We start from the raw sequence: 65814 nt of genomic DNA, 5'->3' as shown, positions 1-65814 counted from the left end.
AAAAAAAAAAAAAAAAAAAAAAAAAAAAAAAAAGTAAAAGGATTCAGCTAGGGAAGTAAAGTAAAAAGGAGGGAAGAGGGAAAGGAAGAAAGAAGGGAAAGAGGGAAGAAGGAAAGGAAATAGGAAGAGAAGAAGGGGAGAAAGAAGAAAGGAAGGAAAGAAGAAAAAAGTATTTGGCATATAGCAGGTACAAAATAAATATTTGTTGAATGAGGGTACAATACAGTAGACCATATACACACTGGTTAGCCTTCTGGAATTTCACCTACAGTACTTACAGAACTGCAGTATTTATAAATCTAAGCTACAAAGGAGCTATAAATGACAATATCAAGCTGGACCGACACTATATCAAGGGTATGAACTGCGATTATTCTGCCTCAGCCTCCCCAAGGCTGGAATTACAGGAGTGTACCACCACATCTAGCTCCATCTCGTTTTGAAGGATGAATTTGTGGTTGTAGAATGCTGTGGGAAATTTTGAAGCTTTTTGAGTGCAAGTGATCTAAACATTTGATTCAGTGCAGTCTTTCTTGAAGTGTTCTTGCTTGTCTGTGGAACCTGACTTCCTCCTCAGCAGTCCACAGCAAACACCCACTCCCAACGCAGACAGGTTCCACCAATTTGTGACTGATTTTCTTGAACTGTGTATAGAGAAAGATAATAAAAAGGATGCATTCATAAAGTCATCCTGATTCCCTGTAGGTTTGGTCACATTTTACCTGCTGTGCTCCAGATACACGGCAGGGTTTATTTAGCTCATGCCTGGAAGAGATCCCTGCACGTGTGTCTGTCCAGGAGCCATGCAAGTGGGGAGCCAGAGCAAACCAAACCTATGGATCCTCCCTCACGGAGCCAGCGTTCTGGCTGGGCAGAGATAGGCATGGGAATTCAGAAATGCCAAGAGAGAGCCTGCAGGAAGTCGGGCTGCAGTGGAGGGTTTGCGGAGGCTGGGCAGCGCAGGTGACCTGGATGTGCCGGGATAAGATGACACCTGGGAGGCTCCGGGGCAGAAGGAGCCAGGCTGGGGAGGCGCGGGCACTACATATGCCTCAGGTGAAGGAGGCAGGTACTTCACAGCCCCCAGGCTGGCAGTACCACTTCTTACTGAACTTACAGAAATCAGGCCACTGTTTCCTGAAGGGCTCTGCTCCAGAAGACACCTGGATGACTGGAGTTCTGAGGGATGCTGTCATGTCCCTTGCTGTTCTTCCCGAGGGACGGCTGAGGGGCTTTCTCGTATCCCTTTGTACCTATGTGGAATGCTTCAACTGAGAGACCATGCACTCCCGGCTACAACTATCTCTTTCCAAGTGACAAGTGTCTTTCTCCAAGTGACAGTTATCTCTGTTCCGTGCATGCCAGAAGCTCGTCTTGTCTTCGAGTTAAGCCACAGGTTTCTGCAACCTGTTGAACTTCGCCTGCTCCGGAGTGCAGAACCCGATCAGAGATCAGTGAATGCAGCTTGTCTATACTTTGCTCATAAATGTCAAATGCACACACGGAGGCCCAGACTCTCATATGCACTGGGGTTTCTGAGTATGCTAGAAATATAATTCACTAAGATGAAAAAAGAAAAAAGTAAGCTTTGTTCTTCACGTGTACCAACTCTCCACCGTAAACGTAATAGTCATGGACTGCAAATAGGCACTAATGGAAATAAATACTAAAAAGTACAGAACTGGCTGTGGTGGTGGAGATAGGACGGTGTGGTTTGTCAAGCGCATAGAACACACCCGAGCAGATCTCCCGGGCCTGCAGCCCCGCTCCACTGCCTCGTGGTCGTGGTCGCCTAGGAGACGACCACGCCCGGCCGCGCTCCAGGCCCCGCCCCTCCTCCCGCTGGCTCTAATAGACCCGCAGACGGACAGACCCGTGGGCGGAGCAGCACCTGGCAGGAGCGCAGGGAACGTGCCCAGCGCCGCGCCAGGCTGCCGTGTGCCCTCGCTCTGCCCTCGCCCTCGCCCTCGCCCTCGCCCTCGCCCTGGCCCGGCAGCCTTCCCCTGGTCGAGCCCAGCCCCGTGTCCCGGCATGCAGCCGGAAGTCGGTGCCAGGGAGCCCGAGTGAGTGCGGGAGCCCGAGCGGGGGGGGGCGGGGCGGGTCACGCCCTCGAGTGGGCGCCGCCCCGCTCCCGCGGAGGTGCCCTGCTGCTCAGTTCCCCCAACTACCTCTTTTATTTTTATTTTTGAAGCAGGGTTCCCCAGTCCCTTTTATTTTTTTATTTTGAAACAGGGTTTGCTAAATTGCTAGAATTTGCAGTCTTCCTGTGTTAGCTTCCCAGAGTGCTGGGATGACAGGCGTGCGCCCACACCCGGTTAATATCTTAGCATCTGAAAAATGATATATTGATGCAGATCAATGCAGATCGAGAACATTAATTTGCTTCTGCTTCATGTACAAACTATTTGAAATACAAAACTCTGAACAAATAAGGTGTAGACACCATAGCGAACTTTACTTTTGGTCCACACAGGCCACCTTTTACTGCAGTTTGGTAATAATGTTATTTGGGATGCAGTGCTTCAGAACTTCTAAGGAACAACTTTATAAACCCAAGGAAAGCTGGGTTTGTATGAATTAGATATCATTTTTTTTTTTTTCCGGTACCGGGAATCGAACTCACGACCTTGCACTTGCCAGGCAGGCGCTGTGCCGCTGAGCTAAATCCCCAACCCCTTGTCATGTTTGTATGGATTACAGGTCTTTGTCTGTTAGTGTTGAACTCAGGTTTTTTTTGTTGTTGTTGTTGTTGTTTTTTAAATGATCAGGTGATTGAAAGCGTTAAAAAAAACCTGTAGTGAAAGGAACATCCCCAAGGAGCCCGCCCAGGGAGGGTTTCGCCCAGCCTCATGCGTGTGTTCTTCAGTCCTTCTGTCTTTTGTGTGTGCTCTAAAAAGACCTAATTAGATTTACTGAATGTGTCTCACCAGTTCTAGCTGTGTTCCTCTGTAGGATTAATTAGTCCGTCTTTGGTTGTTATGAGCAACATAGTTGAAGATAACAATATGTAATATAACAACCACTGTTAATTCTTATCATTTTGTTTTGAAGCCCTGTATCACTTCTAATGTTCTTGCTTTGTTTTGTGTATGTCTGTGATGCTGGTATGTTGTTGTGCTTGTTATATTACATATTGTTATCTTCAACTATGTTGCTCAGACATAGTTTGGTCCGTCTTTGGTTGTTGCATGCTTGGTATAACTAAGCAGAAGCCTCCACCTGGCTTCATTTCACCCTCCTTGGGATGAGGGGAGACTTTTCTGCTTAGACTTGAGTGCCCTCTCCCACCTGCATGAGGTAAGGAGGTTTCCAGCAGGGCCCCATCCCCCACTCACAGACTTTGGTACAGGGGGATTCACTTGAATGCTGCCTCATAATTGCAAGTGATTTCACATCTTTTTTATCCATTTCTCAGTTGATGGGCATTTGGCTTCTTTCCAATATTTAGCTACTACAAGTGGCACTGCTGTAAACATGGGTGCACATATATCACTGTTTTAAATTCTTCTGGAAAAATACCCAGAAAGGGAATAGCTGGGTTAACTGTGACTTCTCATCCTAGTTTTGTGAGGAATTTCCACACTGATTTCCACAGTGGTTTCACCAGTCTATACTCCCACCAGCAGTAGAGAAAGGACCTTTTTACCCCACAGACCCTCCAGCATTTGTTATTGGTTGATTTCTTAATGACAGCCATTCTTTCTGGGGTGAGATGGAATCTCAGTGTTGTTTTAATTTGCATTTCTCGAATGACCAATGATGTTGAACATTTTTTATGTATTTATTTGCCATTTGTATTTCTTCATCTGAGAAGTGTGTATTCATCTCAGATGCCCATTTTTGCATTGTGCCTTTTAATTTGGGGGGCTTGATTTTTAAAAATTCTTCATATGTTCTAGATGGAAGCCCTTCGTGTGAGGGGCAGTTGGCTAAAATTTTTTCCCAGTTTGTGGATTTCCTTTTAAATCTGTTGGTGATTTCTTTTGATGTGCAAAAACTATTCAATAAGTTGAGATCCAGTTGTTGATTCTTTGAAGTACTTCCTGTGCAGTTTGTTTTTTGTTCATGAACTGTTTGCCTACCCCTATGTCTTCAAAATTTTTACCTACTTTACCTTCCAATAGGTTTAGTATTTGTTTTAATATTTAGATCTTTGATCCATTTTGACTTTAGTTTAGTGCATGGTGAAAGACCTTGGTCTAGTTTTTTTATTTTTTATTTTAAAGAGATTGGTCAAAAAAAAAAAAAAGAACAATAACAACATAGCAAAATCACAGACATACACAAAATAAAGCAAGAACATTAAAAGTGAAACAGGGTTTCAAAACAAAATGATAAGAATTAACAGTGGTTGTTATATTACATATTGTTATCTTCAACTATGTTACTCAGATTACCAGATGTAAGACTGGAAGATTGTTCAAACCCTTAAAGAGTATAAAAAATAATTATTAAATAAAACATTAAAGATAATACAGAGTTTCATTAGACAAGATGGTAGGAATTCACCAATGGTTGTTTCATTGCATATTGTTGTCTTCAAATCAGTTGCTCAGATTCCCAGATATAAGCATGCAAAATTGGTCAAAATATATACAAAAAATTTAAATATCAACTGTTCCTTTCAATAAACCCTGAGACATCAGTAGTACAGTTATCCCAGCTATCTTTATACACACACACATATATTGCCTTAGTACTTTCTTTTTCTTCTTTCCCTCAACCCAGTTGTTCCTTCCTTTGCACAACTGCTTTCCTTTTCATATTATCCATTGTACATTTTGGGTTTTATTTACTCTTTCATGTTCTTACACTAGAGAGACAATATAATGTTTGCACCTGTGGGTCCTATTTATTTCACTTATGAGTATGGTCTCTAGTTGCATCCATTTACCTGTAAAAGCCTCTAGTTTATCTTTTTTTTTTTTTTTTTATAGCTGAGTAATACTCCATTGTATAAAAATACCACATCTTTTTTATCCATTCCTCAGTTGATGGGCATTTGGGTTGTTTCCAGGATTTAGCTATGACAAATTATGCTCCTATAAACATGGGTGCACATATATTGCTGTGGTATGATGTTTTTAATTCTTCTGGAAAAATACCTAGGAGGAGAATAGTTGGGTTGAATGGGACCTCTAATCCTAGTTTTGTGAGGAATCTCCACCCTGATTTCCATAGTGGTTTCACCAATCTACATTCCTACTAGCACTGGAGAAATGTTCCTTTTTTCCCACAGCCTCTCCAGCATTTGTTATTGGTTGATTTCTTGATGGTAGCCATTCTTTGTGGGATGAGATGATATCACAATGTTGTTTTAATTTGCATTTCTTGAATGACTAATGATGTTGAACATTTTTTCATATATTTATTTGCCATTAGTATTTCTTCATCTGAGAAGTGCATGTTCATCTCAGATGCCCATTTTTGGATTGGGTCTTTGAATTTTTGGGGCCTGATTTTTAAAAATTCTTTAATTGTTCTAGATAGAAGTCCTTTGTCTGCGGGGCAGTTGGCTAAGATTAACTGTTTTAGTAGCTATACATTTTGTATACTTTTAAGCAACTCAAATATTACAGAAAAATAATAAACATACATGGAGGCTACTATGCAATACCCTATTTACAGTACAGCTGAAGATAAAACCTAGAACAATCAAGTTTGAATGTCCATAATTGTTAGTGCACTAACTGTTTTACCTCCAAAGGGAACAAAATCCTCTTCCCTATAATCGCCTCCAGTAATTGGAAAAAAAGCAGATATCTAGTTTGCTTCTTTTTTTGACGAGCTCACATGAAGAGAACATGATTCATTACAATGCATTTATCTGTTTTCATATTGCTAAACAAGGTTTGATTACATTTGATTTCTTTGCCCCACTTAAAAAAATAATAAGACAGGCTATAATTTAGATGCTATTAATATTCCTTTTCTTCCTGGAACTGCGGGACTGTTTTCTTGTAGTTAACTGATGGTGTATAGTCAGTTTCTGTCTGGGGTGACAGGTTCTGAGAATGAGGTGCCGCTGATGAAAAGAAAAACAAGAGAGAGAAAGTTCTGGGATCAGGGAGCTGCAGCCTGATTTCATTGGGATACAAGCAAAAAGCAGCAATAGGGCAAATGGGAGGAATAATTAACAGGATTAGCAAGGAAAATACAACTTAATTATCACAGGAATGAGACTTGACTTCTTTTAACCATCATATCCCAGAGGCTTTCCATAGGGACTAAGGTCCTGCTCTCATTTCCTTTTACACTAATGATTTTGCTAGACTTCCTCCAGAATCAAACAATCATATGGCTTGGTAATCTATAGAATGTTCTTCTCCACAGTTTTGTATGTTTTAAATGTTTTCTCATGTCTAATATATCTATTTCCATTCAACAATCTTGAGCAGATTTCACTTTTCATAGTCTGAGTTTATATTGGTCTTATAGGTTGAGACACTCACTGTTTGTTGAATGAATGAATGAATGAATGTGGAGCTTTAAGTGAAAAATAAGGCTGACATTGTATGTGTGTCAACAACTCCCTACTCCTCCGCCGGGTGTAGTGGCACATGCCTGTAATCCCAGTACTCAGGAGGCTGAGGCAGGAGGATCATTGCATGTTCGAGACCAGCCTGGGCTACAAAGTGAGCTCAAGGCCAGCCTGAACTGCATAGGGAGACCCTGTCTCAAAAAGACAAACAAACAAACAAACAAACAAAAACTCCCTACTCCTCCAACTTTTTCATTTTTCTTTCCGCTTTTTTGAAACAGGGTCTCACTATGTAGCCCAGGTTGGCCTTGAACTCATGGCAGTCCTTCTGCCTCAGGCTCCCAATTGCTGGTATTAATCCTGACAGGTGCCTGAGTGGCTAAAGTGGTGGACTGCTAGTGCAGGTCCCGGGAGTGCAGGCGTCCACCACCAAACCCAACTAAGCTTTTCTTGTTCTTTATTTTCCCTCCTCTGCCTCCTCCCTCCTTTTCCTCTTTTTCAGTACTGGGGATTGAACCTACAGCCTTCGCACTTAGCTACATCCCTGGCCCTTTATTTTGAGGCAGGGTCTTGCTTAGTTGCCCAGGCTGAGCTTGCATACTGGGGTCACAGGCACACCCCCCCCACACCTAGCTTGCATCAGCCTCTCATGAAGGAGACACTTATCTTTTACAAACCATATTTGTTTCTTGTTGCACCTAGGAGGTGGAGGAGGCCCCCAGAGCTACGAACAAAGCCTCGGGTGGCTTACTGCCTGGGAGGCAAATAAACCAGATCTGAGGAGGCTCAGTTGGAGATGGTATGATGTGGTGTTGAAGGTTCTACCCACTGGTTGGTCTGGCTCTAAGTTTTGGAAAATCTTTATATAAGGCAACTATTTACATTCCTTCTTTTCAAGAACCAAATGCAAAAGAAGTTTAAACCAGGCAGTAAGATTATGGTAACTACCAATGCCGTGACTCGTTGCCCTGGGTTCTGATTGCACTTCAAGCTTGTTTATGCTCTTTCTCTCCTGTGTAGCCTTGTCATTTGTGTGACTGGATCCAGAAGCCTCGGCCGCCGAGGTGGGTCAGCAGAGTTTCCCACCCAAGCTTCTGGGTGTGAGTTTGGACATCAAGGATGAGTGGACCCTCCCAAGACCGGTGGAGAGCTTGGGGCAAGGACATCACCTGCCATAAACAATGGGCACTGAGTTCACCAGTTGAGGTTAGTAACCGTGTCCCTGAGATTTCCCTGCATGGCCGGCTGGGCTGATCTCCAATCAAGAGCTCGTTTCTGTTTTTGCCTTTGGAAGGATGTTATTTACCTGTAATTATTGAGAGAAGGATACTATAATACAGAATGAAAGTCTTTTTTCAGTATTAAAAAGAAGACTTCAAGCTGGGTGTGGTGGTACACACCTAGAATCTCAGAACTCAGGAGGCTGAGGCAGGAGGATCATGAGTTTGAAGGAAGCCTGGACTACATAGAGGTCAAGGATGACCTGGACTACATAGCAAGACCCTGTTTCAGAAAGAAGAGAAGAGAGCAAAGGAGGGAAACTTCCATGAATGTCTCTTGTATTTGAGAATCAGACTCTTGGATCCTCTTGGAACTTGTTTTCCCCTTATAGCTTGCTTCTTAGGGTGATGTTTGCTGAAAGCTGTATTTGTCTCATGTCTCCTGATAAGAGTTGGTTCCATCTGGTTCTCTTGCAACTGGAGTAAAGCTTGGTCTGCACGCTTTTATTTCAGATAATGAAACCAAAACTGGATAATGCTGTTAGAAAAAAGAATAAACAAGAAAAACTTTTCAAGTTGGAAATAAAACAACTGGAAAACAAAGCCAAGAATCTGGAGCGCCAGGTTTGCTTTGGAGTCCTGCAGCGGCGGTATCCGTGCTGGCGGGAAGCGCTGGTCTCGCAGCGGGCTCCTCCCTGCGCCTGTGCCAGCTGCTCCTCGGTGATCACTTGGTCATTTACTGTCCTCATCCCCCTCCCCAAGATTACCGGCTTATTATTAGAAATATTTCTTGCATATACTATAAAAAAACCTCATGAAATTAACGCTTATGTGTGATAATAGAAAAGTGCCGGTTGGTTCCTTGAACATAGCCGATGCTCAGTGAATGTTCACGGGATGTGGGCTTGGTTTCTGAGTCACGTTGGAAGAGCGCAGACTCTGGACGCCCGTGGTGCGCGCTGGGGAGCAGCACAGCGCTGGGCACTGCGCAGCCTCATCTGAGAGTCACGTAGAGGCGGGGGGACACGTTCCTGCACCATTTTCTCTTACTTTGAAACTCGCCTAAGAAAGTGTTAGGCTGTAGTTTTAGGGGAAAAGGATATTTGCTTCAAGTAAGTTATAACCTTGTCATTCAGTGAGGAGCTTATTTAATAAGATCTCATTTCTGGAAATGGAGGTAGGCATTTAGATGAAATTTTAGGGAGAAAATTTGCTTTTTCTATGATTTGCTTTAGATTTTAACTTAGGTGCCCCGATTACGCATTACTGACATAGTGGTGAAGCCCACGGCATTTATCAATGGATGCTTCTGAAATCTCTTAAGTTCTTACTTTGCAAATTTTGCCTTAAATGTTTTTAGGGAGCAAATGGTGGCGAATGGTCCTTCTGATCAACGCTAGTCAGTCCCCTTATTTTGTGGCCATATGAAGACTGAAAACTGTTCCAGGCCTGGTTTTCCCTGGCCGGAAGTAAGGAAATGCCTAATTTGGCCCTGAGATATTTAAGAAGGTTTACTAGAGGCACTGGAGCTTCTTCCTTGAAATCAAAATCCTCTTAGAAGTGCAGCAGAAGTGACCTCAGGTTAGTATCTATGTGTCCAGGTTTGTTGGTTGAAAGTAACCGGGTGGGCTGAGTTGCACTCTAAAGTGAGGAAAAACATACTAGTGTTTCTGTTCTGAATGCTAGAAGGCGGTTCCCCGAAGCCTGTTTCAGAATGGATTATTGCCTACTGGGTTCAAGAATACTTACCTCTGCTAAATAGGCAATCCCAAGGGCCAGACTTCATCATTGATCAGACCATGTCAGGAATGCAAGCTGGGCGTGGTGGCACATGCCTATAAGCCCAGCACTCAGGAGGCTGAGGCAGGAGGATTGTTGTGAGTTCAAGACCAGCCTGGGCTACAAAGTGAGTTCAAGATCAGCCTGAACTGCACCGCGAGACCCTGTCTCAAAAAGACTCACCCCCCGCAAAAAAGGAATGCAGTTGCCTCCCTGTGCTGAGACAGACATCTTTAGTGGCAAATTATATTGGCTGTGTTTTATTGTATCAGTTGAGCTGATACAATAAATACTGATTTTTGATCACAAATGCAAAATAAATGATTTGTGCTGCACCCCCTACCTAAACTGAAGAGCTGGAATGACTAGAACGTCTCCTTTCATCCTTTGGTGAAAAGGGAACTCCCAGGGAGAATATATAATACAAAGCTGGTGTGAAAAGAGGTGTGCTGATTCTGTGTTTAAGTTGGAAAAGAATGTTTTAATTTGGTAAGTAACATTTAGCTTTGGAAAAGGTTTGTTCTCATACTGTCATCCGCTAGCGTAGCCATGCCTGCTGCACTTCTATCATACCTTTTCTGGGCTGTGCTTGTTTCTCATCGCCCCCTCCAACCTCAGGAGAGTGCACCACCCAGAAATGACCAACACGGAGGGTCCCACTGTGCAGCGGGGAGATGGGCAGATCGTAGGCCCGCCTGAAGTGAGCACAGTGAAACGTTGTTGCAGCTAAGCAGCCCGACGCCATGGCAATGTCTGTTCCCAGTAAAGAGGAGCTAGCTAAGTGTGAGAAGTACACGCTGACCCACCAGGAAGTAGCCTCTGATGGGGAGATGAAATTCAACTCACCCAGGTAAAAAACGGGCTACACAGAGCAAGCACACTTTGAAAATTCGTCCAGGAGCCCTTGCCCTGTGCCATTTTGATGATACATCAGTGTCAAGTTCGAACATAATTGGACGTTCAGTATAAATTTTTTCTTAGAAGCAAATTTAACTGTGTTGCGAATCTGCTAAACTGGGACTAACTGCTTAAATAGGCTTCTGTTCACTCAGGTTTTGCCTAACTCCGATCCGTGATGCACTCTGTAGCATATCTAGCTTACTTCTTGAAAAGGTAACCCTACGCCAGGCACAGTGGGGCACTGTTGTGAGGCTGAGGCCGGAGAACGGAGAATTCGAGTCCCCTGGACAACTTAGCAACTTAGAGAGACACTTGTGTCTCTGCTGTTCAAGATGAAAAGCCTGCATCAAAATCTGACCCCTGAAATTACTCAAGGTTTAGCGACCTAAAGACTGTCTCTGGAAAGAAGAGACTCACTTGTCTGGAGAGATCTCTTTCTTTAGATCACGGAGTCAGTGGATGGGAAAATAAAAGACAATCATGGAAAAAAGCTTTTCATTTAAAATTCAGTTTAGAGGGCAGTGCTTAGAAATAGTTAAAAATAGGACCAGTGTGTGAAGATGGGAGAGCAGCTGAGAGGAGGGTGCAGTGCCTTGGAATGTGCAGAAAGTTCTGGCAGCTTTCGTGATTCTTAACTCACTGTCATTCTATTCTTCCTTTTTGGTTTGAGGGAGGATCTAGCTCTGTAGTCCAAACTGGCCTCAACCTCAAAATCCTCCTGCCTAGCCTGGTGTGGTGGTGCATGCCTGTAATCCCAGCACTTGGGAGGCTGAGGCAGGAGGATCGTTGAGAGTTTGAGGCCAGCCTGGGCTACAAAGTGAGCTCAAGGTCAGTCCGAACTGCAGAGAGAGACCCTGTCTAGAAAAGACAAAAACAAAAACAAAAAAAACCAAAATCCTCCTGCCTCGTCCTCCTAACTACTGGGATGACAAGTATGTGTCACCACACCTGGCTTGTAGTTTAGTTTTTAAATTATAGGTAGAACAAAAAATTACAGTATCTTTCCCCCCCCACAGTCAGGAATGTTAGTGAGGGAGATGTACTCAACTTGGTAAAGTGCTTTGATTTGTACAGACCCAGCAGCCCATGCACCATCTGCTTTTGTGGGTGGGAGTTTGGATAAAACAGTAGAACCTTGAGGTAATGTGAAATATGATGTGCATGTGGGGCTGGGGATTTAGCTCAGCGGCAAAGCACTTGCCTGGCAAGCGCAAGGTCGTGAGTTCGGTTCCCGGTACCGGAGAAAAAGAAAAAAAAAAAAAAAATGATGTGCATGTGTTTATGATGCAGATGTATCTGAGTGTAACCATGGCCTTTTCTCTTGGCTTTAGGGAGAGGTCCATCACACAAGGGACGGCGGATAAGCTGTTTGCTTTACAAGTTTTGATGTCGTCAAACAGCAATTGCCATGTGAGCTCTTAGAGGGGCGCCTGCTGCTTAGCTGCTCCTTCTGGGGAACAGAACACCCTTGGCATGTGTCATGAACTCACCAAGGGCATAGCTGGTTTTCCCCAGGCCTGGCATTTTTCTTGTTATTAGATGTACACATCACCATGGCATCCTCTTGCCCCTTTTCAGTAGTGAAGTACGTGCTTCACAAGCAGCCCCTGTGCAAAGGGATGGCCCACAGTCTGAATCGACCAAGGTAGAGACACCGGTAGGGTGAATGCTAACTGTCTGCTTGCTCAGGAGGAGGTGTTGTCAGGCTTTCAGCTCCACAACTAGGGGCTGGGGATTTAGCTCAGCGGCAAAAGCGCCTGCCTTGCAAGTGCAAGGTTGTGAGTTCGGTTCCTGGTACCGGAGAAAAACCAAAAAAAAAAAAAAAAAACAAAAACTTAGCTCCACAACTGCGGCACTTCTGATTTTTTTTGGGAGGGGAGGGGTTGTTTGTTTTGATTTTTTTGAGAGAGGATCTCACTATGCAGCCCAGGCTGGCCTTGAGCTCACATCGATCCTCCCACCTCAGCCTCCCGAGTGCTGGGATTACAGGCGTGCGCCACCATGCCCAGCTCCTCCTGATTTCTGAAGATGCTGAGGCCGATCTCATGGTGCCAGTGTAGCCTGGGGTGAGTCCCTGTACGTGAGAGCATCTGTGTTTTGCTGGGCTCCTCAGGGCAGAGCCCCTGTTCTCAGTGTGCAGGACAGGGCTCAGGACAGAGCCAGAGGTCACAGGAGCATCAGGAACTACAGGAGGATTGTGGGGCCATAGAAGCAGGGATCCTAGGGAAAGAATGTAAGTGCTGTCAGAAGCCGTGCTCCAGCCCTGGCTGCCAGCTTCTGGAGCGCTCACCCTCAGTAGAGGAAGAGAAGATCCCAGGATGACTGCTGAGGCCCTTCTGTTCCCAGTGGTGGACCACCCTGGAGCAGGTGCCTGGCTGGAGGTTTATCCTTGGTGCCTTCGTCATGCTGGAGAGCGGCGCCGACCTCCACCTATTCCAGCCCGTGGCTGAGCAGTGCTCAGTGGGGAGAAGTGGAGGCGTGATGTCTTTCTGCACATTGTGCCCAGGCTGTGGAGATGAGAGCGGGGTCTCAGCCCGGGAAGGGGAAACCAGCACCAGGCCCACCCCAGGTGAGTTCCCCCTCCAGGGCTGTACCCGCTGCTCCTCCCAGCCGGCCGCACCTTGTTCTCAGGGGCGACCGTGCCCCCCAGAATGTGCGGGCCCTGCTCGCAGGGCTCAGGGAGGCGGGGGCGCGTCAGAGCTGCAGGGGATGGGGATGGGAGACTGGTGGTTCTGAGTCTTCCACCAGTGATCCTGAAGCTTCCTGAAGCAGAACACATAGTCACAGGGTGGAGCTGGGGATGCCGGCTTTGTGGGGGTCTTTCCCTCTGGCCTGGTATAGGAGGCAGTGCTTTCTAAACACATACCTTAAGCCAAATGTCAGAGTTCATGGCAGAGAAGGACTCACATCTGTGTTCTTCTGTTAAGTCCATATTCAAGAGTCTCTTCTTTTTCTCTACTTTAGTAAATCCCTTCTTTGCAAATATCTCTATGACTTTTTTTTTTTTTAGACAGGGTCTTGCTGTGTAGTTAGGGCTGGCCTCAAACTCGTGGCTATCCTCCTGTCTCAGCCTTCCCAGTGCTGGGATTACAGGTGCGCACCACCACAACTTTTTAAAACATTTGGATTCCTTGGGCCATTTGGGAAATTGTTGAAACAAGTAAGGATGGGAAGTTCTGCTTGTTGAAAGGACTTACATCCTCCCTGTCTGGTGTCTGAGACAGGGCCGCGCATCCCAGGCCAGCCCTGAACTTGCCACTTTCCCACTTCAGCTTCCCAAGAAAACAGCAATTTTCCAATCTCCTGGTTCGTGATGAATGCATCACTATGGTGTAACTTGACGCCAAACGCTGGTTTTTCTGTTGCAGGCTCAAGAAACAGTGAACTTACGGCCCCTCCACAAGTGTCATTCGTGCCGATCTCTCCACAGCGTGGTGCAGCACTTGTGTTATCGGTCATGTTCTGCAGGGTCATGGCCCGCAGCAGCACTCTTCACTGGCCTAGAACAAGCTTCCACGGTTCCAAATCTAGGACCCTGAGGCTGTGTTGTATAGATCTTGCTGTATTTAATATTAATAGCAGAGGAGTTCTACCTCCTATTTTCATAATGCTCTTTTGTGTATTTTTGTACACTTACAACTCCAGTATTTAAGCAGATGTTCATCTTGGTAATTGAGGAAGAATGTATTACATCTAGAACACGCCTCACTTTTATTGTCTTTTCCAGCTCTTGCCTGACTATTTCTCTGACGCTGCTATTACTTAGCTGCTGGAATATACACTCAGACTTGTGAGTTAAGGATGTGAGGATCGGGGCAATGATAAAGTCCTTCTAGGAAGCTGTTGAGAGCTTTTCTTTATTTAGTCCTATGAATACTCTGGTTTCTCTTCAGATCGCATAAATCTTTCACCTTTTATTTAGTCCTATTAGAATTTCGCATATGTATTTTTTCTGATATTCATTTATTTAAAAAAAAATTTAAATAAAGAGCTCTGTTAGAAAAGTGGAGTTGTGTGGTGTGTGTCGGTTCAGCGCATTCTCCCGCCATCCAGCACAAAGCCTGGCGTTTACTTGGCTCTTCCTAGCTGTTGGATGAATGAGCAGAAAGCACTGGGAAACAGACAGGAACTTGAATGTGGGTGGACAGAGCCTCTTCTGTGTGATAATTAATATCTACGCATCAAGTATGCCCTCGACACTTAAGAAAGAAACATGGTCTGAGGACAACATGAATTAGAAAAAGTGATAGTGAAGTTCATGGTGAAATATCCATTCTTGCCTGGGGGAATGCATTTTTCCTCTGATTAAATCTGGTATTTTTTTCTGAAAGGTTTGAGATAGGGTCTTACATGTAGCCAAGGATTTCCTCAAACTTGCAATCCTGCCTCAGCCTCCCCAAGTGCTGGGATTATAGGCATGCTTCACCATGCTCTGCTGCAGTTTGGATTTCTTTCGAGGCTGAGGATTTTTGTAACTAAAATGATAATTTAATCTGCTTTTTATTAATAGTGAAGGTGGGAAGTTCTGGCTAAAATTAGATTCAAGTTTGTCACTCAGGACAGTGGTAGTGTTCTGGGAGGCTGAGGCAGGAGGATCATAAATTTGAACCCCAAATAGGCAACTTTTCAACTGTGAGACCCTGTCTTTAAAAAGAAAAAAGCCTGGGGATGCAGCTTAAGAAGGTCGGGGGATCAATCCCAGGTACCAAAATAAAAAACAAAAACATCATGTGTATTTTTTGGGACACATGTTTCAGATCCTTAATGGTTAAGTCCTGTTTCAGTACCTGTGAATGAGTGAATATTTCCAATTCTTCATTTTCTAAATGGTATATTGAGTAGTTCTTTGAAAATATGCCTTGTGTGGGAGTGGGGGAGTTGGAAATTGAACCTAGGGGTGTCACACTAAGCCCTTTTAAAATTTGAGCTCAGATTTTTGTCTATTTGCTAAACTGCCCAGGCTGGGTTCCCTTTTGCAATCCTCCTGCTTCAGCCTCCAAGGGTGCTAGAATTACTTACAAGTGTGTGCCACCATACCCAGCTTGAAAACAGTAAATCTTTCCTAAGGAGAATGTGGTATAGGTAACGGGATTTGAAGAAATGTATGTAGAATCCTCTAAATCCTGTACAACACAAAGGAAAATATATGGGCAATTAGTATTGCTTAAAAAGTTCTCTTCAATAGTTTTGAAGAAGAGCGGTGGTTAATTGGGGCAATCGTCCTCTGATACCTGTTAAAGCCATGTATAATTTACATGTGACAAAATAGTTTATTTCCTCTGTAACTGCAAAGTCTGCTTAAGTTAGGCCCAGTGTGACCTCAAAGCTTTTGGCTACTTTAGCTTGCTAATTGGCTCATCTTTTTTTTTTTTTTTTTGTCTTTTTGAGACAGGGTCTCCCTATGCAGTTCAGGTGGCCTTGAGCTCGCTTTGTAGCCCAGGCTGGTCTCGAACTCACAACGATTCTCCTGCCTCAGCCTCCCGAGTGCTGGGATTACAGGCGTGCGCTACCATGCCTGGCAGGCTCATCTTTATACAGTAGCTTCACTCAGAATTTTTAGCTCTAGGTGGTCAATTTTAGTTGCCTTATGGAGGAGGTGGCTCTGATTTCTTTGGTGAGATAAAGTGAACTCAGTGCTTTCATGAAATACATCCATTCTAACGTTCCCCCCATTCCTGAGAATTCTACCCTTTCCTTGATACTCTACTAACCATCCCAGGGTCTCCAGCTCCCAAATCATAGGCCTGCAGCAAGTCCAGCCTGGAAGAGGCCCTCAGTAGCAACTTAGGTCTGGTTCCAAGCACCTTCTGCCAAGATATGACCATGAGTTATGACACAATACAGAGGCCCAGGAGGTCCGTAAATATAAGGGACCTTGTACTGTCTTTAGCCAGCTGTACTCGGCCTAAACCCTCAAGATCCACCCTATCTCTGTGCCATGTTTCATGCAGCTGTTCTCCAGCCAGGTGATGACACTGCTTTGATGTGTGAGAGCTGCTTGCTTCCAGGAGGGGACTGGGCGGCGGTGCCCGGACTGTGCCCAATCCTGTCCCCAGCCATCAGCCTGAGGCACAAATGCAGACAAGGGAAGATCCTGAGAAGGCCCAGCGTCATCTTGGGAGATACCTGCCTTGGGCAAGCTTCTGCATGGTTTCCAGGTGTCTCGGAGGGTGCTCTTGTCTGACAAGAGTGGACTTCTTCCAGCCTTAATGATTCAAGGTATCTGGGGTCCAAAGGTCTCAGGCTTGTGTATCCAAATGTTCCCATTTTGGGCTTCAGGATCCCACTGTTTGCCAGGTTTGGACAGGGGACCTTTGTCCTCTCTGCAGCACTGCCATCTTTGTCCCCCACCAGAGGGCACCTTTGTTACAATCCCTGAACCCCCAGTGATGTGTCATTACCAGCCCAGGTCCACAGTTCACATCAGGGCTCACGCTAGCTGTCCGTTCTATGCTCTTTGACAAAAGTATGATATATATTTGCAGTTACAGAATCATAAAGGGTTGTTTTACCCTGAGCTACATAGTGAGATCCTCAAAAAAAAAAAAAAGTGAAAACAGCTGGCTGGTGCTTTCTCCAGTACTTAATGTGAGTGTTGATCACAGAATGTGAACACGTTGGGGACTTGGGAGTAGGAACTGGCTGATGCATTGTAGGGGAAGGCTTTGAACATCTCCTGATAAGGAAAGAGTGCTTGCCTCAGTTAAGATTGCATTTGGTCACAAATGCAAAAATCCTCAGGCTGTTACAGTGTCCGAAGGTTGTTGCCAGGGACCCAGGTTCTTTCTGCTTTACCTTAGTATGTGGCTTCAGTCCTCTTGGTTGCTTTATGGCTGCTGCTCCTCCAGACATCTTGCCTGTGTTCCAGGGTTGGGAAAAGGGGAAGAAATAAAAGACCAGATAAATGAATCTGCCCCCTTTTACAAAACTTCCCTCAGAACTCCATCCAGTGACTTCTGCCAGGTGGAGGTCACACTTAGCTGCAAGAGAGTCTGGGAAGGAGACTGTGTTATCTGGGCACACTGCCTCCCTGGAGGAACTGGGGTCCTGTCATTAAGGAAGACTGGGAAAATGGTGATTGGCTATGCAATTAGCTGTGTCCGCCACAAAGCTCATCTTAACCAGAGCTAAGTGGGCTGGGAGATCCCAGGAGCCACCTGGGTTATTTGGAGATGAAATGGACAGCCCTCGAGGAGTTCACAATTCAGAGAGTAAGACAGATGAGGAACTGGAGCAAGAATGTGCAATTACAGTGTAATGTAGGGCGAGGCCAGGGGATGTAATGACAATAAGCCGGGGGCTAGGAGCACAGATGGGCAGGACGGGCGGGGCAGGAGGCACGGGAGCGGAAGTCATGACGCCTGCGTGTCCCCTAGGTGGGGGCAGCTGGCCTCCTACGGGGACGCGGGTGAGCGAGGTGCGCTGCGGGAGCTCGGAGCCCGCGCTGGCTCAGGGACTCTCAAATCGAGGGTGGGATGGGACAGGACGTGAAGGGGGACACATGGCATCCTTGCAGGGTGTGGACCTTGCCCTTCCTCCAGACGGCTCCGAAGCAGGGGGTCAGGAGGATAGAAAAGTGAGAGGCGCTCTCTCGGGGTGTGGGGAGAGAGGTCTCTCCCGGGCGCGGCAGCTCTGTGGCCTGGGCGATGACATGTGGAGGGGTGCTTTTGACTGGGGCTGGCCAGAGGAGGCAGGAGAGAGACAGACAGACAGACAGACAGTGAGAGAGAGAGAGAGAGACAGAGAGACAGAGAGACAGAGAGAGAGAGACAGAGAGACAGAGAGAGAGAGAGACAGAGAGAGAGAGAGAGACAGAGAGAGACAGAGAGAGAGACAGAGAGACAGAGAGAGACAGAGAGAGAGACAGAGAGAGAGACAGAGAGAGAGAGAGAGAGAGACAGAGACAGAGAGAGACAGAGACAGAGAGAGGCAGAGGCAGAGGCAGAGGCAGGGAGAGCGCATGTCCATCTCGGGGACCCCACGCAGACAGGCCACCGGGTGCATCGCCCAGAGTCTGGAGAGACCCTCGGTGCAGAAGTGTCGGAGCAGAGCAGAACCTCCATTTCTTGCAGAGGAGCCAGTAGCCGGGCGGGGGGTGAACTGTCCCAGGTCACACCAGCTCAAGGCTGGCCGAGCGGCCCAGAGTGCAAGTCGGCCGTGGGGTGAGGCCCCTTGCGCACTGGGGGAAGGAGAGGCCCAGCAAGGCGGTGCCTCGCTGGCTATGGCGCTCAGCAGCGGACGGGGTCCTCCGTCCGTCCATGGCCGCAGGGGCGCGCACAAAGGCGACCAGCATGTCCTAGCCCCCGGGTTTGAAGTTGTGGGTCGGCTGGAGACTGCCTTGGCGGGGATGGCTGTGCTCCTTGGACTCAGCGACGGGAAAAGAGCCCCGGACGGGCTGGGCAGCGTCCTGGGCTGCCGGCAGGGGGCGCTGTGCGACCGAGTGAAGGGCCGGGCGGCCGCTGGGGCAGCTGAGCGTCGCAATTTAGCCCCCAAATATCAGCCAGGCGCGGAGCGCCGGGCCAGGACAGGTCGCCTGGGGCCGCCGCGCTGTCCTAGCCGTTGTCAGGTGGCAGCACATGGCCGAGCCAGCTTTCCTAGGGGTCTTTGTGGTTGAAGCCTGCTCCGGTGATTCCCATTGGGGGAAAGGCCACCAGGGCTTCCTCCTAGCAAAGGTTCCCGCAGGCTGAGTGACGGGGCAGGAATGCGGGGCAAGTCTATTTTGCTTGAAGGACGAGAGCCAGAGGCCTGCGGTCCCTTACACGGCTGGGACTCGGTTTCCCCAGCTGTTCGTGAAGGGGCCGGACTGGAGCGTGGCCTGAGCTCTGACCTGAGATTCCTAAAGACGCCTGATGGCCATGTCTGGCCACACCCAGAGTCCAGGCGGGATGATGGGACCACCTGCAGGGTTTCAGGGATCCTCTAGCTGTTTGTGAGGAGGTGGGAAGGCTCTGAGGCCGAGCTTTACTGGAGGAACAAAACTACCCCAGGTGCAGGCGTGCAGCCTCAGGGAGGAGGAAGCCAAGGATGCGGTGCAGGGAGCATGCTCAGCACCCCTGACCTAAAATCAGCTAATATGGGGCCCCAGGGCTCTTCCCTCCTTGCTTGGCCTCTGTCCTGTGGCTTCCCTGGGACTCCCACCTGCAGGCCCCTGGCTACCGGGGCTGGTCACCTCCTTGGTTATGCAAAGGCTTGGGCTGGGTCCTGTCGCCACAGCTCTTCCCCCAGTTCCCTCTCCCTGGGTCCAGGACAGAGGCTGAGTTAGGCTGAGCTTGATCTGCCGCTGTGCTGAGGTTCCCAGGGTTGAGTGACTTTGGGAAGACAGAAATAAGGGTCTGAGGAGAGCTTGGGGTGCCTGCAGCCCCTGGAGGTGCGGGAGGCAGGGCATGGTCAGGCTCCCATGTATGTCATGCCCTCGATAGGCTGAGTCCCTTGTCTCTGCCCCATAGTGAAGATCAAAGCCAGGGCCTGAGCTAGAGAGAAAGCAGCAGCCCAGCTCAGGATCTTCCAGCCCTCCTCTAGCCCTGGTGCTGCCTGGACGTTGAGTCTCTTACTCCTACTGAGGGGTGGAGTTTCAGGCTGGTGGTGTTGGCAGGTGGTTTAGTTTTGAAAAAGAGGACAAAGGAGAGGGCTTTTTTTTTTTTTTTTTCTGAGACAGGGTCTCTATTATCAGTTCAGGCTGGCCTTGAGCTTACTTATGTAGCCTAGGCTGGTCTTGAACTCTCAACAATCCTCTTGCTTCAGCCTCCAGAGTGCTGGGATTGCAGGTATGCGCCACCACACCCAGCATGGAGAGGGTTTTGAACAAGCTGTGGAACCTTAGTTGGAGTCCTCAGAGGTGAGGGTGGTGACTACCTACCCTGCCTTCCTATAAGGCCAGTCTGGAGTCCCTGCTGTCCCACCCCAGTGTCGCTGGCCTGCACCAGCTTTACCTTGTGACCTGCTGCGTGCCTAAAGAGCCAGCCAGGGCTGAGCTATGCACACTCCAGAAGAGGGCCCAGCACAGAAGCCACGCTGTACAAGGAGTGTGTGCTGGGGGGTGAGGAGGCCACAACAGCCCTGAAGACTTTTCAAGAGCTGTTACCCCTCCCGTGCACCTCCATGTTCCTGGAGTCTCTGCTGGAGCTCAGAAATCAGGTTTGGCCCCAGCATGGGTTGTCATTGCACCTAAGGGGGGGACCTTCTCTCACCTCCTCCAAGCATGGCATTGGTCAAGCCGGAACTGGACTAGACAGGAAGTCCTTCTCCTTCAGTGCAACTCTTTTCAGTGATCCGCTTTCCCTCTTCCCCAAAATGCGGCCTCACTGTGCAGACTGGAGATTTCGCTGAGTCTCCCCCAGCTTCCAGGCCCTTCCAGCTTCCAGATCTTAGCTTGAGGTTTCTGAAGATACTGCAGTATCCATTGTCCCAAGTGTCCCTGAGGCAGCAATGGCCAAATTAGCCCTAATACTGGAGTGCATTGCAGCCTGCTCCCATTAGCGAGGACAGGCTTCGTCTCTAGACACTGTGGAATGAAGCCAAGCAAACTGCAGGTGGAGGACCCGTGTATTCACTGCAACAGCGATGAGCAAGCAAAGGAAACGCCCTGCAAAACAGTGTTATCATGCCCTTCCTTTGGGCACATGTGTGCACAGCAAATTAGTAGACACAGGCTTTTGGAGCACACTCGGGAGCCTGGCGAGTGGGCGCTTCTCGGAGGAGGCGAGGAAGGACTGGAACTGAGGTTGGTGCTGAAGGAGCTCAGCCTTATCTTTAATGTTTGTATTTTTATGAGAATTAGTGATGCAATGAACATTCCAATGAAAAAGATTTTAGCCTTTCTTCCCCCCCCCCCCCCCCCCGCCCCATACCTGTTTTGAGCTCCAAGCTGGCCTTCTCCACTTTGGTTCCATCTTGAAATCTCCAGGAGCGGGTGGCGCAACTTACACACGGGTGCTCTGCCTGCCTGAGCTCATTTGGCATGGGTGCTGGCAGTGGGACTTTGAGCTGGCCCCCTCAGCTCTTGCCCGGCTGGATTCTGCACCTAATTTCTCCAGCCTGGATACAGATGGCGACCCCGGAGCGCCTCAGGGATTTCTGCCCTGACATCCATATTCACATCCACTCCCTCCCCTGCACAGGTCGGGGCTGCCCAAGGGCGCACTGTGTAGTGGGAGAGTGTTTTTCTATTTTGTTTCTACTCAGTTTCCTGAAGTGTCTTAGGGTGTGGCTCATCTTCTAGGACACAGACGCCCCAGGCTGGATGCTACAGGAATTTGCAGGAAACCCTCTGAGCTCTAGTTGATCCTCCCCAAACCCAAACCGGGATGGGAGCGGTTGTCCCATCCCGCTCACCTGTCCTGCAGACCTCACTGGTCATCCATGGGCACTCAGGGCTGTACTAACCGTGCTTCCTTCTCCTCTGTCACTCCTCAGGCCAGGCTGCTGTCACCTGTCTCTGGGAGATTGCGGCAGCGGCCATCTTTGCCCCTCCAATCCTTTCTCTGCCCCTCTCCAGCCAGAGTGAACTTCTAAATCAAACTGGATCACACTCACAAAGCTCTCGCTGGCTTGCCACTCGGTCAGGTCCAAATGCCTTGATGTGGCTTGCGGGACGGACTGGGATGGGCCCAGCCTGTCTGTCCATTGTCCCTGCTGCAGTCACGTGGCGTGCCCTCAGCTGCCACCCAGGCTCCGGTGCCTTAATACATGCTTTCCCTGCCCTCAGTACTGTCCCTACCACCTCCTGCTTCGGCTCAGGTCTGAATTTAGGAGGCATTTTCCCCAGCGGAAGCATCCCTGAGCCTCGGCTCCTTCTCCACAAATGTGCATCTGTTCATCCGGCCACTTACACATTTTATGGTATTGCATAAGAAGTGCCTGCCTCTCCCACCAGACTGTGATGTCTTGAATAATAACAAAGACCAGCACCTCAGCACAGTGAGCTCATTCTTACCTCATCACACGCTGGGCAGTCCTTACGTCTCACACTGATGCTCACCTCCCTTGGAGGTGGGCACCGCCCTTATGTCCATCTTATAAAGGAGGAATTGAACCTTAGGGAGAACAAAACCATGCCCCAAGCTCATGTAGCTTGAGCACGGTGGACAGGCTCAAACCCAGTGGCCTTGGGTTTACACGCTGGCAAGGGAATGGCCACGGCTCTCAGAGTCAGAGTTACATCCCACCTCCTATCCTGGTGGCTGTAAGTCCAGTGGGAACTCAAGAACTATTTGTTGAATGACTAAATACATCAAGGAGAATCAGTGGTGGGCAGCAAATGTGATCTTTCTTTGGATAAGTTCCCTTTAAAGGTAATGAGGGGAAGCAGAGCTAATTTTTTTTTTTTTTGTCTTTTTGAGACAGGGTCTCCCTATGCAGCTCAGGCTGGCCTTGAGCTCACTTTGTAGCCCAGGCTGGCCTCAAATTCGCAACGATCCTCCTGCCTCAGCCTCCCAAGTGCTGGGATTACAGGCGTGCGCCACCACACCCGGCTAAAAAATACACCAATTTAAAAATTCTTAAATGAATAGCCCTCTTGGGAATGGTTATTCTGAAGGTATCCTCCAGAGCATTCAGTTAATTGTCAGAATTTCTTAGGAGGAAACAAACCAGAACATGTGGTAAATCATTAATAGAGAGACTCATTTTATTGTGACTTTTTTTTTTTTTTTTTTTTTACAGAAATGAAGAGGTAAAGAAATGCTACCCACTAAATATGCCCACCATAGCTCACGCTGGACTGAAGACATATGGGTATTTCAGATCAGAGGAGAAGCTGTATAAACATAATGAACATGGAAGGACCTGAAGTGATTTCACTCCTTTCAGCAGGATGCAAGGCCAAGACTGGAGAGAAACCCTATGAGTATGATCAGGGTGGGAAATTCTACTCTGTTTTCAGTGAAATAACTCACCTTAGCAAGAATAGCTTTGTATATAAGGAAAATTTGAAAGCCTCTAGCACACTCAATGATCCATGAAAGGAATCATAATGGAGAAAATCCTAGTGTATGTAAGCAATGTGGGAAAGCTTTTAGTACACAATGTCATTGTAAAATACAACAAAGAATGCACACTGTAGAGAAACCCTATGTATGTAAGCAATGTGGGAAAGCTTTTAGTACACATAGTGGTCAATGGGAAGAAACCCTATGTATGTAAGTGCTGTGGAAAAGATTTCATCAGTCATGGTGATTGTTAGAAACATGAAAGAATTCACACTACTTGAAAGCAAGTGTTAGGTCCCTAGCACACTGAACCAGAAGGGTCATTACTTAAAGCATCCCAGTATTCTGGTTTGATACTGGAATAGGCAGGTCAAGCCAGTGGGCAGAATTGTGGACAGTGTGGTTGCTTGTGATCCATGAAGGAGACACCCTACATATGTGCATAGACAGTTGGGCCCTCCTCAGGGTGCTGACCCTCTGGCTGCTGGCTTAGGCAGCTCAGGAATGACAGATAGGGACTATCCTTTGTGGGGTGTTGACCTGTGGCAAGATGTATGGGAGCATGGCCAAAAAGCTGACCATGCAGGATATCATGTTTCAGGACATAAACCCCTTCTCTCACCAGGAAATAACTTAACAGATGCCTTGACTAGGCATTGCAATGGTTGACCACTAGAGATAGTGTCTAACCAGAAACACTGACTACTGCATATGGGATGCCACTAGGAATAGTGTCTGACTGGGACAAGTACCATAAATTTAGCCCTCAGATTGAAGCCCTTGCTCTACATATGGTCCAGGTTTGAATGTTACACATCAGGCTTTGATGTTGCTCATGGATAAAATTTCTCAGATGAGAAAGGTGGTTTTGCAAAACCCATGGCTTTTGATTTGCTGACTGCAGCACAGGGAGGTACTTGTGCTCCCTTAAATATAAAATGTTACATTTATATACCCTTAGTCTTTGAAGGGATGAAATGTGGGAAACCACTCAGACTGCTTCAAAGCTCAGGGGTATCTAAGGACACCTGACGAAATGACCCAGTTTAGTGCAGGAGCACAGTAACTATGACTTACCACAGATAGGCATGCAGGGTTATGGTACTATGTAAGAATGTAAATATGAGATAACAACCTGTATAAGAATTTTACAACAAAGGTGCAGGCTGCCCTTGCACTCTTGCACTCTGAGCTGGTCCATGCTACCTGCTGTTGTTGCTGATGTCTTGCACAGTGTGTTCTTTAACCTCAACCATGAAAGCTTCCTAGGGCCCCTAAGTGGGCTGACATGAGTGCTACAAAGGTCTAGGCAAGACTAAGACTGGAAGAACCAATAGATTCAGAAGTCAGGAGGTGCTGGCAAAAACAGTGTATAGAAAAGTAGGTAAGGCCAAGTGTGGTGCTGCATGCCTGTAATCCCAGCACTCGGGAGGCTGGGCAGGAGGATTGTTGTGAGTTCGAGGCCAGCCTGGGCTATGAAGTGAGCTCAAGGCCAGCCTGAGCTGCATAGTGAGACCCTGTCTCAAAAAGACAAAAAAAAAAAAAAAAAGAAAAGAAAAGGAGAAAATATTGTGGAAAGAAATGAAGCCCTAACTAAACACAGAGGTATATAATACACTCATGGATTGGAAGACCACTAGTCATAAAATGTCCATTCACTCCAGGTTGATTTATTCATTACTATTACAATCAAAATCTTAGCTTTTTTATAGAAATTGATAATGGCATTCTAAAACAAGTGAAAATGCAAAAGCTTTTAGAATACAAAGCAATTGTGAAACAGAAGAAAGTCAGAGGACTAATTTTAGCACCTGATTTTAAGACTTACAAAGCCAGAATAATCAAGCAAGTGTAAAAACAAAAAAAAGATAAAGAAATAAATGAAATACAAAGGATTCCAAGCCTATCTGACCAGGTATATTTTACAAAATATCTAAGACAATATAACTGAGGAAAAAGATAATCTTTCCAACAAATGGTGCCAGGGCAAAAGAATATATACATACAAAATACTAATTTTGACCTTTACCTCAACACTCATACAAATCAAAAACCAAAACACCAACCTCAAAATGAGCATAGACCTAAATGTAAGAACCCAAACTATAAAATGGCTAGAAGAAAACATAGGATAAAATCTTAGTGATTTTGTGTCAGGCAATGTTTTCTTAAACAAGAAACAAGAAACAAAAAACAAAACAAACAAAACCCTCTACAAACTATAAAGGAAAAACTGTACTAGAACATCAAGATTCAAACCTTTTGCTCTTCAAAAGACATTATAAAACTAAATACATCCGGGGCTGCGGATTTAGCTCAGCGGCAAAAGCGCCTGCCTGGCAAGCGCAAGGTCGTGAGTTCGGTTCCCGGTACCGGAGAAAAACCAAAAAAAAAAAAAAAAAAAAAAACTAAATACATCCTATTGCCTTTATGTGGAGAATCCTGAGAATACAGGATGAGTCACACAGGCAGGTACTTTGGCCTATTCTGTTCTCATTTCTTGGACTATTTATGACACGTGACATTTCTCCTTGCTCCAGGCTGGAAATAGAAAACTTTTAGTTGTCTACCATCACAGTAATATGTCAGATTTCTTATTTGTTTATTCCACACTGTATGGGCAAAAAACATGACTTGTTTTTGTGTTCCCACTACCCAGTGTTCTAATAATTGCTGAGTCGTGGAGCAACTGTACAGTTCCACATCTGACTAGGAGACTTAGGTCACATGATGTTACTTTAAATAGAAAAAAGACAAAAAATTATAACAATGCTATGCTCACAAATCATGATATGCCAGTGAGTTGTGTTATTCAATGATGATGTATTGCAACAATTAAAATGTCTTAAAAAAACTATTAGAGATATGAGCATGTGGTCATGATAGATATTGAAAATATGAAATAGAAAGGAGCCAGTTTGGAAACAGACCAAAGTACACATGGGATGTTAGGCTGTGATAAAAATGGCATATTGGTTCAACTGCTAGGGGATGTGGGGGAGATGGCTTATGGCCATTTTCTTGCGGAGTCTGGGCTCCGTTCCACCAACTCCATGATTCGGGGAGATGTTGAGGCCTAGGAGCAGAGAATCAGGCAGCTTTGGAGCCAGGAAATTGGGATGTGAAAAGGAGGCACTCTCCCTGCTCTAACCCTGGTCTATTGGATGCTGTCTTTATTTAAAATGGGTGTTTTGATCATCATGGACATTTTTGCATTAGTTTTTAATTTTAAAATGCTGGTTTGAAATATATTTCTTCTTAATGACTGAGCTCCTTGTCACAACTCTAAAATTTAGGATCTGGAGGGTGTGCCTCAGTCTCCTTACTATAGTCCTAGTCCCGCCAGCAGAAATGGAGAAGAAATACCTAGAACAGTGCTAGATACATAGTAAGTGCTCAACAAATGTTTTCTAAAAATTTGTTAAATTAATGAGTCTTCTGAGAACTGAGAGGCCTTTTGATGTAGGTCAGAAGGAGGGTTCTCAGTTTACCTACCCAATTACTACTTATCCCCTGAAAAAAAGCACCCATCAATCCTTGCCCTTTGAGACTGAGACAGGCTGATCTGGGTGCTTGGGGATCACACATGCGCTAATACACAAGGCTAAAGCCATCCTAAGCCATGTAAAGATAAAGTGGCTTGAAGGAGAAGGAAGAAGATGACACGACAGGGGAATGGTGTGCAGCGTAGAACTCAGGGCTATGGTGGAAGAAAACGTTATTAAACATGAAATGAGAGCCAGGAGCTGTGGTGGATATCTACCCTAGCACTCTGGGAGGAGCAGGAAGGAGGACTGCAAATTCAAGCTCAGCCTGGGCATTTCACCAAGACTGTCTCAAAACAAACAGACAAACAAAGGCCGGGATGCAGCTCAGTAATTAGTCAGCTTTTTCTGTCACTGAGTTTCAGGGGGTTCAGTCCCTGGGAGGCCAGCTCCAAAGCAGAAACATCACTGCAGAAGTAAGGACCCTTGTTCCGTGGTGGCCAGCAAGCAGGGCAGGGGAACAGGGCCCGAGGGAAGGGAGCCAGGGGACAGATCCACACCCAGAGGCTGGACGCCCCCACCCCCCTCCCATACCCAGGAGTGTGCTTTACCAACCCCGGGCTGCTCTCATCCCCTCCCGACCGGCTGTCCAGGTCTGGACGACGAGGTCGCAGGGCTGGGGATGCGCACTCCGGGCAAGCTCCCGACCTGGACCTGGGGTCACCGGGCAGTGAGCCGTGCCTAAAAAGCCGGCAGACTTGGCGCACACGCGGCTGCGAACCCGAGGAGAGCAAGGGGCAGAGGAAGCGCCCGACCCGGAACCGGAATCCGCTCTAGAGCCGGGGCAGGCGGCGAGGCGGAACCCAGCCGATCCCGGCCGAGCTGGGCCCAGGCGGGACCGCCTCCCGCACGGCCAGCCTTACCGGAGCTTTCCCTGCGTGATGCTTAAAGCTAGCTAGAGACACAGCTGGCGTGGAGCCCGGGTCCCCTGATTTCCTCGGGGCAATTTTCATGGCCTCTGCTGCCTGAATCATTGAGTCGAGGTCTTTTCCTTAAGTGATTTGCTTGGACTTCGTTTACTGCCTTAGCAGTTTATTAGCCTGAGCTCAACTTAGGTCTTTGGATTGGCGTGACGGGCCACATTTGTTTATATTTTTCTCTCAAAGTTTACCTTTTGGAACCATTTTAAATGGCAGCCTTAGCACCTCCCCCTCTCATTGGGTTTGACCCTGCTGCCTCTATAGCAGGAACTGAAAGATCCTCGGTCTCCTCCAGGGCCTTCCCCTGAGGGAGGTCTGGAGGTTAGCGCTGTAAGTCAGAAACAGCAACCGGCGACAGTGTGGCTGTGGGGTATTTAAACAAGGCAAAGTCCCGATCATTAGTACCTGTATGTGAAAATCTAATCTCTCCTTTAAAATCTTTGCTGTTTGTTTTAGCAGACAAGTATGTAAGTATCAGAGGTAACTCTTCTAAAAGCTGGGAGTCTTGGTGGAGGGATGCAAGTGTCTCAGAACTAAACGAGAACTCTCCGACCCTTCACCCTGTGCCCTGGTGTGAGCCACATGGTGTCACTTACTGAGCTGTCTGTGACTGCTCAGTCCCTGCTGTGACTGATAACAAGACTGATTCTTGTGGGAAAGAGTTGTGTCCTTTCTTCCTCCATCTGCCGGAGGGTTCTGGCCCTGCGGAAGATGCCACGGGCTGCACATCAGCCTCTGAACCCCATGGAATTTGCCTCCCTGTCAGAGTCCTTCCCTGGCCCTGGGACCTGGCGACTGCAGCAAGGCTGCTTAGCTCTCACGGCTGCCATGGCAGCACAGCGGCAGGTGTGCCCACCTATGCAGGTCTCCTTCTGGACCAGTTGGAAACTCCCTGAGACAGAAAGTGTGCCTCAGTTCTCTGGCTCACAGGGGATGTGAAACACTTAAAAAAAAATCAGAATGATAAGCACTCTGTGCTAGGAGCTTTATTTACAGTATTTGTGATCTCATTTGCTCCTCTCCACAGATAAATGAAGTGTCCCAGTGAGTGAGAAAATGACACTCAGAGATACCGTGCCTGAGACACACAGAGTTAGGGGAGACCAGAGTGAATCTGCGTGGATGTGACTCCCAGCATGTGTTTTCTTCAGTGTCCTGAAGCAACTCAGAGAATAGCAGTCCCCCATACCAAAAACTTCCTGTAATGTTCCTCTAGCTGACCCTTCCAAAGATGAAACTGCAGCCCCTGGTTGGTGGTTGAGAAAATTGTGAGCCACTGAAGGTCACATAGCTAGTAATTGGTGGAACTAGAATTTCAAACCAGATCGGATGGACTGTGTTCTACCTGGAACCCAAGTGCCTTTTGTGAATTAATGGGGGGCTGGGGATATAGCTCAGTGGCACAGTGCCTGCCTGGCAAGTGTGAGCTCATGAGTTCAATAAAAAAAAAAAGAGGGATATATGTGAATTAATGGGTGCTTGATTGTTTGTATAGGCAGTTTTCATGGGCCCGTTATGACTGGATAATGTGTTGTTTTCATAAGCAATATAGACAGATCATTTGTCTCAATTCACAGATACTTCTATAGCCTCAGCTAATTTACAAAACAGTGTGAGATTAGTAATAGGTAATGTGGAAAGCTGGCAGTACATACTAGAAGATTTATAAAATGTCTATTCCCGGGGCTGGGGACTTAGCTCAGCGGCAAAAGCACCTGCCTGGCAAGTGCAAGGTCGTGAGTTCGGTTCCCAGTACCAGAGAAAAACCAAAAGTTCTTCCCGGTACCAAAAAAAAAAAAAAAAAAAAAAAAAAAAAAAAAAATGTCTATTCCCTTTCAGCTATTTCACTTTTTAGGAACTTATCCCTGGAAAATAATAAGGGATGCCTAAAAATATTACGTATAAGGATGCCTATCATAGATTATATATATTATTATATATGGGTGGAACTGGAAGCAATCTGAATGTCTTACCAATGAAATTACTTAACTGAATTATGGCCTGAATTAGCAAGAGGAATTGCTAACTCTGGACTACTAAATAAAAAATCATAACACTATAAATATAGTCTTATAGTCTCATTATTAAAGGTTATACATGCATGTACGTATAACCTTTGGCTGGTGGAGTGATATGCTCCACAAGAATGGATACTAACAGATATTACAGATATCCAGCTGGCAGATGAAAGGCACAGTGAAAAACTTGGAAGATATTAGGGCAGGAGAGAGAATTTGAAGAGTGATCTGCTTGTGGGTCACACTGAAGACAGGTTGTTGCCAAGTGACTATGCATAAAGAGAAGTTTGCCAAAAGGCACATGGCGGGTGGCTGGGGAGGAGGAGATAGGCCTGAGGAAGCAGCAAGATACACAAACAGAGTGAAGAGGATGATGTCATAGAAGAAGGCTATGACAGGCCGCTAGAGTGAGAGGACATTATGAAGATACCATGGATCCATGAAAAGGGACCTTTATTGGTAATAAAATCATTATCTCTAAAGCTAATCCATTACACATGAGGTTTCACTTAAGGTATTTTTAGTTTTTTTCCTCAATTTTTTATATTATGGTAAAGCTGAGCCTGGTGGCACACACCTGTAATCCCAGCACTCGGGGGGCTGAGGCAGGAAGGTCATTACAAGTTCTATGCCAGCCTGGGCTACACAATGAGCTCAAGGCAAGCCTGAATTACATAATGAGACCATTTCTCCAAAAACAAAACAAAACAAAAAAAAAACAAACTCCCCCAAACAGAAAGTAAATAAGCCAAGGGTTATGTGATGTGATAAGGTGTGACTGAAGATGAGGGCCACCTCAGCTAGTATCTTGGGGGAAGGCTACCTTTTGGAGTGATCTGAGTTGGGAGTGACAGCCAAGGAAGTGTACCCAGAGGGCACTATTAACACAGTCAAGCAAGGAGGAGGGTAGCACCTCATGGGGCCCTGCAGGCCACCCCACAAATGCCTTCCGTAGTAAAGCAGTAACTTTTGTTTCTATAAGTAAAATTTTATAACCTCCTGTTCCTGTAACATCCTGTTATGTCTGAGCAGAGGCACCAGGACACAAAACTGTCCATTTTGACACACTGCTTTTGTTCTCCTTCTGCCTGCCACAAGTTCCATGCCAAAGACCAATCCCCAAATATATAAAATGTATAAAAGCTGGAGCCTGTCCTTTGTCCTTTGTTCAGCCATTTTGGATTTATCAGCTGAGCCAGTGTACACCTATAAATAAAGTCCTCCTGTTTTTCCCTATTGGTCTCTCCTATCTAAAATCCCACAATTTTGGTGACCACAGAGGGAAGAAGATGATGTCTGTCTCCTTTGCCTGCAGGCCTACAAGGGCTTGAGCTTCAGGACTCCTGAGACCTCTGGTGCCACCCCATGAAACTTCAGCTGGAGAGGAAATCAGCCGTCCTGCAAGCCCACAGACCTCTCCCTTGTCAGTGCAAATAAAACCTAAGGAGATTCAGGATGATTCTGGAACAACAGCAAGCTACAGGACCATGGTAGGTAAGGGGGTCCGAGGAAAAATCCCATCCCATTAGAAGGAAGGGGAGCCTGACCACTCCCGGGGAATACCTGATAATCTGACTCAGACTAAAACTGGACTGCACCAGCATTCCCGAGAGCAGGAGTCCCTTGCAATGAGAACTGGCTCATAGTGGTGCTAGGGAGTAGGAGTGGCCTGCTGTAAGAGAGGCTCAAGGTCAGTCCACTGGGAACTAAGGTGAAACCTACAGCCCTGAGTGGAATGTGAGGGAAAGTCCCTGGTGAGGAGGAGGACTCGCAAGGCTAGAGTGGACTGCAGTGAGCACAGAGTGTCAGAATTGCAGGACTGGCCCGAGAAGCTCAGGAATCTGACACCTGAATAAAGACAACTGGGAAAGGGGAAATGTGTAAATGTGTGTGTACATATGAGTGAAATAAAGTGTATGAGTCTAAAGGGTACGAAAAATACATATAATTGTGTGTGAGTGAACAAAATGGAGTGTGCGAATCAGGGGCAGCCAGCTAGGGCAGCCAGCTAGTCCAATTGCGGGACTTACAGAAAAGCACAAAACTAAGAGACTGAGGCACAGCTGTGGCCACCAAGATTAGAGAGTCAGAGCAGGAAAAGGGAGACAATGCGAGGGGCAGCTCCAGCCGGGGGCTGAATGGCCAGTCCTGCCAGGCCTGAGGAGACGGCTTACAGGAAACATCACGTTACAAATTTTAGCTAATTGGTAGATATACTCCTGGTTTCCAATCTGAGTTGACTAATGAGAGTGTTTTAAAACATTTCTTGTGCATTGCAAATTCTTAAATTGCTATTACAGGGTTAGCTTGCTCTTTGCTCTACTGGTTTAAGATAAGAACACTGACCCAAGTTACTTAGAGGTTGGCAGTCAGTCAAGTTTACAAAGTAATAATCTGAGAAGAAACAAAAAAGTTTGTTGTAAAGGTTTATAGTAATTGTGAGAATGACTTGTGCTGCACGTGGGTGGAGATTAAAGGAGAAATGTCAATACCCACCCCATTAGAATGTATTCCAAAGAACTTTAAGGAAGGCTCTACTGGAAAATATGGAGTAAAGCTAACCCCCACTCCAGGTTGAAAACACTTTGGGAAGTAGCTTGGCCTTTTGCTGTGGGAACAATTCACAGAACAGTTGGACGAGTGCATAGGGGGTCAATGGGACAGAGGACAGCAGCGAGGACATCCCAGCCAGTTCCCTACATCGACTCATGGCTAAATGTAGTTCAAACTCAGCCCGTGTGCTTACAACCTTATCTGGCAGCCTCTTGCAAAACTCTTGTGGCTGGGGCTGACGGCAAAGTAAGGGATAGGGGAAGATCAGTTTAACTAAAGACTACAGGAGCTGAGGAAAAACAATTAGATATCAAGGATAAACCAATCCTACAGGAACCTCCAGAAGAGGCAGGAATACCTCTCCCCTTACACTCCAATCTATCCACCCCTACCATGACCCAGTCCAGAGAAGGCAAAGTCAGAGAACAAAGAATCCCAAGTTTCATCTCCCCAAGCAGGGAAGGCAAAGTCCCTACCCTTAAAGAAAAAAAAAAAAAAAAAAGAAAAGCCCAGATGACTAACTGCTCCATCTCCAAACAACCTATCAAGGGCATTACAGATGCCCCTGCAGGGCACAAGGGCACCCATCTATTATGATGCAGCAGGACAGGCCTAAGGGGTGGATGAAATTTTGTCTACCAGCCTTTCTCAACCACAGACCTTTTCCATTGGAAACACATACTCTCTCCTACCTGGAGAAGCCACAGACCCTCATAGCCCTCATAGACCATTTTCCAGACACACAATCCAATTGGGCAGATTGCAAACAATGCCTCGTAATGCTATTCAGTACTGAGGAATGGGGCTGGGGACTTAGCTCAGCGGCACAGCGCCTGCCTGACAAGCGTGAGGTCTTGAGTTTGATTTCCAGTACTGGAAAAAAAAAACCAAAAACAAACAAACAAACAAAAAATACTGAGGAATGCCGGAGGGTGAAGCAAACTGCCCTCCACTGGCTAGAAGGCCATGTCCCCTTCCAACGGTGACTGTCCAAGCTTATGCCCAAGGTCATTGCCCTGAGACTGAGCCTAGTTGGGAACTCAATGTTAAAGAGGGAAAGGAGGGGCTGGGGATTTAGCTCAGCGGCAAAGCGCCTGCCTGGCAAGCGCAAGGTCGTGAGTTCGGTTCTCGGTACCGGAGAAAAACCAAAAAAAAAAAAAACCAAAAAAAAAAGAGGGAAAGGAATATCTGGAAAAGTATCAGGAAGCTCTCTTAGCAGGCCTGAGAGTGGGAAGAAAGAAAACTAGAAATATGGCAGACTTCAGAAATACTCCAGGGCCCAGATGAGAGCCAACTCTAGTTCTGTGAAACATTCTGTGAAGCTTTCTGACTCTACACTCCATTTGCTCCAGAGGCAGCTGAGAACCAACATATGGTAAATGCAACTTTCGGGAGACAGACACAGAGAGACACCAGGCAGCAGCTGCAGAAGCTAGAGGGCTTTGCTGTCATGAATGCTACTCGGCTCACAGAAGGAGCTGTTAAAGAGTATAATAACAGAACAAGAGGCCAAATGGGAAGCAGACTAAAGGCTAGAAAAGAAAGCTGACCTACTAGTAACTGCACAGAGGCCACAAAGAGGTGAGGGCATAGAGGGAAATGAGAAAAACGCCAAAGTAGACAGGGACCTGGAGGTCATCAAAAGTTGGCTTGGAATCAGTGTACTTGATGCAGAAAGTTTGGACAATGGACAGACAAATGCTCAGAAAAGGGTAAGAAAGAGGGTGGATAGAACAGGATAGGGGGGCCTCAACAAAGGCCGTTACCAAAGGGAACACAATACTGATCTTATTGGGCTGGCTGGTGCTGAAGGATATGAGGACTAGACCAGACCAGGGTCCGTTCTTCTAGGCCTCTAGGAGCCTGTGGTCAAGATGATTGTGGGGGGCCACTGGATGGAGTTTTTGGAGAACCATCACACTGAAGACCCCTGACTACAGCCCCCTGCTACAGTGTTTTCTTTTTCCTTACCAAACCCATGCATAATAATTATAGAAGTACAGGCAGTGCTACCTGTACAGAGATAAATCTCTTTTTAATTGGCCTGAGAATGCACTGGAGTTCAGCTAAGGTGCTGACATGTCCCATGGAGGCAAAGTTGTAATGCATGGGCTAGCATCCCCCCATTAATGCACTCCTGAAGGCAGATAAACAGCCAGTGAGGGGAACAGGGCTGAGATATGGGATCATGACAGCATTGAAGCATTAAAACTCAGAACGAAGTCTTTTTCTCAGCAGTAAAAAGTTGCTTATAGCAGCATACTAAGTCATGCATTAAAGCTGTTATTGAAATTTGATAGTTTTGTGCCTGATGCATGAATGCCTTGTTTCTCTCTTGCTAGCTGGTCTGCAGGAGTGACTGTTCCTGAGCATACAACCATGACCCTCTGCCTGTATTCCACTCATGCCTCTGTTCCTCGTACATTCACTAAAAGGTGAGAGCTGCTGTGGGTAAAGGCCCTTTGTCTCTCACGGAAACTGCCTGTCCCAGAGCCCTTTTACAACTGCAGTTCTCTCTTGTTCCATTGCCAGCTATGTACCCCCACAGCACTGAATGGCAGACTGAGCCTTTTGTGAGGGTCTTCAGTAATGCGGGTCCGGAATGGATTTTATGGTAGGTAGTGGAGCCGGACATTTAGTAGTGATGTATGGCCCAAAAATCACAAGACTATTGTGGAAGCCACTGGAGTTCCAGAAAAATGGCCATTTTTCTGGCCCAAAAGATGTGTTATAGGGGGATAAATGATTTGACATGCATTCCTATATTTTCCAAACTGCTCAGTCTCCTTGCTGGGAATAAACTTGCTTTATAAATTGAAAGCCCAAATTGCTTTTGGCCCACAAGGGAAAATTACTTTAAATTTAGATGACCAAAAGACTATGGTATTAATCCTTGCTGTCCCATAGGCTAAGGCTATACTCTGAGAAACTATCCTCTCTGGGAACAAATGCTCAAGCAATTCCCAGGGTATGGGTTGAAGATAATCCACTAGGACTGGCTATAAATGATGCTCCAGTGATAATGAAGCTAAAGTTGGGAGCAACTCCCATTCAAGTCAGCCAATACCCCCTCCCTCAGGAAACCATACAAGGTACTCAGAGACATCTCAAGCAGCTCTTAGAAAATAAAATCCTGGTCAGATGCCAGTCATCTTGGAACACCCCACTTTTGCTGGTATGTAAACCAGGAACTGATGAATACAGGCCAGTACAGGACTTATGCACAGTGAATCAAGCAATTGAAACCATGCACCCAGTGGTTGAAAACCCATACATACTAATGGGACTCATTCCAGCAAGTACTACCGGGTTCATTTGCCTGAACTTAAAGGATGCTTTTTTCTGTCTCTATTTGACACCAATCAGTCAACCCATCTTTGCATTCCAATGGGAAGACCCAGTTATTGGTATAAAAGAACAGCTCACTTGGACCAGACTTACCCAGGGATTTAAGAACGCCCCCGCAGTTTTCAGGGAAGCATTGGCCTCCAACCTCAAAGTTTTCCTTACCCTGGAAAATAACTGTGCACTGTTACAGTATGTAGATTATCTTTTCTTTGCAGCTCTGTCTCTTGTGGATTGTATCCAGGGTACCCAAGACTTTCTTCATCTACTCTCAAAGGCTGTATATAAGGTATCCACAACAAAGGCTCAGATTTGCCAAAAAAAGGTCAGATACTTGCATTTTATAGTAAAACAAGGGAAATGGCAATTGGGCAGTGAGCAAAAAAACAAGCTATCTGTGCCCTCCCAACCCCAACCACTGGACACCACTGGGGGCAGCCAGTTTCTGTTGCATTTGGATTCCAAACCTCTCACTTATGGCCAAGCCTTTGTATGAAGCTACCAAAGGGAGAAAAAAGCCCCTCCTTTAAGAAGCTGATCAGATCATTCCAACACATCAAGGAGGCCTTGAACCAACCTCCAGCTTTAGGACTGCCAAGTATAATCAAACCCATTTTCTTGTATGTCCATAAATGAAAGGGGGTAGCTATAGGAGTCCTGACTGAAGTCATAGGATACTGGCATTGCCTGGTGGCATACTTCTCAAAACAAATAGACTATGTAGCCCTGGCATGACCTCCATGTTGCAAGGCACTTGCTGCCACTGCCCTGCTGACCTAGGAGGCCAACAAGTTAACTCTAAGGCAGTTGACTACCTGAGTGCTCCATTCAGTTATAACTTTGATGGACCAGAGAGAGCATCCTTGGTTGTCAGACCTAAGAATGAGCCAATATCAAAGACTCTTATGTGAAAATCCCTGCATAATTCTAGAGACAGTAAACACTCTTAACTGGCCACTTTGCTCTACTCATTGTTTCTTTTATTATTTTATTATTTTTTGCCTTTTTGAGACAGGGTCTCACTCTGCAGTTCAGGCTGGCTTGAGCTCACTTTGTAGCCCAGGCTTGTCTCAAACTCACAACAATCCTCCTGCCTCAGCCTCCCAAGTGCTGGGATTATAGGCATGTGCCACCATGCCCGGTCACTTTGCTCTAGTCAAACTTGGAGCCTCCCTTTATTACTGTGTGAAAATTGTGGATGAGGTATTCTCAAGTCTTGGAGATCTCACATATCATCCTCTGGGAGACCTAGATGTAGACTATTTCATAGATGGGGCAGTTTGTATTAGAAGGGGTCCAAAGAGCAAGATATACAATGGTGACACTGGATCTATGTTAGAGGTCCAGCCTTTACTTACCAGAACCTCTGCTCAGAGGGATGAATTAATAGCCCTAAAAAGGGCCCTGTTACTAGCTAAGGACAAAAAGATTAACATTTATGCTGATTCCAAGTATGCCTTTGTGATGTTACATGTTCATGGAGCTGTATACAGGGAAAGAAGTCTCCTGGTCCATGGAGAAAAAGATAAAATACAAAAAAGGAATTTTACAGCTCCTAGATGCTATATGAGTGCCAAGAAAAGAGGCTGTTATACACTACAAGGGACACCAATGGACTGATATTGTAGAGACCAACCCCCTAAAAAACCCAAAGCCCAAACAGAGAAACAACACAGGCTGCTGTAGCAACCCCACAACCCAAAAGGGAGTTCTGGCTCTATCCCTCATCCCAGGACCCTCACTCCCAGAAATCCTAAACTATACTACAGTTGAAAAGACATGGCTTTCCCAAGAGCCTAGGGCTTATATCAAGGGAGAATGATAGAGATTCTTTGATAGAAGACTAGCTATACCTAAAATGATGGACCCTACGTTTAAGAGAAAATTCCATCAAGGATCTCACATGGGAAAAATGACATGAGAGACATTACTAAGTTATCATCTTTATGTGCCACAGCTCACTGCCATCACCCAAGCTGTTTGTGAGCAGTGCCTAACCTGTGCACAGAACAAACTAAAGTGAGGGACAACCAGGCCTCTGCATATCTAAGATGCTGGTATTATCCCATCTAAAAACTTTTTTTTTAAAACTTTTTTTTTTAAATTTTAAAGAGTTAAAGAAGGATAACATAATAACGGGGGGGGGGGAGTTTACCAAATTACAGACAAAGTGGTAGGAAATTATCAATGGTTATCATTTTACATATTGTTATCTACAAGATAGTTTCTCAGGAAAACAAATCGACACATAATAGTGAGTTACAGACAAAAGACGTAGGAGATTATCAATAGTTGTTGTACTATACTTTGGTATCTTCAAAGTGGCTTCTAAAGAAGATAAATAGAGCTATACATGAGTGACCTATTGAATATAACTTTTCTCAATGGTGGTTGTAAGAAACACATAATAATAGACATGTATCCATTTATGAAATAGGATAGGAACAATACAAACATTAGAGTTATGGATAGATTAGTAGGAAAATATCAATGGCTGCTGTAATACATGGTGGTTTCTCAGGAAGACAGAGATATGCAAGAAGGATCGGACAAGTAGTAAAAGCCTAAGGGTTGTCAAAAATAGCATATTGCCTCCTCACCAGTGACTCCTTTCACTGAGGTATGATGGCTGGAAGGAAGGCCAGGATTGAAAAGAAAGACCAAGAGATTTACACCTGTGTCTAGCAACAGGCTGTTTTCTTGTTCCTCCATAGTCATGATTACTCAGGGCTCCTCCGTGGAGATGATGGTCTGGCCAGAGGGAGAAGGCAGACCATGCCCCAAGCCCTCTCATTCCTGTTGGACTAACTGGTAGCATGGGTCTGAGCTCTGGGGCCTCCACGTCAGAGGGCAGACTGATCTCCAGTGGTCACCTTTGCACTCAGAGCATGGCCCATGGGGCCTCTTAGGGCAGTTCCTCTTGAGGTGGCCTGGCTTTTTACAGTGGTAGCAGATGAATGCAGTTGTTGAGTTCTTCTTGGGGCCCCAGGAATCAGACTTGGGGTCTGTTTCTCTTAGTGGTGCAGCAAAAGCAGCTGCTTTTTCTCGGTCTCTTTGTTTTCTCTCCTTGGCCTCCTCCTCCTCATCCCTATAGAACACTGAGGAGGCAGTTCTTACTAATATCTCAAGTGAGCCATCTGGGGTGAAAGCCATTCTTTGTAGCATGTTCTCCCCAGCCTCCCATCACATTGGGACCCCACAACCAGTTAGTGTCCTCTCCCCACTGTCAGCATAGGCAGCAGGAATCTTGCTGCAGACCTCTCCAGAGCTCCACCATAGCCTGTACTGTCAGGGGAAGAATGGCTTCCAATGAGTCTCTGCAGGTATTGTGCAAGGTCCTCCTGGTTTTCAGCTTCCGAGTGGCTCTCATGACCCCAGTCCACAGGACCTCTGACTCCTCGGGCTTAGTCTGCATTCTCATGTTCTCCGTGTCTTTGTTCAACAGCTGTTCCTCTGCTGACTCTGGACCTTTCTGGTTCTCAATGGCAGGAGAAAGAGTGACCCATTGTGTGGCATCTATTCCCAGGGGTTTCTCCATGATTGAATGATTCACACATGTCCATGTGGGGCATCTGCAGCCGGTGCATGGTGGGCCAATTATGTCATTGTTTCTCTGTGTCATGGTAGTTCTCAACTGAGTGGCGGGGGCTGGCCTGAGGGCTGGAGCACAACAGCGCTCATTGCTGCGTGGCTCCCTGTGTGCTGGGGGCCCTCCTTCCGGGCACCTATGAGGCAGGGAGCAAGCCGGCCCAAAGACCAGCGCTCCCCACCCCATGGCTCCGCATGTGCCGGGGGCCCTCCTCCCAGGTGCCTACGAGGCAGGGAGCGAGCCGGCCCAAAGACCGGCGCTCCCCGTGCTTGTCCCATCTAAAAACTTACTTCTGGACTTTGCTGAGCTGCCCCAAGTAGGAGGCTATTGATGTATGTTGGTGCTACTTTGGACCTTCTCAGGGTGGACTAAAGCTTTCCCTACCCAGACAGGAAAGACACTAAAAATTACAAAGGTGCTGTTAAAGGCTATTATACCAAGGCTTGGACTGCCCCAACTTTGGGATTGAATAATGGGCCAGATTTGTGGCTGAGAAACTTAAAAAGCTTATATGGATGCTAAAAAAAAAATAAAAATTATATATAGCCTATGGGCTCCAGAGCTCTGGAAAGGTAGAGCACATGAAATAGATGCTCAAACAATTACTGAAAAAGTATCATCAAGAAACACACTTGAGACGGGATCAAGTCCTGCCTATGGCTCTCCTCCATGTCTGGTATACCTCCACTTAATAAATGGGGTATACCTCTTATAAAATCTTGCTCCATTGGCCACCCCCAATTATAAGTCAAATTAAATGTGATCTCCATATACTAAGAGAATTAACTCTCAGAAGACAGATGTGAGCTTTGGGAATAGGCATACAAGATATCCATGGTAGGGTGCACAAAAAAATACCTCTAAGTGTGAGAGACCCAATTCACCCATATAAACCTGAAGACTCTGCTTGGGTCAAAAGATGGACTCTTACCACCCTAGGGTCCACATGGGTTGGGCCCTACACTGTAATCCTGTCTGCCCCCACTGTTGTTAAAATTTCGGGGGCTGTGCCCTGGATCCACCACAGCTGGCTGAAGGCAGTGGCCCAAGACAAGTGGACTAGCTAACAGGATCCAGATCAACCAAACCAGCTGATCCTATGGCATCGAGATCAAGCCATCACCAATGATGACAGTCTTGCTCTAGTCACACTGGAAACTGATTAGTCTACACATGACAGAAGCTTGAGGATCAACAGCTCTGCTCTGGTCACCCTGGAAGCTCACCAGTTGATGTACAGTGGTAGCCTGAGTATCATCATGGAGTTATAGCAACCACACAATTCTCTTTTCCTTTTTGTATAGTTCTCTCTCTGCCCAATAGGGAGCCAACCCCCAAAACAGATAGTGATAGTGATGCTCTCTATTAAAACCCATTTATAAAAAGCATCAAGCAGGAGAATAAAGCAGTAACTTTTGTCTTCGCAAATAGAATTTTATAACTTCCTGTTCCCATAACATCCTATTATGTTCAAGTAGGGCCACCAAGATAGAAAACCATCACAGCTTGACAAATTGCCTTTGTTCTCCTTTTGCCTACCCACAAGTTCCATGCCAAAGACCAGCCCCCATGACCAATTGTATAAAAGCTGGAACCTGTCCTTTGTCCTTTGCTCAGCCATTTTGGATTTATCAACTGAGCCAGTGTATACCTAAAAATAAAGTCCTCCTGTTTTTCCCCATTGGTCACTCCTATTTCTTAAATCCTGCAACACTTACCCTCAAAACAGCAAACATGCAGAAAAATGACATATTTCAAAATTTTTTTCCACTTAATTAAGGAAATTGTGAAAAAATTTACCATATTTATAGTCACATGGGGAAAATCACCCATGAAAAATAAAAACCTTGCACGTGATGTCTGAATGTACTTTATTTGCATAGACTGGGATACTCAAGCCAAGAAATAGACTGTACACTGAACCAGGATCACTGAAGTCACTAAAGTTCTTACTGGAGGGGCCAGGGATTTAGCTCAGCGGCACAGTGCCTGTCTGGCAAGCGCAAGGTCATGAGTTCGATTCCCGGTACTGGAGAAAAACCAAAAAAAAAAAAAAAAAAAAAGTTCTTACCAGAACAAATGAAAGATTTTCATAACCCAGGGTTCATGGGATTCCTGTAGAAAAAATGATACTTACAAAAGATAACCATAATTTCAGAATTTCTAGTTTAAAAAGGAATGCAATCCTCAAGAAGGAGAATCAGTGTACATAACAAAGAGAAGATTACATGTTGAGAACTTGAAAAAAACGGGATAATCTGAAACTATATTTGTAGTGATTAAATAATTTTCATAGGATTGTAAGTCATGATAAAAGACAGGTGGAAGAATTAAGTGAAATTTCTAGAAATAAAAATACTTAAATGAGTAAGGAAATCATCTTGATTTCAGCATGCTAAAATAAATGGTAAGAAAGTAAAATACCTGGAGAACTAAAGAAGAGGTAAAAATTATATGTTTCAGGAATTCTAAGAAAACAGAGAGAAAGTGGGAGAAAACTATAGATTTTCTAGAAGGGAGCAAGATGCTTATTAAATTCCCAAGTATAATAAAACCAAATCTACATTAACCATATCAGTGTGAAACTTTATAACATCAGACAAAAAGAAACATTATGCAATGAGAAGACACACAGATTATCAAGAAAGGAACGAACATTAATTATTTGGAAAAGAAACTTGCTACTAACAACAGCAGATCCAGAAGAATAATGTCAAAGTGCTGAAGTAGTCACCAGCCTAGAATTCCTCTCTCAGCTAAATTATTTGAGAATGAAGGGAAATTAAGGCATTTTGCATAAACACTGATCACGTATCCCATTTCCCCCAAAATAAGCTCTATCCAGAAAACAAGCCCTGGCATGAGTTTAGAAGATATACTTGAAATTTCTCCTCTCTTTAAAATATATTTGTTCTAAAAGTAGTATTTTCACATAACACCCTATAAAATATTACCACTACTGGTTCAATTCTTTGGAAAAAAAAAAGCTGAGATAAAAAAACAAGCTTACTGAACAACTTGAGAACCAAAAAAGGTGTAAAAAGATCAGGAAGACCTTTCCTCTCTATTAAAGATATGCAACTCATATAGGTCGTCTTTTGTTAAGATTAGGTTGCTATAACAAATAACTCCAAAAATCTCAGGAGTTTACAACAAAAGTTTATTTCTTGCTCATGATACAGGTCAGCTGGGCTCAGCTATAGTTCTGTTCTGAAAAATTCACCTAAAATATGCCATGTATGTGAGAAACAAAAAAGCTATAGCATATTTTAAAATTTGATATTCTACTTACATGCTAATTTACTTTCATTTTATAACCCAAACAAGTCCTTGGTCAAGCCTGCCATCAAGAGAGTGAGGATGTGTATATTTCTTAGGAAGGCAACCTGAGTCACATGATAATAGACATGGGTGTGTAATCCTATTACCAGGAGCATATGAGCAATTTCAAAGAAACACTGCCATCTATCTACCATATAGTCTAAAGATATTTTTCTCAGTTATATTTTTGCAAATGCTTGTCAGTTATTACCTTTCTCCTTTCATTAAAAAAATAAATACAAAGAAAGGAAAAAAGGAAGGAAGGAAAGAAGAAGAGAGAGAGAAAGAAGAAAGGAGAGGAAAAAACTGCCATGCTCTAAAGTTTTCTGATATTAACCCTTTGAATACTGGTATTTTTCATCTGATCCAGGAGCTCTTTGTTAGATAAGCTCTTTGTTGATATAAGATTGTGCCAGAAAGTGAATAAAAACTGCCTCCTTCTTCATGAAAGTCTTGCTCTGGTAAAAGGACAGCAGGACAAAACAGTGTTACTTACTGGTGTAGCTACTCAAGTTTGGCTTCAGCTCTTTGTCTTGTCATAAGCAGGTATCAATTTGGGTACTGACAGTGGCTGACAGTTGGGTGGTTTCACCCATGTGATCATCCAATTACAGACTTTCAAAGCTGGAGCGAACCGTAGGCACCATCTAGTCCACATGCCTACTTTCACAGTCGAGGATCCCGACAGCCTGGAAGTTCTAGCAAACTTCCCAGGGCCATGCAGCGGTCCTTCTGCAATGTAAAGTGGAGGCCAGTGTCCCAAGTCCCTCACCACCAGCGTGACCTAGGATCCCTTTTGTCTGAGCTCCCTGATGGGCAGCCTGCTGGCCCCATGTAGTGTGGAGATGTGGCAGGGGTCCTGGTTGCCTCTTGGGAGAAGCAGGGACAGAAGGTGAGCATGGGGTTTCCTGACAGATACAGCTGTGTCGTGTTCCAGCTGTGTCTTCCCTGTGGAATGTCCTTGGGAAAGTTCCTTAAATTCTCAAACCTGTTTCTTCTTTTTTTTTTTTTTCTGGTACCAGGAATCGAACTCACAACCTTGCACTTGCCAGGGAGGTGCTGTGCCACTGAGCTAAATCCCCAGCCTTTCAAACCTATTTCTTACTTTTGTAAACATTTCATCTTGAAGGTTGCTGTGAGGATGAGATGAGGGTGAGGGACACCAAGCTGTTGTTCTGTGTGGGGGAGGCAGAATAATGACCCCCAAATATGCCTGCATCCTCATCTCTGAAATCTGTACATGGGTTATGTTGCTGGCGTGGAGTTAAAGCTGTTGATTGAACTAAGATTACTAATCAGCTGACCTAGAGATTAGGGGATCATCACTGACCTTTGCCCCTGGCCTTTTCAGACCTCAGACTTCCAAGAACTGTGTGATGATAAACATGGGTTGTTTCAAGCCACTGATTTCTGATAACTTTTACAGCAGGCAACAGGAAAAAATACCTTTCATGTGAAAACTACTGCTGCTCCCCCAGAACAGGTGCTTTATCATTTTTTGGTACATACAGCTTTTGCAGGACACATTGTGCTATGCTATTCTTTGGCATACTCTGTTGGAGCACAAGCTCACCACAAAGGGAAGCCTACTTCTTTCAAGGGTGTAGTTTCTCTCCATTATTTCTTTATCTTTTTCAGCTCTTTTAGTTTAGGTGGGCATTTGGGAGTCACTGAACTTGAGAGTGCCAAAGTACTTTACCATAGCTCAGAACCTCCTGTTCTTTTTTTTTGTTTGTTTTGTTTTGTGTGTGTGTGTATGCCTGATCGTAGGTTTTAGCAGTCTGTTCAGAAAGTACTGCTCTCCTGCATTTGGGTTGGACCCTATTTTCCAGGACAGAGTTGAAGGAGAGACAACAACTGAGGTGCCATGGGGCCTGGTGCTGGTGGCAGTTTGTGGTCTCTGCTGCTTGCAGCACCCGTCATCCTGTTTGATGCAATTCTCCCATGTGGGGTGAAAGGCTTGTGGCTGGAGTAGCTACTTCCTTTGCCCCTACTTCCTTATACTGATGGGATATTGGGACTTGAGCTTCAGTAGTTGCGTATTCACTGAAGTACATAAAATTGCATGCAGCAACGTTAAACCATGACTGTTGCCAGAGATGAATTTATGTTAGGAGAGGAGAAAAAGCACAGAGTTTCAAAGTAATTTTGACACATTCGTGTCTGGGTGCTTCCTGCATCTGGGTCTGTAACTCTCTGCTTCTCTTCATCATGCCACCCCCACATTTGAGATCTGGCTATGGGAAGAGCAACCAGTAGAGCAAACATCTCTTTGGTTCTTCAGAGTAAAAAAAACTGTTCCTTTTCTGGAACAAGGCATAGAATCACAGGAAGGGCTGATACTTTTTAGCTCTTTCTTTTTCTAAGTTGTTCTTACCTTTTAAAAGTAAAGTAGCTAATTTCTAGTTTCAGGTAAAGTAGTAAAGCATTTATTCTATTTAGTTATAGTATATGCCATGCTATGCCCACAAAACTCAGAAAGATTACAGAATTAGACCACTGGAAAACAAGGAATTTAAAATAAAAACAATTCAAATAACCACAATAAGACACTATTTCCCTACATCAAATTAGTAAATATCATAAATTATATCCTCAGTGTTTTGCTAAGTGTGGGTGGGAAGGATTATTTATTTGTTTATTTTAGATTTTTTGAGACAGGGTCTCATCCTGTAGTTCAGGCAGGCCTTGAACTCACTATGTAGTCCAGACTGGCACCGAACTCATGGTGATCCTCCTGCCTCAGCCTCCCAAGTGCTGGGATTACAGGAGTGTGCCATCATGCCCAGCCCGGAAAACATTGTTGTGTAGCCTGCTGGGTCCCCAGTGGGGATACAAAGTTTTCAGAAAGCAAATTGGCCTCCTGTTTAAAAATCTTAAATGTGTTTATGTCACCTTGAAATTTTACTGTTTGGAATCCATCCTTTCTTTATTTAGTTTGGTTTCTTTACCTATAACATAGACATCCTTTTACTTTATAAAGGGATGTGAGAAACTGAGAGTGGATAATTAGCCTACAGTTTGTGACCAATGAGTGTTAGGTAGAATTATTTATAAAAAATTAAATCTTGCCAGAAAAAATTATTACAGTACAGTATTTTGGCCTTGAAATTGAGAGCAGCAATAGCACCTTGTACTGGAGTGAACTTAAAAAACATTCAGAAAGAGAAGTTTGGCTGTGCTTTCCAGCTTCCCACCACTCACTCCCCCATGCAGTGCTTGAATAGATTACTTATGATGTCTGAAAGTTATGCTAATTAAAAGGCACAATTTAACTCAGAAGCATTGCCATAAAAGACTAAAGACTTCTCTGACATAAGCAGATTACACATGATATTTTTATGGATTGCCTTAGGGAGAAGCTTGGTGTGCTTATGAAGGACATACCATGGCACACTTAGTTACCTGGAGTGGAGAATAGATTTAGCGATCTTCCAGTGTGGATCATTGTGGTACTAGGACCCGGGCTCTGGAAGGCTTTCACTGGGTTTGAAGGTGGGATGTTGCCAGTTCTTGAGGAAAGGGACAGCCTGGTTCTGGATGGTGATGATGGGCTATGATTTTGATGGGGAAGCCAAGGTCTGCTGTGTGCAGAGAGTGCTGCTGTTTGTGAAGGTTGCGAAGAAGGTCTGCAGTAGGAGCCAATGGAGAGGGAGCTGCACACTATGGTACAAACCAAGCTCAGTTCCCAGGGATGTGAGCCACAAGAAGCTGTGAGAATGGGGTGGGAGTCAGTGCAGAGCAGGGATAGGGCTGAGAGGGGCTGATGACAGGTTCCTGGGACAGGCCGTCTCCCGCACCCAGGAGCTATTTTCAATGGTGTATTTATTGCTGATCACTCAGCCCATCCATATGTGGAAATCTCTCTCTCCTAGCTCCTACCCTAAGCTCTAGACAGGATGCATTCGGACTCTGTCTGCATCTATGCATCACCACTTAGCTGACTAGCAGAGGTGACCCTCAGCAGTGCCACATTTGCTTCTGTCCAGGTACCTGGTGTAGAATACTACTCACAAACTTCCCAGGATACCTGCACATCCCAAGGGGGCAAGGAATGCTCTGAGGAGCTCTGATGTCTTCAGGGGAATTCCCTGTCCTGTGCCTGAGTCCAGGGTCTTGCTGAACTGAGCAAAATCTAGACCCTCAGACAGAAACAGAGCTTAACAGTGTCTCATTACCTTATTCTTTCCCTGCTTCTTTTAAACTTATTTGTCTTTGACATAGGACATACCATCCACTACATCTACTGAGGACTAAAAATAGCTATGATTCCATTTGCTTTGTAGAAAATGGGGGGCAAGGAGATGGGTCTAATGGTCTGATAGTCATGACATCAGACATCAGATAACAGATGTCATGATAGAGGGATGAATTCAGATGGAATACAAGTACAGTGATGCCTTGGTTCACAAAGTTAATTCTTTCCATGATTCTGGTCACAAACCAAAATGGAGGAGAACTGAATCAAATTTCCCCATAAGATCAACATTGAACCTAACCATTAAATTTGATTTGGTTGCTGTCCAGTTTGGTTTGGGACCAGAAAAATGGAAAGAATTAAGTTTGTGAACTCAGGTACCACTGTACAGGGACTCTTTGGTTCTTTGAGCTTGCTCATCATTTTGAGTCTCTTTCCTGGTGCACTACCAAACAGAAAATGAAAATGAAATTGGAAAGTCCCATTTAGGCAATCCTTTCTGTGATGCATAACATTGCCCAGAAATACCCTTGTCTGAAGCTGTCTCAAGGGCTATATATTATTATGATGCATAGGTTAAGAGAATGTTCAGCTAGGGTCAGTTGGAAACCTGGTGTCCTGGCAGATATTTCCAGTTAGATGATGACTATTTGTAACTGTCTCCGTATCTGGCTTAGACTTTATGGAGACTATTGATCTGCTTGCTGAGCCAAATTTTGCATTACTATAAATTACTTGGGTAATGTTGGCATTTTTGTACCTCTTTGCTTAAATTAAAAGTGCATGAGAAAAGCCCAGAGTGACCCAGGGATCACAAAGAACTATTAGTGAGCAATTCCTAATAGAAACAATTTATACAACCCATAGATATATGAAATTCAGACATAGGAAAGTAAATGGAAAGCATTTAACCGGCTATTTTTTTTTCAGTTTCACATGAGCTTTTGGTTACTCCATGATGCCCACTGAACTTTTGTAAATTATGGTAAGTACCTTGTCTGAATTCCTCAGAAATATGCCAGTTGGCTCCATAAAATTTCAGTTTAACAGAAATAGTTATAGTAATATCCTGGAGATGCCTCTGGCTTCAGCAGAATTTTCTAATATCAGCTGTCTTTATTTTAAACACAGTAAACTTTGAACTAGTTCACATTTGCCCAATCATCAAATAAATTCAGGGAGTTGCTGCTAAAATAGCATTAAGGAGAGTCAGACATTCCAAAATCAATGTAACACACTGAGTAGTAGACTGACCCTGATTCTTTTTTTCATGCTCCAGGTCTTAGGAAACATCCTTCTTAATTTTCATATGCAACCCAGTGGAGTTCTCTTGAAAAGGACAGGTGGTTTCAGTGCCTTAGGCTCATTGTCTATTGGTTCTAAAGGGTAAGGAGGAAGGGAGTGTGGCTGAGTTTTTTAAGAAGGGTCCAATGAGGAGAGGGGACAGTGGGTGGCATCATGGAGTAACTGAGTTCTTTCATAGCCTTTAATACATCTTATAAGATGTTCATATCTTGCATCATACCATTTGGGCTTAGTGGATATTCTGGGAAATTTTGTGGGTTTCTTGAAGACTCCCCACCCACCAGGAATCTCCCACTGCAGCTCCCATCATCTGGGTGAGGGTTCCTTTAATTGCTGCTTTACACTCCATCCATGAAGCTCTGCTCCTCCAGCAGTTTTTTCTGATTATTTGACTCCATTCCCAAGCAAAGCTCCCCAAGAAGGGAAGAATCCCAGGCCCAATCTTTCCTCTACCCACTTGACTCAGAAGAAATCCCACACATCTTTGCCCCTGTCCATGGTTCTGCAGCTCATGCTCATGCTACTCTGTCTCATTTCTCTTTGCTTGGCCATCTCAGACCAACAGCTACTTAACCTCTTGCCCATCCATTTCTCGAGTGTGCCCAGAATCAAATCCCTTCATTCCTGTGTTCTATGGAATGCATGTAAAACTCAAATGAGCCCTGCAAGCCTATCCTGGCTCAAGGCAAGGGGAGGCAACCACCATGATTTCTGGAGTTCTACAATGTTATTCTATAAAGGAATTCCTTTGTGTGCCACTTCATTCTTGATCTACCTCCCACAGCTCACATAAACTCCTCCAGAGAGATGATTAGCTGTCAAAAAAATTAGCTTTGGCTACCTTCTTTCCAAGTTCTGCATAATATCTCATTTTGGAAATAACACTACTTTAAACAGTTGGACCAGCTAAAATGGAGACAGTGAAAAACCAGTTTTAGTGTCTTGTTATTATAGTTGCTCTGTGTCTTGGTTACTTTTCTCTCATTGCTGGGACAAAACACCTGACACCCAAAATTAAAGAAGGAAAGATTTATTTAGCTCACAGTTTGTGGAGGTTTCAGTCCATACTTGGCTGGCTCCAAAGCAGAGTGGTACATGGCAGAAGGGCAGTAGTTCATGTGGCAGAAAACAGCAAAAGCAGCAAGAGCAAAAGGCGAGGAGTGGTAGCAAGCAACCTCTTTCTCTCCCTTACATATGCAAACTATCTGCCCCAGGGCAGGTGTAGCACTCACAGCCATAATCCCAGCATTAGATCATGGATCAATCATAAACTCTAAAAGCCTGCTCCATGACTGCATGAGGCTTTGAGGGTACATCAAGACACAAACCATAACATTCCACCCCTGGCCCCCCAAAGACTCATGTGCATCCCTTTATGCAAAAGACATTTTACTCCAGCTCTAAGAGTTGCTAAAATCCTAACAGTTTCAACATTGCTGAAAAGTCCAAGTTCCAAGTCTCCTCCAAGATATAAGACAAACTCTTAGCTGTGAGCCCTTGTACAAATGAAAAGTTAAACACTTCCAACATCCAATGGCACAAAATAAATATTACCATTCCAAAAGGTACAAACAGAGGGGATAAAGAGAATTGGGACTGAAGCAAGTCCAAAATCCAGCAGGGTGAACATTATGTCCCATAGTTCCATGTCCAGCATCTGAAGCAATCTGTGGCACATTGTGAGCTCCAAAGGGCTTGCATGACTCCACTCCTATGGCTATTCCAGTGGTTACAGGTCCCATGGCTTCTCTCTTGGGCCTACTTTGCTCCCTCCTGGGAGCTTTCCTTAGACAATCCACATTCCTGGCTTTCCCAAACTTCTGAGGTCTTCACTGAACCTCTCACTTCACAGTCACAGCTTCACATGCTGCCCTCTCAGGGGCACACTGTCTGGCCTCCCAGGCCTTCTGAAATCCAGGTGGAAGCCTTTTAAGCCTCAGAACTCTTGCATTCTGTATGCACCTAAAACCAGTGCCACATGGATGATGCCAAGGTCTGCTGTCATGTGGAGCAGTAGTCTTTCCCCTCTCTTGGTCATAGGGGTCAAGTGCCTGGATTGCTGGGCACTCTGAATCCAACTCTGAGGAGCAAATTCTCTATGCTGCCACCATTGTGGAACCTGCTACAGCCACCACTGCCATTCTGGAACATGGCACTCTACAGCTTTCTTCTCAAAGCAAAGTCTTTCAGCTTTGCAGTTTTGAGGCTGCAAAGGGTAGAGACTTGCTGCTTCTTGCGATGCTCTCAGCATGAGAGATTCTCTTGTTCCTTCTCAGCAGTGGAGATCTCCTCAGCCTTATCTTTGCAGTCCACAGCTTTACTGGAGCTCCTTTGTGGCCAAACTCACAACATTTTAAATCATCCTGCTGGGCTCTTTGCTCTTGATTCTCAATATAAATCTGGCTAGAAGCCCCCAACAATAGCTATGCCACCGCCTAAACATTCAATTGCCTTGAGATTTGTTTTCCCAGATTAATTAATCCACCACCCTTAATCTTAGTCTCAGGCAAAGTCTCTGGACACAAGCAAAAGGCAGATAAACTTTCTGCCAAGCCATAGCACACATCATCTGGAGTCCAACAACCAATGCAGTCCGTCTTCCCAACAGAAACCTCCCAAAGGCAGTCTTTTTTTTTTTTTTTTTTTTTTTTTTTCTGGTACCAGGAATCAAACTCATGACCTTATGCTTGCCAGGCAAGCGCTGAGCTAAATCCCCAGCCCCCCAAACACAGTCTTTACTGGCAGGATTTCTATCAGCCTTCTGGTCTTCTGAACTTTGACCAGAATCTCCCATACAGAACAGCTGAAGGCATTTGAGCTCTGTTTCTGGCGACAGCTCCGAACCTTTCCAAATACTTCCAGCAAGCTATTTCCAAGGCTCTTGAACTACTTGGTCAGGTACAGTCATAGCAACGACCCCACTTCTCTGGTACCAAATTCTATCTTTTACTTTTCTCTCATGCTGAGACAACATACCTGATGCCCAAAAATAAGGACGGAAAGGTTTATTTAGCTCACAGTTTGTGGAGGTTTCAGTCCATACTTTGTTGGCTCCAAGGCAGAGTGGCATATGGCAGAAAGGCAAAAGTTCATGGTGACAGAAAACTGCAAAAGTAGCAAGAGCAAAAGGGGAAGGGTGCTGGCAAGCAACCTCTTTCTCTCCCTTACATATGCAAACTCTCTGCCCCAGGGCAGGTGTAGCACTCATAGGCATAATACCAGCATTGGATCATGGATCAATCATAAACTGTAAAAGCCCACCCCAGGACTGCATGAGGCTTTGAGGGGACATTCAGACACAAACCATAACACTCTGCAATATTTTAGTAACCCAAAAAGAGGTGATATCAGTACATTTGTTAGGAGCTAATATGTAAATGAAGAAAGGCTTAGTTTGGCAGGTTATATTGACAAGGAGTCAGAAGCACTTCAGAGCCTAGGAGTGTTCTGATTGACTAGTAATGTCTGCAGTGATCTGGGGAATATGATGATGCTGGGTCCAAAACTTACCGTCCCAGTGGATCCTGGGAGATTCATTAACAAACTAGATTTGATGCGTTGTTTCTGGGATCTCATGCTTGGTGGTTTATACATTGTTTTTCCTTTTGAGAGGTATACAGAAGTAAAAATATTATTTGGGCAAAAGTGGTTGGCTTTTCCTTTGATAAGTCATTTAGACCAAGGTTTAGTGCAGAACTTGGCCTCTTGCTCCACTTCACAAGTGGGATCTTAGGCAAATTTAGTTTGCTTAACCTTTTTCTCAGCCTTACATAAGCACCTGACTAAAATCAGATTTAAAAGGTTAAGGATCAGGTTAAAAGGTTAAAGATCAGGTTTAAAAGGTTAAGGCTAAGAGAAGTTTATGGGAAAAAGTGAAATAATTCCCTCTACAAGAAGAAATCTGACTCTTTGCTGGTGGAGTTGATTGTCATGTATAATTAACTGTATTTATTTAATAAGATTTGGGTGGATGTAATAGAAACCCCCAAAATATTAGAGGTTAAAACAAGTGGCTATTAAATCATTTTTTTTAAAAGTAAAAGATAGGCATTACCAGATCTAATATTGTGGCCATATGCTATGTATATTGTGGTTGTCAGGGTGTATTGGGGACCTAGGCTCTTTTTATTGGCAAGGTTACCTCATGTCCTAAAATGACTGCTGAAACTCTAGTTATCCTGTCTGCATTCTAGGCTGGAGGAAGGATCAAAAGACAAAAACAACCTCTCTCAAATCAGTCATCTCCTTTCCACAACTTTCCTGGAGTCTCACCCAACACTTTCATCCTATCTCACTGGCCAGGTGTGTAGCTTTAAGGAAGCCTGGGAAATATAGTACCTTATACAAGGAGGTGATATTTCTTCCAGATTTTAAAAAAGTCAAGATTCCTCTCCTAAGCAGGAAAGAGAAATAGGAAAGGTTGTGGGTAATCAGTCTTCTATGTTACACAGGTAATATTAGAAAAAACAGTGACTTTAAAAGCTCTTTTTTTTTTACATATTTGGTACACGAAAATGTTTGCTGAATTATAAAATGCGTAGGCAATGTAATCTGGTTTATATAGTATGTAAGAGTTTAAACCAATTCAAAGACTACACTATTTGATGAAAGTAAGTATGGAAATGAGCACTATTTAAATAATGGTGTCTTTTTCTCCTAATAAGTTAAACATTATGACTGTATATCTAAATGTATTTTACAAACTGATATATGGAATCTAGCATTTTGTCTGAGTCTGACAATCAGAATACTCTGAATTATGAAGTCATGTATGCAATATATTATTATGGTCCCTTCAGTTGTTTTGATAATTTAATTGAATAAATATATAAAATGTGCTTGTTATATGCAAAGCAATATGCTGCAAGATACCTTAAAAGAATGGAAAACAGCATACCCTATTTTTAAGAAGAACAAAAAAAGGACAATCCACTAAAATGTAAATTCTGTGAAGATAAGAATTTTGGTCTGTTTGACTTACTGCAGTTGCTGAAGAGTATAAAACAGTGTGATATAGAATAGTAACTCAGTAAATATTTGCTAACTGAATGAATGAACTAGAAAATACTAGAATATACTGTACTCATACCTTTAAAAAAATGTTTTTTAAAAAAATCAATTTGAGGCCAGGTGTGGTGGTGCATGCCTGTTATCTCGGTGCTTGGGAGACTGAGGTAAAAGAATCACCATGAGTTCAAGGCCAGCCTAGGTTACATACTCACTTCAATGCCAGTACTAGCTACATAGTGAGACCTGTCTAAAAAAACAAACAAAAAAATCAATTTGCAAGTAGGCATATATCTGTTTATAGAAAATAGACATATTTCCATGAGATGACAAGGCAACAAATACCTCCAAAAATTCTCAACTTCCCCCATGGGGCATCAATAGGGGAGGAGGTCAAAAGCAAAACACCTGAATTATATGAAATGATAAAAGAGGAGACAGAAAAGGAACAGATCATAAGATCCTCAGTGAGCTCAAAGATTATATAAATAAACAGATCATAGATTTAATAAAAGTTTACAGAGGACAGTAATAAAAAGTCAGCTGAGCTAAGCAAAATGACACAAAGCACAACTGGTCAGTTTAGCAAAGAATTAGAGTATATGAAGAGGTATACAACAGAAATCCTTTTCTAAATTTTTAATTAATTAATTTATTTTTTGTCTTTTTGAGACAGGGTCTCGCTATGCAGTTCAGGCTGACCTTGAGCTCACTTTGTAGCCCAGGCTGGCCTCGAACTTGCAATGATCTTCCTGCCTCAGCCTCCTGAGTGCTGGGATTACAGGCATGCACCACTATGCCTGACTTAAAACAGAAATCCTACAAATAAAAAATTCTATTGGAATATGGGCAGTAGAAGTGGCCGGTGTGAGGACAGAGTGTCAGAACTAGAAGACAGAACACATGCAGATGACCACATACTCAGAAATATTTTAAAAATAACAAGAGAACATGGAAAGTGAATCCAACAACTGCTAGATGATCCAAAGAAGGCTAATCTAACATTAACTGGAATTAATGAAAAATCAGAAGACAACACAAATGCCATAAAAATCTGTTTATAGAAATAATAGTGGAAAACTTTCCAAGTATTGGGAAATTATTTAACATACAGTAAGTGAGACATATGGAACTCCAAATAGCCATGATCAGAAAAAAACTTCACAACACATCACAGACAAAATTTCAGAAACCAAAACAAGGACAGAATCTTAAAACTTTTAGAGAAAGTGGCAAAGCACTTATAAAGATCAACCCATTAAAATTATAGCAAACTTCTCAACACATAAAGGCCAGGAATGTTCAGAGTGAAGTGTTTCAAGCCCTAAACAAAACAAAGCAAAACAAAACTTGCAACTCAGAGTGATATATTCCAAAAAACTATCTTTCAAAATTGATAAATAAGATCTTGAGGGAGCAGCAAGTTGGCAGAGTAGTAAGGAGAAGAGAAAAAGCCTCTCTGAGGGTCGCCACCCAGATGTTGGAATATAGCAATGCAAGGAAGACAAGAAGGAGGGAATTGGGCCCTCTGGACACAGGAAGGATCTGAAGTGTGAATTGAAACCCATGGAGAAAGTGAAAAGAGAAACTTAAATGAAGAAGATGGAAGTAGCTGGTGGTACCTTCTCCTTGAGATGAGACTCCCTGTATGAGAGGAGCAGTTCAAATCTGCAGACAAATGGTGAATGCTGGCAACCCCAGAGGCCTCCACAGAGAGACGCAGCAGTGGAGGGAAGCAGTGGATGTGAAGTACTGCACTGGTTGCTGGTGACTGTTGAGGGCTCAGTCGTCCTGCACAAGAGATTGATTGGCCAGGAGCCATCTTGGAGAGGGTCTGACTTAGCTCGGAACTCAGAGCTGCTACTGGCTCCACTTAGCAGTCCCAGCTTGGCACAAGCCCACAAAAGGTGTACTGATGGCTGCAGGCTGAATGAGTCTGGGCTTGGATAGAAGGTGCAAGCTTGTTGAGACTATCCACCACCCTGCCAAAAAGTTACTCCTGGCTTGCTGGGATAAGTCAACACTGACTGGGACTCTGTCTCCACATGTTGTCTACCAGTGACAACAGTGACATACCTGGAAGTGGCTTTTTTTCTTTTTTCTCTTTCTCTCATTTGTTTTTGTTGTTGTGATTTTTTTGTTTTTGTTTTTTCTCCTTCATTGTTCGATCTTGCTTTATATGAGAGTGAACATGGTTTCTAGCCTCTTTGTGATTGTGGTTCTATTCTGTTCTTCTTTTTAATCTCTTCCTTGTCTCTTTCCCTCCAGTCTTCTGCACCAGTTTCCCAAAGGTAGTGTGATCCCCCTTTGTGTTCCATCCTTAATTCTAATCTCTTCCTCTTCTTCCACTTCTCTATTTTCTCCATAATCCATTTGAAATTTTAACCTCAGGGCAAAATTGACATATTAAGGATTGTATAATGCAAGCATTTTTCTGGTTTGTTTTAGATTTTGTTATATAACCACAAATCTAGTTCATATGGTTAAAGGTGGCAAATTAATGGTTAGCTTCATTTGTCATTTTCTAGGCATATTTTTTCTATTTTAAAAATTTAAAAACTGACAAAACAGCAATGAAGACAAAATCAAAACAACACAAAAACAGCAAAAATGATACATGACTTTAAGATAAAATGATAGAAATTTACAGTGGTTGCTATATTACATGCTGTTATCTTCAGCAAAGTTGCTCAGTCTTTTACACATAGGAATGTAAGACTGATCAAACAATCAAAGACAGTAACAAGTAAAAAAAATAAAAATAATTTAAAAAAACATTGGAAATGATGCAGAGTTTCACCATACAAGATGGCAGGAGTTCAACAATAGTTCTTATGCTGCATATTGTTTTTAGGTCAGTAATTCTAATTACCAAATTTAAGCATGTAAAATTGGTCCAGAAAAAAGAAAATTTTAAGCATTGACTGTTCTTCTCAATAAACCACAGACATGAGCAATACACCTATCCCAGCTATCCTTGTATATTCATATAAATTTTGTTTTTCATTAAAAAAACCCAATATAACAAAAACAAATACATAAACAAAACAGCATAGAGAGCAATAAAAATGATACAGAATTTCAAAACATGGTGAAAGGATATTAACAATGGCTGTTATACTACACAATGTCATCTTCAAAATGGTTGCACATATAACCAGATATAGGCAAGCAAGATTGATCAAACAATTACACATTAACAGTTTCTTTCAATAAACCAACAGATATTTGTAGTACAATTATCCTAGCTATCCTGTGTGTATATATATATACATATTTTTCCCTCTTCCTTCTTTCTTTTCCCTCTCTCTTCCTTCATCCCAGTTGCTCCTTCCTAATTGAGCAGTTTCTTTTCCCTTTCACAATATCTATTGTACCTTTCAGATTTTATTTACTCTTTCAGATTCTTATAGTAGGGAGAAAATATGATGTTTACACATATGAATCTGATTTATTTCACTAATGAGTATGGTCTCTAGTAGCATCCAATTACCTATAAAAGCCCCTAGTTTATCTTTCTTTATAGCTGAGTAATACTCCATTGTATAAATATACCACATTTTTCTTATCCATTCCTCAGTTGATGGACATTTGCATTGTTTCCAAGATTTAGCTATTACAAATTGTGCTGCTATAAACATAGGTGCACATATATCACTGTGGTATGATGTTTTCAGTTCTTCTGGAAAAATACCCAGGAGTGTAATAGTTGGGTTGAATGGGACCTCTAATCCTAGTTTACTGAGGACTCTCCACATTGATTTCCACAGTGGTTGCACCAGTTTACACTCCCACCAACATTAGAGAAGGGTTCCTTTTTCCCTACAGCCCCTCCAGCATTTGTTATGGGTTGATTTCTTGCTGATATCCATTCTTTCTGAGGTGAGATGGAATCTCAGTGTTGTTTTAATTTGCATTTCTTGAATGACTAATGACGTTGAACATTTTTTCATGTATTTACTTGCCATTTCTATTTCTTCATGTGAGAAGTGTGTATTCATCTCAGATGCCCAGTTTTGGATTGGGTCTTTGAGTTGTAGGGGCCTGATTTTTAAAAATTCTTTATATGTTCTAGACAGGAGTCCTTTGTCTGAGGGACAGTTGGCTAAAATTTTTTCCTAATACGTGGGTTTTCTTTGCACCCTGTTGGTGATTTCTTTTGACGTGCGAAAACTTTCAATAAGATGAGATCCCAGTTGTTGACTCTTTGAAATATTTCCGGTGCAGTTTGGTTTTTGTTCATGAACTCTCTGCCTACTTTGATGTCTTCAAGACTTCCACTTGCGTTCTCTTCCATTAAATCTAATGTTTTTGTTTTAATATTTAGATCTTTAAGCCATTTTGACTTTATTTTGGTGCATGGTGATAGGCTTGGGTCTAGTTTTAGTCTTTGGCATGTGGAAAGCCAGTTTTTCCAGCACCATTTATTAAAGAGGCTATCTTTCTTCCAGTGAACATGTTTGGCCCCTTTGTCAAAGATAAGGTGGCTGAGTGTCTTTGTGGTTGTGTCTGCATCTTTCAGTCAGTTCCACTGATCTTTAGGTCTGCTTTTTGCCCATACCATGCTGATTTTATCACAGTAGCTTTGTAGTATAATTTCAAATCAGGATTTGGGATACCCCCTGCCTTGCCTTTGTTGCCCAGGATTGCTTTTGCTATTCTGGGTCTCTTTTGGTTCCCCATAAATTTTATGAATGCTTTCTCTAGGTTTGTGAGGTATGCTAATGTTATTTTCATTGGAATTGCATTGAATCTGTATAGCAATTTTGGGAGTATGGCCATTTTCACAATGTTTGTTCTTCTTATACATGAGCAAGAAATATCAGTATCAATGGAACAGACCAGAAGATGCAGAAACAACTCCAAATGCACTCAACCACCTTATCTTTGACAAAGGGGCCAAACATGTTCACAGGAAGAAAGATAGCTTCTGTAATAAATGGTGTTGAAAAAAGGGCTTTCCACATGCCAAAGATTAAAATTAGACCCATATCTGTTGCTTTCCACTAACCTAACATCAAAATGGATCAAAGATCTAAATATTAAAACAGAAAACAGTAAATCTGCTGCAAGGTAGAACGGTAGAATTCTTGAACCCAAACTGCACAGGTACTATCACAAAGAATCAACAACTGGGATCTCATCTCAGAAAAAGTCTTTGCACAGTAAAATAAATCACCAACAGAGTGAAGAGACAACCCACAGAGTGGGAAAAAGTTTTGCCAGCTGTTCCTCAAACAAAGACTAATATATAAAGGACTAGAAAAAAATCAACCCCCCAAATTTAAAGACCCAATCAAAAAATGGGCACTGAGATGAATAGATACTTCTCAGATGAAGAAGTACAAACAGCAAATAAATATATGAAAAAATGTTCAACATCATTGGTCATTCAAGAGGTGTAAATTATAACACTGACATTTCATCTCACTCCAGAAAGAATTGCTATTATCAAGAAAGCAACCAACAACAAATACTAGCAGGTTGAAGAGAAAAAGCAACACTTCTCCACCACTGGTAGGTGTGTAGACTGGTGCAACCATGGTGGAAATCAGTGTGGAGATTCTTCAAAAATCTTAAATTACACATTCCATTTGACCCAGCTATTTCTTTTCTTGGTAGCTTCTCAAAAGAATGAAAAATATTATACCACAGCAATATATGTACATCCATACTTATTGCAGCAAGTCTGTAATAGCCAAATAAATACTTCTAGACACAACAGATCAGATAAACATCAACACAATTATACTGAGGGGGGCTGGGGATTTAGCTCAGCGGCAAAAGCGCCTGCCTGGCAAGCGCAAGGTCGTGAGTTCGGTTCCCGGTACCGGAGAAAAAACAAAACAATTATACTGAGGGACCTAGTCCCCACTTTCACAAATAAATATATCAATTAGATAAGATATCAACAAAGAAAGTCAGAGTTGAACCAAAATCTTTGAACAAATGGACTCAACATATATTACAGAGTGTTACACCCAACAAAAACAGAATACATATTCTTCTCAGCACCACATGGAGCTTTCTTCAAAATAGATCACATACTAGCTCATAAAGCATGCTTAAGTAAATACAAAAGAATTTAAATGCAATGTGTATTATCAGATCATAGTGCAGTGAAACTAAAAATCAATGGATAAAGAAAGTACTGAAGGTATGCAAACACATTGTCTTGGTTACCTTTCTCTCATTGCTGAGACAAAATACCTGACACCTAAAATTAAGGAAGGAAAGTTTTATTTAGCTCACAGTTTGTGGAGGTTTCAGTCCATACTCAGCTGGCTCCAAGGTAGAGTGGCACATGGTAGAGGGCAACAGTTTTGCTGTTTTCAGAAGAAAACAGCAAAAGTGCTGGAGACCACTACAAAGTGGCTCTGAGCTGGATTTAATATCAACCAATTGGCTTTCTGTGTTTACTTGTGAGTTGTCTGAAGCTTAGGCACCTTGTCTGGGGATGGGATGGGGACTCATAGTAAGTAAACCTCTGTGAGTCCCTGGTCCCTGAAGCTTGTATTGGCCTGTGAAGCTGGGACTCCTCAAATGACAAGATAAGGCCACAGCTGAGGACGCTGGCTCCAACTCCAATGAACTACAAGGAGACTGCAGCTGCAGGCTCCACACTCCTACAATAAATACCAACCTAAAGATAAGGTAGTTCTCCTAACTGACATAATTTACTACTTTGGAAAATTCTATCAAGGTCCTGTGAGATTCCCGCATTTTCTTGAGTATCCTCCCTCTTTTTTGAAAGCCAAAAAAATATGGGCTGCCCAGAGAAGTCTTGGTCTAAACTCAGAGAATATCAAAGCTGTAAGAGAGTTAGTCTCTCCTGGAGCCCTGAAATAATTTCAATTGTCTCATTTATTTAAGCCTTTGCTGTCCACTCGTTTGGGATATTGCAGGCCTGATCAGCCTGCAATAACTAAGGGTTATTTAACCTGATACAAAAGCAATAAGAACAAAAAGGGAGGTGTGCAGAGAGCAAGCCTCTTCCCTCCCTTACATTGTATGCAGGCTACCTGCCCCAGGGCAGGTGCAACATTCACACCCATAATCCCAACACTGGACCAAGAACCAATCATAAACTCTAGAAGCCCACCCCATGACTGCATGAAGCTTTGAGGGGACATCCAGACACAAACCGTAACACATTAAATTTCAATGCGTCACAAAGAAGATCCAGGAAAAATAAGACAGTTCCTAAAATCAAATGATAATGCCAGTACAATATACCAGAACTTATGATCCTCAATGAAAACAGTCTTAAGACGTAATTTTATAGCTGTGAACATATACATTAGAAAAACAGATTGAGCCCAAGTAAATAACCTAATTATACACCTCAAGGTCTGAGAAAAACAAGAACCACTGAAATTCAGAGCTAGTACAAGGAATGAAATTATAGAATTCAGAGCCAAAATTAATGAAATTGAGACTAAAAAATCACCATGAATTGAAGAGCTGGTTCTTTAAAGGAATAAACAAAATAAACAAATCCTTAGACAATCTTACCCTGCAAAAGAAAAATAAAACCCAAATCAATGCAATTAGAAATGAAAAATGTGAACTCATAGAGGATAGACCAAAAATCCAGAACATAAACAGAAGCAAGGACAAAAATCACATGCTCATCTCAATAGATGCAGAAAAAGTCTTTGACAAAATTCAATGTCCATTCATGATAAAAACCCTGAAGAAAATAGGTATAGATGGACTGAATCTCAATCTGATAAAAGACATTTATGACACACCTATTTCCAACATCAGTACAACTGAAATGAATAGACTCTTAATCTGTTGAATGATATAATAGGTAAAACTCTTGAAGATATAGACATAGGCAAGGGCTTTCTGAAGAGAACCCCAATTATACAAGAAATAACATCAAGAATTAACAAATGGTATATCAAATTAAAAAGCTTCTGTATGGTAAAGGAAACAATCATACAAAGTTTCCCTCTAAAATTTGCAAGACAAGACTGTCCACTATCACCATTTCTGTTCAATATAGTACTTCAAAGATTAGCCAGGAAAAACAAGTAAAAGAAAGAAATAAAAAGGATCTGCATAGGAAAGGAGAAAGTCAAACTATCATTATTTACACATAACATGATATTTTACATAGAAGCCCAAAAGTTCAACCAAAATTTGCAAAAAGAAAAAAAAAAGTCAAATGAGTTGTGCGATATTCAAAACTATTTATCCAAACTGTCTCATTTATTAACGACTATTAATGACTTTTAAATAAAGCCTAATCTGTTAAGCCTGACAAACAAACAAAAAAAAATTAGCAAAAAACCCCCCCAAAAACCAAAATTTGCTAGAATTAACAACCAAATTTAGCAGTATCTTAGGTACTTTTCACTCATTGCTGAGACAAAATACCCAACATCCAAAGTGAAAGGGTGAAAGGTTTATTTAGCTTACAGTTTGTAGAGAGTCCATAATCGCTGGCTCCAAGGCAGGTTGGTGTGGCAGGCAGGCATTGCAGAGAAGAAATAGTTCATGGCAGGAAGAAGATAGCAAAGCAACAAGGGATGACCAGCTCTTTGTAACTCTTATATCTTATCCAGGCTACTTAGGGCGGGTAGCACTCACACATGTAATTCTAATGTCTTTGATCCTAGCATTGCACCATGAATCAATTCCAACATCACACACTTTAGGTCCAGCCACCTCTGAAAAAGCCCCACCTGTGACTGCATGAGAATGTGAGGGACATCTAAACACAAATCATAACAAGCAGGTGCAAAATCAATACACAAAAATCAATTGTGTTCCTGTACACCAAGAATGAATCCACCAGAAAAGAAACTGAGAAAAGAATACCATTCACAATAGCATCAGGAAAAATTAAATACCTAACAAAGAAAGTGAAAGACCTCTAAAGTGAAAATTACCGTAATCTGAAAAAGGAGATCAGAGAGGATATCAGAAAATGGAAAGATGTTCCTTATTCCTGGGTAGGGAGAACAAATATTGTCAAATGGCCATTACTTCCAAAACTGATATATAGAAATAAAACACTTTCAAATGAAAATACCAACCGCATCCTTTACAGAACTAGAGAAAAAAATCCTAAAATTCATATGGCACCAGTAGACACCCAGAATAGCAAAAACAATCCTAGACAACCAAAGCAGAGCAGAAGACATCATAATCCTAGATTTCAAGCTACACTGCAAAGCTGCAGTGATTAAAACAGCGTGGAATTTGTACAGAAACAGACATGTGGATCCATGGAAAAGAATAAAGGATGTAAATATTACCCCAGGCACATTCAGCTAAATGATCTTTGACAAAGGGACCAAAACACGCTACCATAAAGATAGACTTTTTAATAAATGGTGCTGGGAAGACTGGATATCCACATGTAGGAGATTTAATCTAGATTTACATCTCTCACTATGTTCTAAACTAAAATCAAAATAGATGAAATCTCTAACCATTTTTTTTAGAAACAATCTGCTGGAAGATTAGTAGGTAAAACTCTTGAAGACATAAGCATGAGCAAGGATTTTCTGAACATAACCCAATTGTACAAGGAATAACATCAATAATCAACAAATGGGATTATATCAAATTAAAAGATTCTGCACAGCAAAGGAAACAGCCATACACAGTGAAGAGACAACCTATAGAATAGGAAAAAATTGCTGCCAGCTCTAATATCTAGGATATATAAAGAACTTCAACTCTACCTTGTACAGATGACAAATATCTAGGATATATAAAGAACTCCATGTATAAAACAAGACTGCACAAGAAATACTTTAAAGAATTAACAGCTGGGATCTCATATTATTAAAAAGATTTTGCACATCAAAACAAATCACATGGGGCTGGGGATTTAGCTCACCGGCACGGTGCCTGCCTGGTGAGTGTGAGGTCATGAGTTTGATTCCTGGTATCAGAAAAAAACCAAAAAAACCAAAAAAACCAAAAAAAACCAAAAAAAAGATCAGTATAGTATACAAAGAGAGCTCAAGGGCAGCCTGAACTGCATAGGGAGATCCTGTCTCAAAAAAAAAAAAAAAAAAAAAAAACAAAAACACCCCCAGAGTGAAAAGAAACCCACAGATTGGGAGAAAATTTTAGCCAACTGTCACTCAGACAAAGGATGTCTTTTCTAGAACATATAAAGAATTGAAAAAAATCAAATCCCCTAAATTCAAAGAACTAATCAAAAAATGGGCATCTGATTAATACACATTTCTCAGATGAAGAAATACACATGGCAAATAACTATGAAATGAAAAACGTTCAATATCATTGGTCATTCGAGAAATGCAAATTGAAACAACACTAATATTTCAGCTCACCCCAGAAAGAATGGCTATCATCAAGAAATCAACCAACAACAAATGCTGGCAGGGATGTGGGGAAAAAGGAACCCATTTCCACCATTGGAGGGAGTGTAAATTGGTGCAACCACTGTGGAAATCAGTGTGGGGATTCCTCAAAAAGCTAGTATTAGAGGTCCCATTTGACCCAGCTATTCTCCTTCTGGGTATCTTCCCAGAAGAATTAAAAACATCATACCACAGAGATATATGTGCACCCATGTTTATAGCAGCACAGTTTGTCACAGCTAAATCTTGGAAACAACCCAAATGCCCATCTACTGAGGAATGAATAAAAAAGATGTGGTTTTCTGTTACACAGTGGAGTCCTATTCAGCTATAAGGAAGGATAAACTCAAGGCCTTTATAGGTAAGTGGGTGCAACTAGAGACCATACTCTTAAGTGAAACAACTCAGATTCACTTGTATAAACATGTATGAACATCATATTGTCTCCCTAGTGTAAGGAACTGGAAAAGTAAATAAGATTCAAAATCTATAATGGATACTGTGAAAGGGAAAGAAACTGCCCAAAAGGAAAGAGCAACTAGGATGGGGGAAAGAGAAAAAGAAAGAAAGAGGGAAGGGAAAAGAAAATACATACACACAAGACAGCTAAGATAGTTATACTACTAATTTATTTTATTTCATTGAAGGGAATAGTTTGTGCTTATATTGTTTGATTAATCTTGCATGCCTATGTCTTGTAATCTGAGAAACTTCTTTGAAGTTAACAATACACAATATATTAACCATTGTTAGTTTCCTATTATCTTTTTGTGAAATTCTGTATCATTGTTTTTTCTCTTTAAAATAATAAAAAAGATTATATAAAGAATGCAAAAAAATTAGCCACCACACCAAAACAAAAGACCCAATCAGAAAATGGATAACTGAAATGAATAAACACGTCTCAGAAAAATTGCAATTGGCCAATAAATACATGAGAAAATGTTCAACATTTCTGGTCATTAGAGAAATACAAATTAAAACAATACTGAGAGTCCATCTTACTCCATAAATAATGGCTATCATCAAGAAATCAAATAACAAATGCTGGCAAGTCTGTGTGTGTGTGTGTGTGTGTGTGTGTGTGTGTGTGTGTGTGTGATCCTGCTACATAATTGTTGGGAATATAAAGTGATGCGATCACTGTGGAAATCAGTATGGAGAATCTACAAAACACCAAAAATCAACATTCCATTCAACCTGCTATTCCCCCCTAGGTATCTTCCTGAAAATAGCAGCAAATTCATAATAGCTAAATCTTGGAAGTGGGCTATATGTCAATCAAAAAGTGAATGGATGAAGAAAATGTGATATTTATACACAATGGAGGACTATTTTGCCATAAAATAAATGGACGCACCTTGAGACAGTAATGTTAAGAGAAATAAACCAGACATAATGCTTAAATAGCATGTAGTTTCTCCTATATGAGAAACCCTAAGTATAAACAAATTAAAGAGTAAATTAAAAAACTGATAATAGGATACATGGAGTTAGATCTTTTGCAAATATGAAGGGGAGCAAGAGACAGAGGTAGGGAGGACTAAGGCAGAGAAGGCATGAACAAATAACTAAAATGTGTTATGTATCAATCACCATGAGGAATGGACAATATGTACTGCAACATGTACTAAGAAAAATAAAACTTTTTGAAAAGTAAATCTAAAAATTAAAAAAAGAAAAAAGACTTTTCTAAGGAGCATTAGTCAATTAATGTATAAAATTCAAGATTGAAAGGTATCATATGCACTGGGGATATAGCTCAGTGGCACAGTGCCTGCCTGGCAAGGGCAAGGTCCTGAATTCAATTCCCGGTATAAAAAGAGGGAGAGAGAGAGAGAGAGAGAGAGAGAGAGAGAAAGGTATCATATAAACATTTATTTCCTACAAAAACCTTTTATAAAGAGAATGATCACTCTAGTTTTGTAAGATAAATCTAAAATCTTTAATATGTCACATTTATATAAATTCACCTCAACTCCCCTTTTGTGTCCAAAAGAGAATGGAAAGTGAATTTAAAAACATACAGTTTATAATATCAGTACTACAAACTATTTTTTATAAATGACTCTTACAGGCTTTGGTGAATTGATGAAAAGAGATATTTTTCTCCCATAAAATACAAATCAGTTTTTCCAGCACCACTTATTAAAGAGACTCTTTCTTTCAGTGAACTTGTTTGGCCCCTTTGTCAAAGATGAGGTGGCTGAGTGTGTTTGGGGGTATGTCTGCATCTTTTTTTTTTTTTCTTGATAACTTCTTTTTATTTATTTATTTATTTATTTATTTTTTTTATTTTAAGGATAAAAGGAGGGAAACATTAACAGACATACAACATTTTACAACATATCA

The 65814-nt window shown here is 43.3% G+C and overlaps 1 long non-coding RNA gene across 1 annotated transcript; it reads left to right on the top strand.

Annotated features, from left to right (window-relative positions):
- Nucleotides 1–30189: 30189 nt before the first annotated feature.
- LOC102020833 lies at nt 30190–47782 on the top strand. Its single transcript, XR_264571.1, has 4 exons — nt 30190–30248; nt 31105–31279; nt 34685–34777; nt 47726–47782. It is a non-coding gene; the product is annotated as an uncharacterized LOC102020833 (long non-coding RNA).
- The last annotated feature ends 18032 nt before the right edge of the window (nt 47783–65814 follow it).

Source organism: Chinchilla lanigera, unplaced genomic scaffold, assembly GCF_000276665.1.
Source record: "Chinchilla lanigera isolate Chin_1 unplaced genomic scaffold, ChiLan1.0 scaffold00117, whole genome shotgun sequence".
In the NCBI taxonomy this organism is placed as follows: Eukaryota; Metazoa; Chordata; class Mammalia; order Rodentia; family Chinchillidae; genus Chinchilla; species Chinchilla lanigera.
The sequence above is the reverse complement of the archived record's forward strand: the minus strand, read 5'-3'. Positions and strand labels throughout refer to the sequence as shown.